The sequence below is a fragment of the Ixodes scapularis genome, unplaced genomic scaffold (assembly GCF_016920785.2).
Source record: "Ixodes scapularis isolate PalLabHiFi unplaced genomic scaffold, ASM1692078v2 PGA_scaffold12__126_contigs__length_90152505, whole genome shotgun sequence".
NCBI classification, from domain to species: domain Eukaryota; kingdom Metazoa; phylum Arthropoda; class Arachnida; order Ixodida; family Ixodidae; genus Ixodes; species Ixodes scapularis.
The window spans coordinates 4908812-4980048 of NW_024609838.1; the positions used below are offsets into that span (position 1 = coordinate 4908812).

General features: G+C 47.3%; 3 protein-coding genes across 3 annotated transcripts; all 3 read left to right on the top strand.

Annotated features, from left to right (window-relative positions):
- The first annotated feature begins 3117 nt into the window (after positions 1-3117).
- On the top strand, positions 3118-31002 carry LOC8051873 (receptor-type tyrosine-protein phosphatase epsilon). The gene is made up of 27 exons (XM_029991245.4): positions 3118-3178; positions 8954-9262; positions 10127-10420; positions 11608-11861; positions 12441-12516; positions 12591-12697; positions 13378-13561; positions 13904-14000; positions 14139-14436; positions 15092-15134; positions 15220-15313; positions 17114-17187; positions 17259-17419; positions 17504-17591; positions 17679-17755; positions 17833-17869; positions 17948-18045; positions 19439-19704; positions 19950-20085; positions 20897-21046; positions 21115-21214; positions 23280-23338; positions 23419-23562; positions 24009-24128; positions 25321-25466; positions 28638-28773; positions 30853-31002. The coding sequence occupies exons 2-27, from the start codon at positions 9007-9009 to the stop codon at positions 30931-30933; spliced, it is 3576 nt and encodes a 1191-aa protein (XP_029847105.3). The 5' UTR covers positions 3118-3178; positions 8954-9006; the 3' UTR covers positions 30934-31002.
- Positions 31003-55547: 24545 nt separating this feature from the next.
- Positions 55548-57044, top strand: LOC120836585. Its single transcript, XM_040499138.1, has 2 exons — positions 55548-55742; positions 56841-57044. The coding sequence occupies exons 1-2, from the start codon at positions 55605-55607 to the stop codon at positions 57012-57014; spliced, it is 312 nt and encodes a 103-aa protein (XP_040355072.1). The 5' UTR covers positions 55548-55604; the 3' UTR covers positions 57015-57044.
- Positions 57045-63768: 6724 nt separating this feature from the next.
- LOC8051871 (endothelin-converting enzyme 1-like) lies at positions 63769-68367 on the top strand. The gene is made up of 2 exons (XM_029991307.2): positions 63769-65621; positions 68004-68367. Exons 1-2 carry the CDS (start codon positions 63769-63771, stop codon positions 68365-68367), a joined length of 2217 nt encoding a protein of 738 aa, XP_029847167.2.
- The last annotated feature ends 2870 nt before the right edge of the window (positions 68368-71237 follow it).

The following is a 71237-nucleotide window of genomic DNA, read 5'->3' on the forward strand; positions in this document are numbered from 1 at the left end:
TATCTATCGCTCTAACAACATATTACACACTAGAGTATTTTAGTGGTTAGTATGCTTATACCATCATACAAAAGGCAGTCTGCAAACAGAAGTCACCACAATGTCCACGGTTCGAATGCCGCGAACCAAGTTTTCTCTTTGAACTCATTGCCGTGCGGCATTCAAAACACGGATCTCGCGGTGACTCGCATTCGAATCTGCATGCAGACTGTCTTTTTGTATGATGCATAAGCAGTGTAACCCCGGCCTTAGGATGGGGTTGAAGACCCTCAGAATAATATGTTTTCAATGGTGGCAGCACCCTGGAGGTTATCTTTCTCTTACGACCTGTTCACATGCTAAACGTATGCCTGTTCCACCACCTTATACACTCGACAATCCAAAAGACGCTGATTAGCCGGGGTTATCAGCTCCTCAATTACGGGTTACAACTGTGCTGATTTATTCACGTCAAGATTTCACATGCATCATATCAAACTATCTTGATGTTCGAGGAATGCCTCTCCGAGATAAGAAGAATCGGTCAACACTTATTTGACGCGGTCGCTCTAACGCTACCTTAGCTAAAGAACGTCTGACGCGCTTGGACAAGTGCACTACAACACCCTTTTTACCGTTCTTTCTACATTAGACCCTTCAAAAATAAAGAACATTCCGTGCAACGGATCCTATTGTACCATAAAAAGGGGGTAACATTCGAAGTAAGGGGGATGAAAGGCTGGTACTTATGTGTGTGAGCCAATAGAACTTCCTTTTTACAGTGTTTATGGTGTAAACGGTCTCAGTGTGTACGTGGTCCCGCTTACAATTCTTGAGCCACAGAAATAAAACTGTAGAAGCTGTGGCAAAGTGGAAAGTGCCAACAAAGTTAAGATATGTCGTTTACAGACTCTTTACATCTGCACCGACAGATTCCTAGACTGGTCAGTCAGAATCATCTCATTATCGCTTGAGAAGCCAACGAAATTGCAGAATCATCCGACAGAACCAATCAGGGTTCCGGAACGAATTGGCAAGCAAGGAACGCTGTCTCTTAGTAGCTCGGCTACCGGTGACCATAGATTAAACCAATTTTTGATTATGGTGGAATTAATGCTAAATACGGTTCAAAACATTTCAGCATATCCGGCTCTCGGGTCCTTCGCCGTCCAATCACTGGACGAGGAAAGCTTCCGCGTCACTTGGAAGCCCTGGACCAAAGACCTGGACACCGGACAAGGAGATGCGGAAGCGTACAGAGTCCTCTTCAGGGTAGGCATCGAAGTTCTTATGCACCGACCCAAATCTCCAACGCCACGCCTGCGGCGGCGCTGCTGTCGCCACTGCGCATGCGCAGGAGCCTCACTCCTCCCGAATTTAATTTCCACGCACTGCGCGCACTGCCCCAACCTGACGTGGGAAGAGGCATTTTGTAAGGCTCGGCGAATGACGAGCCTGAAAACATATTTAGACCGTAAGAATCTGTCCGCGACGTTCCGGATATCTTAAAGTGAAAGATGACATCGCGCAGAAAGAGATCATTGGAATGATCTATATCATAGCCTCCTATATAGTGACAAAGCCTGGCAGATCGCCACGAGAAGCGGCCGCCGAAATGGAAAAGATGGAGCGGCAGACAACGGATGAGAGGAGAGCCACGTGACTGGCGCCGCGCTGCGGCGAGACGCGGAAACATACTTCTCCTGACCGAACAAGTCTGCTTCGGGTCCTCGCCTCTGCAAAAGCTCCGCGCTGACGCCCAGGTTCCCTTAGAAATGGCTCTTTGATGCTCTGTGCTACCAGATCCTCGCGCTCCAAATCTGCGACCGGAAACTCTATGGTTCCGTCGTCGAACTGCCAGGCTTTGGGAGTATAGAGGAGGCCATGTCCATATATAAGAGGCTCGACCACCCAATGCTTGAAAAGCAAAGCATCTGTAACCTATATCGATGGCTCATTGAAATAAGCACATCATCTTGACGTCCAAGCACAGTGTGTGTGCGTCAATGTACAGTTCACGAAGAGTGAAAGGGAGATATAGGGATGACGGTTCGACTGGCGGTGCAGGTTCACGGCAGCACGAACGACTGGAACAGGACGGACCTGATTGAGGATGATGGGAACGGCACCCTGACCTACGACGTCGGGGAGCTTGCAGCCAACACGGAGTACGACGTGCGCGTTGTCGTCCACGACGTCAGCGGACAAGAAAACGCGGAGCTCGCCCCCTTGAATCGGACGACCACGCCGTGTGGAGGCAGGTTCTGCATAGCGTTATGTGGGGCAAGGATGCGAGCTTCTCAATTGGGAAAGGTGTCTTGCACGATCGCTTGTGCAAACGAAGCGATCTGAGGGAATTCATTCGTGCGGCGCTTGGTAACGCGGCACGACTTGCTTAATACCATTACCTATAATCAGTGACAGCTTAAGACGCGTATAGGGTGGGGCTTGCTTGAGTAAATCCGAGTTACTCCCGAAGGTAACATCAATTGATCAAACATAGAGCGACGCCATTGACGCTCTACTCCTAGCACGCATTAAAAGGGCGAGTGGCGGACTTTCGACGTGCATGCCAAGCGGACACTCTTTTCTTTTTTTCATTTACTCGGTGATTTTTTTGGAATGAACAGTTTACGAGAAAGCAGCGGCATGGTGCAGCTCTTTCGTCTTCTCATCTTCTCCGTTCCGGTATGTCTCCTTCCTGGAGTTACCACTGAGGCAGAATCAGCGGCGCCGTAATCGCACCTGCCTTCGACGTAATAGTAGAGAAAAGAGGCAAATTGTGCTCTTAAAGTGAATTTTTTTTTTCGCAGCTCCTCTTGAAGCACCAAGCAACCTGGCCGCCAAGGTGTCAACACCGCAACTCATCGTGGTCAGCTGGAAGGTATAGTAGTGTTAGCTGCGTGGCACAGCGCCTCTCTGCTGTACTCATACAGTCATCTAGGACATCCATTCACCGCCGTGCGCTGTAAGACACGGTTCTGTGCACAGCTTCCGGATGCAAGGACCTGGCGGTGTTCGCGTATCAGCGTTCAGCTGAAGATCAACGACACTCAACCCCTGGACGTGGGAAGCGGAGATCGCTACAGTCTCGCTGTCAAGCCCTTCACGATGTACGTTCTTCGAGTCCGCATCGTGGCAGGTGTGGACAAGGCCGGCGACTGGTCATCTCCACTGGGTCTCGTCACACCCGAGGATGGTAACCTTAAGTTTTCCCCCATCGAAGGTATCGAATTCTGAAGCCCGCTTCGCGTATACGGTACATTTTGCTTCAGTGGGATGTATTCACTGACACCCTAAGAATCACGGGGCTTGGCGTATTATTAGCTCATTCGAACGCGTTGTTATAATGAATAGAGGGTGTCACAAAAAAAAAATGTACAGGGTTTTTTCATCGCAAAAATAAACTAGGCATCGCCGAACGCTCATTTTCCGCCCAAAGGTAGCGCTAGATGTCACAACCAGATGCCAAGGTTTCAGCCCGATCCGATAACTTAATCAAAAATTATTAGCGATTTTCTGAAAATTTCAATGCGAAAATGGATCCCATTTTTGCCCGCTTTCGGTTTCTGGTGTCATAGAGCCCCATGTATTCGAAATCTCCGTCGGCCGCCATTTTCCCATTGAAATTTTCAGAAAATCACTTATAACTTTTGATTAAGTTATCGGATCGGGCTGAAACCTTGGCATCTGGTTGTGACCTCTAGCGCTACCTTTGGGTGGAGAATGAGCGTTCTGCGATGCCTAGTTTATTTTTGCGGTACAAAAGACCGTGCACATTTTCTTTTGTGACACCCTGTACTTAAGAACGAAAGCAGAAAAAACATAAGAGACGTTCACGGACGACCTGAATCTTTCAAATAGCAACGACGTTCAATTCTGGTGGCAAAAATTCACGCCCCACTCGAAATTTTTTACACATAAGGCGTCTGCTCCGTCTAGGAACAGACGCCACCATGACACAGCTCTTCGCCCTCCTCCCCACCCCATTTCCTTTGGTTTTCCATGTCTATTTCCTTTCTCTTTCCTCCCCCCTTGTCTGTGTAAAAATTTCGAGTAGAGCGTGAATTCTTGTCAACAGAATTAAAAGTCATTACTTTTTGAAGGGATGTGGTCGTCCTTGTACGTCTTTTATGTTTTTGTTCTTTCGTTCTCAAGCTTATTATGCTAACGCTCCTTGCTTCGCGATCCGTTCTTAGTCCTCCTTATGGGCTGATTCCAAATCTCGTTGATCGTGGAACGATAAGAGAACGCTCGGGATTGGCCACGGCTGCCTGTAGGGACTGACAGCCAAAGAAATACAGTGTTTGACCTGACCTATTCATCTCATTATTACCGAACAAGCCGTTAGATTCCAGTACCGACTATACTTCGTTTCAGCTTCGGTCCGAGCGCGGCCGATGTTATGAGCCAAAGGGCCAATCAAACAGCGCAAAAAGGGCAACGTCATGGCGTGCTCTCTGCGCTTGATAGGACTGGCCGGCGGAAGAACACGCACAGAGAGACGGCGAATACAGGCTTGTCCTATCAAGTGCAGAGAATACGCCATGACGTTGTGCCTGTTTCGCTGTTTGATTGGCCCTTCGGCTCATAACATCGGCCGCGCTCAGACCGAAGCTGAAACGAAGTATAGTTCGAACGACCGGGAACCAATAGCCGACGTAACGAACGCCGCTGTAGTCCCTGGAAAGCTGTCGGGCTGTCGAAAGCTGGCGCACGAAATCGGTCGCACGTTCAGGCACACGGTTCCTTTCCCGGTAGAATGATTGTTTATCAGGCCGTTACCCTCGGCGTTATTAAACAGATTTGAACAATAGGCGGTTCAAGGTGTTTTTTTTTTTTTAATTTTTTTTAATGTTCTCTTTATCATACACCAGTTCGTTGCATAGACGTCCGCAAGTACGGCCCTTGGGTGCCGGCCACCCTGCTGCTTGTTTGGGTAGATCGTCGGATAGTCAAGTGTACAGGGTGTCACAAAAGAAAATTTACACGGTCTTTTTTACCGCAAAAATAAACTAGACATCGCCAAACGCTCATTTTCCGCCCAAAGGTGGAGCTAGAGGTCACAACCATATGCCAAAGTTTCTGCCCGATCCGATAACTTAATCAAAAGTTATAAGTGGTTTTCTGAAAAGTTCAATGGGAATGGAGCCCACTTTTGCCCGTTTTCGGTTTCTGGTGCCATAGAGCCTCATGTGTTTGAAAACTCTGTCGGCCACCATTTTCCCATTGAAATTTTCAGAAAATCACTTATAACTTTTGATTAAGTTATCGGATCGGGCTGAAACTTTGCCATCTGGTTGTGACCTCTAGCTCTACCTTTGGGCGGAGAGTGAGCGTTCGGCGATGCCTAGTTTATTTTTGCGGTAAAAAAGACAGTGTAAATTTTCTTTTGTGACACCCTGTAGTTGAGGCTGTGGGTATACGCCAGGGCTGCCAACACGAAAAGTCAAAATTTCCCTAGTGGACGCCTGAAACTTCCCTATTTCTGCCGAACTTTCCCTCGCTTGCCCCAATAATTGTATAATATTAATTATTCATTGTTTTCCGCATCACCTCCACTCTTACCATGAGATATACATTATATAACCTTTACACCACGCGTATGTTTTGCAAAAATTAGTTTATCGGGTCAGAACCGTGGCCAAGGGCAATCTGGCGAAGGGAGGTTCAAACTGTCAAATTAATCCTTATCTTTGTCATAGATTTCATGCGCATCATCAAAACATCCTACTGCTTTCATAAATTCTTTAGCGATTTTTATAATAGTCAGTCCAAAACAAAAGGTGTAGCACAAGCGAGAGTTCTCAAACTTGAGCACACGGAACACGACACACAGTAAGAACTATTTCGTGCACGGCACTTCAGCAAATATTATTACCATACCGGCGTGCGGTCGTGTATCACTACTGCGTGGTGCACGCTAAAGACCCCAGGCTAGCGGTTGTACTGCACTGGCTAAATTGCTCATCTACAGCGTGTGACTCGTCGCAACTACACGCTGTATAGACCAGTGTCCGCGCCAATTCCAGGGCGCCGCCATGTTCATCTACGCTCGCGCCACCACGCGGAGAGAACTGGCAGGCAGGAGGGGGGGCTGCGTTGGCGGCGTTGCTTTGGGGAGCTGAATGCGGCAGGCTGTCCGAATGCACCGGCACATCGTGAACGATGTCTTCACCAGAAGCCTCCGCGACCCGTTCTTCAACAGATAAGATGTCGTGAACATTCGAGAACCCATCTCGATCAAGAAAACAAGAGAAAACCTTTCTTGTCTTAAATGTTCTCGGTGTCTGCTGACCCTTGACATCCGCGTTTCAGTCCGGGTTCATCGCGTAGTAAATATTTCGCTACCGCTTTCTTGTAGCTTTCAAATGCTTGATTGTTGGCTTCTTGTATATACGACATTACATTCGTGGCACGTTTGAGACCGATTTTCGAGATCTGCTTGCCTTTCTGCGGCAGCGCGGCTCTGCCGAGCCGAAATAAGTGGGAGGCGTTCACTTGATCGAACGCCGTTTTAGCGAATGAAAACGAGACCACGACGTTTCATCGAATGACTAGCGAATGGGTCTAGTTACATGGACAACTCGGATTAGCTTTCTTTTGTAATGTGGCGCCTTGTCTGCCGCTGCGAAGCGGCGTAAACGAGGGCTCCGAGTATGTTAGCACCCGTCCCCCCCCCCCCCCCCCACACACACACACACACAAACACACACTGCGAGCGTCTGGGTTCGAAACTATTAATTGCCCGTTCTAAAGGATGGTACTTACTTGAAGTGGGAGCTGGAATTCTACGAGGTACCAGGAGACACTTACTATCGGGCAACGAAGCACGGTGCCTGTGGGGGCGGAGTCTAGGAACGCTACTGATTAATATTGTGACAGGCGATCAGTTATGATAGCAGGCGAAACTTCGACTCGTTTGTTCAGAAGTTCGCGGTGATATTTTATTAGCCCGCGTTACAGCACACCAAGGATCTTAGGCAGTGAAATTCACATCACGCAGGCTCGTCCGTCGTAGTCAAATGAGCGCAGTCGACGATGAGGTGTAATGAGCTACTAAGCTTCACAAGGAAAATGCGCGTGAGAAAGAGTTTTGAGGAAGTCCAAAACACCGATCCAGCAGGCGCACGTACGTACTGTACGTTTACTCCGGACTTCATGAACCCGACGGCGCAAGATCAAAGAGCACCGCCGCCATCGCCACCCGGTTTTCTCTGCACTTTGCGCGACGACGGCACTGCAACGGAGGGCACTCGCCTCGGCGTTAACAATCCACGAAATAGATTAATTTCCCACTCTTGAAGCCATTCCAAATGATAAATGAAAATACCACGGCGTTGTTGAACATCTGACGACACAACCAACACAACTGTGCCGCAGGCTGCGTAAGCCTGACACAACTGTGCCGAGCGCCTGCTCGGCACCGTTGTTGCTCGTGAAGGCCTGCTTATTTGTAGGTGAGACGATGATTCCACATCTTTCGTGGTGCTTGCAATAACTTCGAAGGGCAGGGGAACCTTCTCACGAGGACGTTGAAGACTCTCAACACCGGAGCCACCAAAGCAATCGCACAAACCGTCGCCATGTTTGCTTCTTCGTCACTCGCGGCGCGGTCAACTCGTCGCGAGATGTTTTCTGGCTCGGCTAGATGGAAACCAACAGCGGCAAAGTGGCGTATGGACACACGGCTCTCACATTACGGGCACGATACTCACATACCGCGGTAAACAGGACCGATGCCGGCGAAACGGCAGTCGGCACACCAGCGAAGAAGCCCTCAACGGGAAGCGGCGGCGCAGGCCGACGCAGCCCCCCCTCCCCGTGAGCGTCTGGGTTCGAGATTATTGTTCGCTTTTGCTCCTTGCGGTCGAGGCTAAAAAGAGCACTTCCGGAAAAAGGTCTATAAATATCGTCATAACCCAAAAATTATTATCATGGTAAATCTGTATCTTGGACATGATAAATCTGTATTTCCAGAAATCGCAGTATTTATTCTTGTACTCAAGTTTTTTTGTGTTTTTTTTTTTGAGAAGACACGTCGGCTTTCTCAGAAGCTTCGACTTGACTTGTCCTTTCCTCTATAGATTTAATGAGGGCGAGAGGGAGGTGAAAACTGACTTACCCAAAAACATTTTTTGAGTGCCGCTCAATGTTGCCCGATGATCGCACATCAAACCGCCAAACGGCTGGAGCGAATAACCCAAATATAGCCAAAGCCGCTAACATTTAATATTATCTCGAAAAAAAAAATAAGTGACATTCAAACATTCCCGATAGAAACGGTGCCCAAAATTTACCTCAAACCAGCAAAATTTTCCTTATTCCCACATATACCTGAATATTACCTTAATCTGGGAAATTTCCCTCGAGTTGGCAGCCCTGGTATACGCCTCAGCAATGCTTGACTATCAGACAATCTACCCACCAGCAGCAAGATGGCGGCGTCCAGATAGCAAACGTCTATAAACCAATTAGGCTACGAATCGATGCTTGCGCAAGCACAGGTTTCTCTTGCATATTCGCATGCTAGCGGTTGTAAGGCCAGCGCTGTACCGTCTTGACGCGATGTAAAATAAGGCACGAGTTGACGGACACTGTCGCTGAAATGTCCCAAGTCGCAGTCACACCGCCCATTTACGACACAAGACACACGGCGTTCGTCGCAGACATGACAACAAAATTATCCCAAGAGACGCTTCAAGCATGCTCGAAGCCTCCATACATATGTACGCTTCGAGCATGCCTACAGACAATATTTTTTATCACAAATGTGGCCGGACTGCCATAAAGAGAAGAAAGACGCCCCAGACAGTGTCAGCATGACTGTCCTTTGTACGATGTATCAGCGGGGCTTCAGTGTACATCGCTGTTCCCTAATGTCGAGGAGTTCTCTCACCCGCGTCGTCTGCTCTTCTTGTCTCCAGTGTCGGCGTTCTGAGCCATGACATTTCCAACGTTGTCCCTTCTGCAGCCCCCGAGGCAGTGGCCAGGATACGGGTCTACCGCGTGTCCTCCAAGACCTACATGTTGAGCTGGAACCCTCCGTCGGCGAGCAACGGTGTCCTCCGTGGCTACGAAGTGCACTACGTCCGCCTGAGGCTTCTGCACGAATGCGAAGGTCTTCCTCCGTCCGACGGCACACAGGTCAGGGTGACTCCGAACCAGACATACCTGCAGCTCTCCAACCTGACCGGAGGGGCCGACTACGAGGTCTCCGTGAGGGCCACCACTGTCACGGACGGACCGTGGAAGAGCCACTGGTTTACAACTTCCCACGAAGGTGGGCCTCTGCGTCGTTCATAGTGTCGTTGTTCGAGGAAAAAAACTGCGGGATCGTCGAACTTGAAGGCAATGCCCGCAAGTTCGTGCCGATGACGGGGAAGACAAGTTTGTGTACACCAACGCGAATGACGAGGGCCATTTTTGATGATTAGCCCCAGAAAAACGAGCACACAATAAGATTTATTATGTCTTTATTACGCGGTTATCATGTGCACAAGGCGACAAAGTTCGGATATATGAACAATAAAAATATTGTGGAATCCAGGGAGCAATGCGAGAGAAGTGCCGGTGTTGTGTTTTCCTCTGACTGTTGCGTAGTGTGCAATGAAAAAAATTAGTAAAGGGACGCAACCATCACGACTTTTACTTTTACGTACCCTACTCCAGTGGCTTGACATCATCGCTGAGCACGCACGCAACATTTAATTGCTTGTTTAAGCGTCATGTTGTTTTTACCAACGCAGACTTCGTGTGGATTCGTCGTTACCAGTTACAGCGGCTTTACACCTCAAAGAGGTCAGGCAATATTATCTATGACGACTTCACTATAGTAAAAAAAAAATAATGAGATCGCCCAAGCAGCGCAGACTTTTCCAATCATTGGCCAATGGCTGGCAATGGTCTTTTGGCCAGTGGCCAGACAGTGGCCAGCCATCAGCCGATGACTGGCCTTTCTCTGGCCATTGGCCACTGGCCACTGGCCATCAGCCATTGGCCGAGCATTGGCCGATGAGTGGCCACTCCTTGGCCACTGTCCAAAAGACCGTCGCCAGTCATTGGCCAATAGTGACATCAGAAAGAGCACAGCCCGAGTTTGCTACGCTGTCCCTCACAACGTGTGATCTTGCTGTGAACGTCGCAGAACCGGACGGTCCGCCTCTTCATCCGGTGTTGCGTGACGTCACTTCGGTCACGGCGACCGTGTACTGGAGTCCCCCGGACTGTAGAACCACCAACGGAGTCGTGCAAGGCTACCAGCTCAGGCTCTCGTCGGATGCACCGTGGGTCACCGAAGAACTGATCAACACCACTAAGGACATCGGGTTTTCGATGACGCACTTGGTGCCCTTCACCAGCTACCGCCTCGGGGTGGCCGCGGTCAACAGCGCTGGAAAAGGACCCGAGGCCACGCTGGACTTCGAAACGCTGCCCGGCGGTGAGTACAGTCCAAACAGTGTTATTTCTTCTCTCTTTTTAAGCGATAGCTTTATATGGAAACACTCCAAGGGCCTTGCTTACTCAAGGTGGTGTGTATCGTACAGCACGACTTAAAGGGTAACTGTAAAGAAAAAAAAGTGTATTTTTAAACAGCCGAATTGGAGCAAGCATGTCACAAAACAAATCTTCCGCGAAAAAAAAAAATTTCTAGCAATATTTACACCCCAAGACGTAATTTAGTTGGGGTCACAACTTATCCACATTTGAAACTCCCGCTCTTTTGACGCACGCGGAGTGGCTGCTACAAGTGGCTTGCACATGACATCATTTCCGATGCCCTCCAGAGAAAAGGGGAAGAAGGAGCTCCCCTCTTATCAGGACCCTTCTATGTGCCTCCCGGATTTGCATTGGCGTCGCTATTCTCCTCCCAGAAGATTATAGAAGAATAACCTGTCACTCAAAATTCTTACAAAAGCAGCTTCCTCTCCTCCTTTTACATGGTGTTCAAAAGTATGCGATGTGACGTCAGTGCAGGGAGCCTATACGTCACTCCGTGACCTATTATACCAACTTTGTGGCGCGCGATTTAAAACGAACTAAATAGCCGCAAACTAAAATCAGTCTCGCGCAATAAATATTGCTAGAAAAAAATTTTGTTTTCGGCGGAAACATTGTTTTGTGACATGCTTGTCCCAATTAGGCTGTTTAAAAATACACTTTTTTTTGCTTTGCAGTTACCCTTTAACAGTTAACGTGACGTCGTAGTGTCCCATGGATTAACCCTGTCACATGAAGTCGCCACCTCGCGTGACGCCATGGTGTCACTTGACGGTATCACATGACGTCACGTGGCATTGTGACACCATGGCATTGTGACACCACGATCGCTATAGGTTTCAGGGAACGGCATGTTCGTGCCACTGTCATATGTTAATACTGACATCTATACCTGTACGGGCCTTCACATTTATGCTCCATTTCCTTAATGAAAAATGCAAATCCCAGTTTAACTGCAATCTGACTGTCTGTAGAGATTATCGATCGCTAAGGCGCTTCACCAGAAATGGGGCAGTGCGCACGCCATAAACTAGAATGACGTGAGCTGCTCACTAATATATAACTGTACATACTCCGCTTGCGTTTACTCTACGGCTAACCAGGCGCTAAGAAGTTGGCTTTGCACAGTGCCCCCAGCTCCCGGAAACCTGACGGCCTACAGCACTGGCCGTGACTTCATCGCTATCACCTGGTGGGCCCCGTACCCTCCCGCGGGGCTGCCAGAGTTCTATAAGGTATTCTACAAAACCACCTCTGAGACTACGTTCCAAGGCCAGTTTATGGAAACTCCAACCTCCAGCGTCTGCGAAAGCGACGTCAGGCAGGGGCGTCAGTGCGCCGTCGTGCGGAAACTCGTCCCAAACACCGTCTACCAGGTCTTCGTAAGTGTTTTTCTACCATTTACGCTATACGGCTAACCTAGGACGTTTAAAGTCTAAAAAAAAAGCATATTTATCTTGTGGTCGCATATTAAACATTTTAAAAAGATTTCTTTTAGCAGATAAAGTAGGCCTTGTGTTTTTTAGATGGCTAGAGTGGGATCACTGGGGTGTCGTGAGTACCTAGTTGGTTAAACCCCCTATGGAATAATTTTGAAATAAAAAAGCACCGAAAAAAGAGAAGGACTGAGACGAAAAGATACATCACAGTATAACTAGCTTCTTTTGTAATAAAAAATAAGTTAGTTATACTGTATTTCCTTCCACTCTAAGTCCTACCTACGAGGAACACATGATCAATGACGAAAAACAGTCTACCGGATGACTGCCTACAGACAGAATATCATAGAATCTTCAGCCGTAATATTTAAAGTGCCAAATGTTATGAATGACAATAAAAGCGATAAAAGAATTAGTTATTTATACCCCCCCCCTCCAAAAAAAAAATGTGCTTGTCCTGCAAACAATTATTCACTTTCTATCATTACCTCATGTCATTACTGAAAAATTTTTTTATCGAAGGTAGTGGCGAAGAACGAGGGCGTTGACGACTGGAGCGATCGCAGCAACACCGTCGTCGCGGAAACGAAGGAAACAGGTCAGAATTAGAACTGGTCGAAAACACGCATATGTATCCAACTCTGCATTTCGGCCACTATTGATGTCGTGCAGTTCCCGACCCGCCGTCGCAACTGGTCCAGGATTCGAGGGAAGAATCTTCGCTGACCGTGTCCTGGAAGGAGCCCATGATCAGCCACGGAATCATCACCGGTTACAGGGTAACGTCAGCAAAAATGCGCAACTAAGAGAACCTTTTGAGCGAGGGTTAACCTTCCGTTGCTTGATTCTGTATGGTCAGCCATTGGCTGATGACTGTCCATACAGAATACATGAAGATACATGAAGTCAATGAAGGAATCACAACATTATACTCAGAAACAGACTAGATGACACACCATGGTCCCCCCCCACTGTCAGCTTCAGAAACAAACGGCAGTTTCGTGTTCCGGCCATCTCATTATCGCTCAGTGGCCAATCAGATTGCACCATTGGCTAATAAGGACGTCGAATAACCAATCAGAATGCAAGAAGCGTTCTGAGTGGCTTGTACTGTTTATGCGGAGCGCAAGATCGTCTGCTTCTTCCACAGGGGCTGCAATAATGTTAAGACGCCGAGTTCTTACTGGCTCATTGAAAAGAAAAAGTGAGTAGACCTCAAGGCATCTAGCATTGAGGTCTACCCAGTGTTCTTTCAGTCAAAGACAATAAGAGCTCGGCGTCGCTCTGACGTCACCGTCTCTCTGTGAATGATCGAGTGGCTCTATATGTGAGCCGGTTTCTGGCGCACTCTTTCTGTGACCTTTGCTCGTCGTTTACAGTCGAGGCAAAACTTATCGAAGAGCCATCTGATTTCTTTTAATTTTTTTTTTCTTTAATCGATGCTTTGTACACTTTGTAGGTGATGCTGGCAGGCCAGTACGCGGATCCAGAACAAAAAGAATCCGTTGAGGTCGGGCCCGAAGCCAGGAACCACAGTTTCTTGTTTTTGAAGCCGGGATCAAGCTTTACAGTCACAGTTGAGGCGAAGACTTCGGCTGGATACGGAAAGCCGATCGAACTCATCGCTTATACGAGAGCACCAGGTAAGAGGAACCGATCAAGGCACGACTTATGCTAAAAGTATGACAATCGTTTATGTAACACAGTGGACAGTATGGAGCGTTATCTTTGGCGTTGCTGTTTTTTTCTTACTTCTTCAGCAATTAAATGTCAGTAGATGCTATGACTGAAACCTAACAAGAATGCCTCTTGATGTATACTTATAGTGGTTGTCTGCTTGGAAGCACACGAATGAAAGAAGATGGGTCTTGACCCTGAACCGCGTCCTTGGGACAAAGCATAGCTAGGTCTTTCTCAAATTATGGGCTAGTGAACTCACCCGTTTGTTGTCTTTTCTCGGAACGCGATGCGGACAACCAACACAGTGCCACCCGTCCAGACAAAGGTGGAAGTCAAAACAGTTGACGACACCACAATCACCTTGTCCTTGGCGCCGACAGAGGATGACGACCAAGATGTCAGGTGAGGATGCGTCCCATGCGCGTAAGGTCAACACCGCCTAGAATAATCAAGGTCTAGTGCATAGACTTTGATCATTCTAGGGGGTGTTGGTAGGGTACGCCACGGTACGCTTGGAGACCGTTTTATCTCGTCTCGCAGTGCCTACTACGTTCTGGTCATGAGACAAGAGGACAAGGAGGCGACCGAGCGGACCAGGAGATCCGTCAGCGGACGCGACGGAGTCCACGAATGGACAGCTGGAAAAGTGGACTACAACACGTCTCAAGAGATGGGTCTTCCCTACTACATGGCAGCGCAGATGACATCCGCAACCATTCGTAATCGATCGGACTTTACGGTTGGGGATGGGAAGTATTACGGCGGCTTCTACAACGCGCCCCTCGTGACCGGATCCACCTACGACATCGGACTGGCGGCTGAAGTCGACTTTGAAGGGGCGAGTCAGACCGCTTCCTTTTCAAACATAAAAGCGCATTTGCCATATGAAAGCATATATATGAAAGCATACATGAAATCAAATTCGAAAAGAGCGAACTTACCCGAAGAAAAAGTAAAAAAAAAAAAGAAAAAGGCTTAACTCCTATGGAAACGCAGCGAAGCCACCGGTCATCGAACCATAGGGCGCCCTATGGCTTAAAGACCGGTGTGTTCCTATCAATTTATATTTCGTCGACAGTAACTTCAGTTTGACTCCAAAGGTGGCGACATCACAACATGCAGTCGGATGCATGGGCATCTGACTGCATGTCGTGAATAGCTCGAGCGTGGGTATACGTGTAATAGTACCGGCTGCAGCAAATGTTTCGAGGGACACTTTCGGAGCACGGAAACAAGTGCAGCAGTCACGTGGAGTTTTGGTGTTTATCTGCATAAGTGCCAAACTGAAATTCGTGGCGACTGTAATTAGTACCGCATGCTGGCACCGCGTGCCACCTGCTGGCAAAAAAAAAAAAAAAAGGGGGGGGGGGTATACGATGTTGACTGTCATGTTTTAACAAGCTAAGGAAACGGCACTCAACAGTTCTACTTCAGGCGAAAATGTCATTGTATTCCCGTATACCTTTAACCGTGGCGCTTATCTTCCGCTGCAGGATAGCCGGATATCTTACAAGCTCCTATCTGAAGCAGTCAGAGGTGAAGAGTTTATATGCGCCTTCGGTTTGCAATTTATTTTATATAAAATTTCTGTTTACGAAACTATTTTGATGTCTACTTTCAGTTGGCAGGCAAGACGTGACCACAAACGGCACGGCGACCACCGCTGCTCTCGTTTCATTACTGGTCATCGTGGCGGTCCTCCTTGTTGTCACCTGGTACGTACGTTGTACCCTGTTGCAGGTGAAGAACATCAGGGCACAGAGGAGGCGAGTAAACACAAGCCCCCCCCCCCCCCCCCTCCCTCTCCTCTCCAGCGTTCGGTCGCTGAAGTCGTAGAACTGGAGGGGTGAGAAGCGTGTTCCGCTTTTCTTAACCTGCAACAGGGTTTAGTAACCAAACGCAGAAGTTACGTCTTTCCAGACTTATACAATACTCGGATACTCGTTACAAGTAATCAAATTACGTGTAATCAATTACTTTTTGGAGGAAATGAGTGATAATCTGATCACCTTTATTAGAAAGTCCTCCTCACAAGAGTAATCCGGTTCTTTTTGTTAGAACCGGATTACTCTTGTGGTTTGTTAGAACCGGACAAATTCAGCTGAAGAAATTAAAATTTCTTCAGCTGAATTTGACGTTTGTGCCATTGCCATTGGCAATATTAATTTGTCCCACGACAAAAGTCGCACACAAGTGCTGCTTCGATAAACGTCGATACTTTAATATCAATAAACTCCCGGGTGCAGTCGCTAGGAAGCTCGAAGTCATCCCATCCTATTCCATCAATCTAGCCCGCGGCCGCGCGAGGTGGAGTGGTTAGGGAGGTAATAGAAAGTTTGAACTGTCCTTTTCCTCTATTTAATACAATCTCTATGGTCCATAGCTTTCACCGTTACAAAAACATACCTTCTCCTTTCTCTAAATTACAAATCGCATGGCTCAAACTGGAAACCAAAAGAGTGGCTTTTGTCGTGACCCGAATGTACGATGACCTGTTGCCCTGAATCAACTTCGACGAGACAAGCGGCAAGACCCGTTTTGACAACGGTCATAGATTTGAAAGATAATTATGGTGCCATTTTCCCAGGACCATTGACTCCGTGCTAATGAAATTGTAAAAAAAAAAAAAAAAAAAAAAAAAAACTTTATTTTGTTTTAGAAAAGGGGGGGGGGGGGGGGCATTGGGCACATAAACATTCGGAGTTTATCGGATAAATCCGAATTGGCCAAAATTTTACCGGCGGGTGTTTTTCGGAGTTTTTCGGATTTATCCGAAAACACGGAGCCCTATTACCTATAATAGACGGTACGGAAGACCCGTTTTTAAAACGGCTGAAAAATCTTTCGTCGGACACACGCCTCAGACACTAGGGAGTTTTAGGGAACCGTTTCTCCCCATCCGATACAGTAATACGCTTCAGTACGAACTGCGCATGCGCAAGTTTTCCGCGATAGCGCATGCACAGTGCGTACAAGAGGGCCCATTGTACCGTACATGGGATGTGCAAAAACGGTTCCCTAAAACTCCCTATTGTCTGACGCTAGTTCTTTTTCTTCTATGCCTGTCCTGTCGTGTACCATTGGTCATATAGAAACTTCCGCAGACGCGATTCAAGGATCCATACATGCACGAAGCAGACGTGCTCTGGGCGTGCCTGAGGTGGGCCCGTAGACGATTCTCTCGTCGTGTCTGCAGAGAAACTCCGTGTCCTTTTTGTATAATGTATGAGCGGTGTTTCGTGGTATTTTAGGCTTCCACTTCGTCACAACCTGTCTTGGAAGCTTATAAATTGTTTTACACCAGAAGCGCAAGCACCGTGTGCGTTTGCCTTGTTATCGTTACACGTTTCACACTGCTCGTGAGCGGAGCCCAAACTGCGGTTATTGACGCACGGCGACTACGCGCAGCAGCCTGGAGCACGCAACGCTAAGGCAAACGCAGAACGCTCGCGTTTATTTACTCCTATACGCAACATTAAAACTTTCTAATTATAGTTTATTGCGATCGTTCGCAGGAGATGGCGCAAGCAGATAGTCTCCAGAATGTCCAGGAGCGTCGTGAAGAAGACTGTCATTCCCGCGAGTGACGGTGAGACCAGTGGAACAGCTGCAAGGTTTCCAGGCAATCGACAATAACTCTGAGCGATGGCATTTCTCCAGCTACAAATCTGACGTTCGACAACGATGGCGAGAGCCTCGACATTGAGATGGAAGAAATTCACACGTCGGATCTCTCGAGCTCTAAGCCAATCCCCGTGGCAGGCCTCCAGGAGTACGTGCAACGTATGCTGATCTGCGAAGGGTTCAAACAGGAGTACACGGTAAAAACTCATTAAGGACCGACAGTGCATTTCGGGCTGGCATTGCGTAGGCTTATTGAATTGTTTTATTGATCCAAATGACAGGGTCAAGGAAGGGGGCCACAGTATCCGACGTCTGAAGGTCAAAGGCTTGAAAACAGGATTAAGAATCGCTACGGCAATCAGCTACCTTGTAAGTTGAGCTTCGAGGTTCCATAGATCTTGATTAACTCTCCATGCGGAACTCTATGTACCATAATATGAATCATTTGATACACAGACGACCACAGCAGGGTCAAACTGAAACCGACACCCGGCATTGCATTTTCCGACTATATCAACGCCAACTACATTGACGTAAGTAAGAAGGGTACTTTCCACAAGCTTTGTGTTCGGAGCTGTGAAACTTTATTCCGAAGATACTTTTCTAACAGGGCTACTGCAGACCTAAAAGGTACATCGCAACACAAGGTAAGAGTCTCGCCAAAGTGACAAAAAAGCGGTGTTATTTCAGAAATCCAAGTTAGTGCTACGTAACATTTGTCCCAGGTCCACGGACAAACACGGTTAGCGACTTCTGGAAGATGGTTTGGCAAGAGAACGTCTGCAAGATCGTCATGCTCACCAACCTGATCGAGAAAGGAAAGGTATCCTCGCCGCGACCTTTATTGTCGTCTGCCATACTCAATATTAGCTTTTAAGGCATATCTTTTATCTCACCAACGCCTACAACGCAGACAAAGAATCAAGCACGTGAGCCTAGCTCGGCCTAATGCTTTTGTTTGTCCGAAAACTTGCACATGAACGGAACTTTCAAAGGCACCGTGCTCGCTCCCGTGCCTGAGGCCGGTTTTAGAGCGCAGCTCTTAGGCGCCTGTTTCCAGCTTGAGCGGCGTCGCCGTCGGCGTAACCAAGGTCACCCCAAGGTCATGTGACCCCCAAGGTCACGTGACCCCCAAGGTCACCTCAAGGTAACGTGACCCCCAAGGTGACCCCCACGTGACCCCCGAAGGTCACGTGGCCCCCTCCCCAAAGTCACGTGACCCCCTCCCTCCGAGGTCAGGTGACCCCCCGGAGCATATTAAAGAATGAGGAGAAGGAGGAGGAGGAGAAGGAGGGGTCTACCCTCCCCTCAGGTACCCTTCCCTCCTCCTCCTCAAGAGCTGCGCTCCAATTCGGCGTTACAGGGAGTTGTAAACAGCTTTCATTTTTGGAATGTTCGATTGGCTTTTAGCACCTCGAAAATCTTCAGAGTGAGACATACTTGGTGCACATTAGGACCCCACAGAGCAGGCAACATGCAGGCATAAGTAATCTTCCCATTAATTATGGCTCCTCGAAATCTTCTGTAGTCGGTGGCATGTTAAGAAACCAGTAGATTCCCCAACTACAGCACGCGCTCATTGCCTATACCTCCAGGCAAATTTGGCTGTCAATGCGACGAAGTGTTATCAAAAACAGGAACCTCGTGCTGTAGGCGGAGTACCTACTGGCGATCTCACGGCCGCAACCACGATACAAGTGGCAGCTGTGCTCAAACTCGTGTTTGCGGGCGAGAGCACAAGGTTAACTGGGGTGAACCTGCAGGGAGCACAGAAGAGCTGCAGTAAGGAGGAACTTAAGGACGGAGGAGGAACATCAGAACCACGTGCCATAGAACAGTTTTTTTTTTCGGTCACGCGGATCGGTGCCACCATTAGCAGTTCTACTAGTGGCTTGTTCAAGATGGCCGCCGTGGGGCCGGTCACACTGCAAGATACTTATATGGCTTTTGCTGCAAATATGATGACAGAATTATACGCGTACACACCTCAAGCATACTCGAAGCCCGTTTGCTCTGACATATCAATGCTTCGAAGTTTTCTGCAAACATTTTCTGCACGGTCAACGCGACAAGACAGAAACACGCCTCAGTGTGTGCAGACTGTTCTTATGGTGTATAGGCAGTGTGACCACGTCTTTAGCCCATCAGCGACTATAGACACTCCTAGTTTGTGGAACTTGACATCGACCTTTGTAGTATGCCGTGTCCTCAACCAGGCCAAGTGCGAGCAGTACTGGCCCGACGAAGCGGCCACGTACGGAGACATCCAGGTGCACCTGATGGCCAGCGAGACGTTCCCGGACTATGACGTGCGCCAGCTGCACCTTACGCTCGCCGACACCACGAGGGAGGTGAAGCACTTCCACCTGCGGTCCTGGCCGGACCACGGGGTGCCGCTCTACCCGAACGTCCTGCTGGCCTTTCGCAAGAAGGTCAACCAATACCGGGCCTTCAACGAGGCTCCAGTCGTAGTCCATTGCAGGTATCAAACAGATAGAAAATCACTCACGATGCATCTTTACGGACATGAGGGCCGTCAAAAGTGCAACTGTTTCTCTCTGAGCAGTTTGCGAGAGTGGGGTTTCTCTGGCAGTTCTGTAAATTGTAGTCACACTGCCCCTCACTATGTTCAGTTCGACTTTTATTGCAGTAATTACGGTAGTTGTTTCATTATATAAGGTATATACATCAAGTATACCTAAAGTACTTATGCCCGTTGCTTTGCAGCGCGGGAGTCGGCAGGACCGGAACCTATATCCTCTTGGACACACTGCAAGAACAGGCAATGAGCGAAGGTGTGGTCGACGTGGTCGGTCAACTAGCGGCGATCCGGAAGAGCAGGATGAACCTCGTCGAAACCCTGGTAATCAGAACCCTTGTATACGACTCTATTTTGTTTTTAAAGAAGATATAATTTCTTCTTTTTTTTATTTGTACGATTTAGAATTACGCTGATTGATGGAAGCATTAAAGAAACTCTAAAATTCTCAGAAAGCTAAAAGAGCTAGCTTGTCTGAAACAGTGGCTCTGCCTAGTACATTGGCGTCCTACAACCTAGGGTCAACAGCCGCGGTTTACGATATAATGTGCTAATCGTGTTTGTTTTTCGCGCCTTCGCGCCTACGCCAAAATAAACAACAAAAACCTTAGTAGCGTTTTTCCAAGGTATCTCCTTGTTAAAAAAATTCCTCAAAGAGCTTTCTAGTGAAACGCCAGCAGCCATTTTCAAATGCCTCGGGAAGCTACTTGATGCACGTAAACGTCCGCGTACTTTTTTCACTGCCTTCGTGTTCTGCTTAGATGTCTCCACTGGGTTTCTCACAACGCCAACGGTTCAGTTTGACCCTTTAGTATACCCTTCTTGAATGTCCTGCAGGGCCGACGATAACTCTGCCCGAACACTTAAAAAATGTTTGTAATGAAAATTCGATCACGTTAGAGTCGTCAAAAGACAAACACGTTCATGCTAACCTGGAAGAACCTTTACACAACGACGAATATAGGAGCCACAGGTCAAAACATATTTCACGAAACGGCGTCTCTGAAATGAGGAATGTAAAATGCTACCACTCCCACAGCGAGGCTCTGCCATAATATAGGACAAGTTTAATGAGTGCATGCAATGAGGAACATGCTCGGGAATCTGACGTTGCTTCGGTTGACTTTGTGTCCAGGAACAATACAATCTGGTCTATCGGGCGCTGATGGAAAGCATCTGTGTACGAGACCACAGCGTTCCGTGCGTCAAGTTGGAAGAGCGTCTCAAGGAACTGCTCTCTCCGGATGAGGCGACCGGAAAGTCCAAGCTGGTCGCGGAGTTCCAGGTGAGGACATCTCCGATCGTAAGTTATCTCTGAACGCTGACGGTTTTCTGATTGATTACGCCTCCAAGGAGCTGAATACCCTGAAGCCGTGGTTTACACCAGCCGACTTCATTGCCGTCCGAGAGCAGTCCAGCCTTTGCAACAACAAGGACGTGGAGACACTTCCATGTAAGTTTGTCAGCATATACTAGAACAGAAAAAAGAGCTATACTCATATGCTACTCAACAAGCCTAATAAATAAATAAAAAGTCAATTTCTTTGCGAACTTTTTACTAATTTTCCCTTTTTTGTGTTAAAATAAGAATAATAATATTGTACGTGTGTTTATATTGCCGGAAGTTAGTCAGCCTCAATAGGGTGTTCGGTGTCTCAGCTGTAGATGAGAAATGTAGCCAGCGCAGCACAACCGCTAGCCTATAGGGTCTTTAACGTGCACAGCGGCAGTAACGAACAATACACGACCGCCACGTCGGTACCATACTCATCCAAATCAAAACGGGTAAGGGTGGAGATTGAACCCAGGATGGTGGTGAATTACAGTATATACAGGTATATCTTATTAATTAGCTTTATGTTATTTTATTAAGACGTACACGTTTAAAGCGCCAAAACCATTGTTTTTTCCTTCGACAACCATATCTTGTGAGAACTACTTCGTACAAGTCATGTAAATACGCCAAAAAAAAAAAAATTCCCGTGGCAACGAGTTCAGGTTTTACCAGGTTACTTGAAGAAAACGTAACGAATTACAATTAAATTACCGAGCCTCAAATGTAAGGGATCACCGTTACAAATTATAATTTCACTGAAAAGTTACGGAGTACTTTACTCGTTACAAATTACGTTACACGTTACTCTTCCCGTACACTTATCAAGAAAACAATTAAAACAATATTGATGTTTTCAAACAAACTTTTTCCGACACTACTTTTCATTTTTTATACGCCCGCATTATGGTAGTCCTTGTAAAGATAAAACATTGTATTTGAGATAAAGATTGTAGGAACACTCCTTTCACATGTAAGCTGACAAAGCAGCGAAAGCTGCAACCACACCCGTCATCCCGCTAGCTTGACAGCGACCGGGAATGATCCCTGGAATTCTACAGACAAAGCTAGCGATGCGCATGCCCAATAGCAGCGTCAAATCTACGAAAGCTCCCTTTCAAAACGGGCCTTTCAAGCGTGGTTCTACTAATTTAGTACCAATCATACAAAAAAAAAAAGAAAAAAAGAAAGAAATCGTGTTTTTTGACAAAGTCTGCAGGAAGCAGACGAAGTTCGTCTGCTTCTTGCACAGGGGTTGCGATGACGTCAGAACGCCGATCTCTTATTGGCTGATAGAAAAAAAAAAATGGTGGGTAGACCTCGAGGCATCTAGCATGAAGGTCTACCCACTATCCTTTCAATTACAGCCAATCAGAGCTCGGCGTCATTCTGACGTCATTGCAACTCCTGGGCAAGAAGCAGACGAACTTGTCCTCCTCATACGAAGCTCGCACTGAAGGCGGGACACCTCAAGAACCTCCCCTGGTGTTCTAGTTTTGTCAGCAATTAAAGTACAGCAGCGAATGATTTTTTTTTAGGGGGGGGGGGGGGGGGGGGCAAAACGCGAAAAATGATTGATGTCGTTTTCTTCTATGCCGCGCGGTGTGTATACCAAACGTAGGCCTCTCAAAGACCGTGACGTTGTCGCAACCTCTTACAAGCCCCTTGCATCTGGTGGCCGATGCGGTCATAAGATTCGTAAAATCTCCGTCGTCCAAACGTAATCGGTGGCCGAGTATGTTAGAGCGCGTGGAGCGATAGCTCGCGCTGCAAAACCCAGGGATCCTGGAGGTTCAAAATCCATTCCCCACCCTTGTCCGTTTCGATTTGGATGAGCATCGTACCTTAATTTCTCATCAACGGCTAAGACACCAGACGTCCATTGGGGCTGGTTAACTTCTGGTTGTCTAAACGTATACATATCGTGTCTAACTGTGCTCATTACTGATTAACACCAGACCTCCATTGGGGCTGGTTAACTTCTGGTTGCTAAACTAACAGATCGTGTCGGAAGAACTATGCGCATTGCTCATTGTCGGTATGCCATGGGGTTCGCTCTGCCTCAAGCTTCATAGATAACGCGTTTCTATGCTTTATAATCTGGGTTGCCCTTTACTGACCATTAATAGCAGTGGCACTCTGCATATCGCCGTTCAGTGTAGAGTCCAACTTTTTGTGTTTGCAGCGGATCGCAGCCGGCCCCTGCTGAAAGATGGAACATTCGTCAACGCTGTTTATGTGAACGTAAGCATTTGGCCAGCAGTAGGAGTACCGACCCAGACACTGTTCTAAACGGAACCTTATTATCTTCTTCTTTTTATCAGGGTTTTCACAAGAAGCGCAAGTTCCTCGTGACCCAGATGCCGTCCACCAAGGACCTTGCCTTTTGGAAGCTCGTGCACGAATCTGGTACCAGGACCATCGTCACTCTAGACACCTTCGATTCTAACGAAGACGACCCAACCGCTGTAAGTCTTTCTAGAGGACCGATTGGGCTCAACATTTACTAAACGCATTATATATATTGTGTAATTTACGCTGCACAATCTGACGATCACATACGTCTTATCACTCCTGCAGACATTCAGTTCGACATCCGGGTGTTAATCAGCCACTAGAAACCATCATATGATTTAAAGACTGCTATATAACAACTGCCACGATCTTCGAGGCAGGCGATCTTCATTCTATTCTCCCAAACAACAATAGTAGTAAGGAGGGCGAGAAGATACAGAGACAGTAAGAGGACCAACATCATAGGGAAGGAGAGGTAAGGGAGGTAGAAGCTTGAGAGAGGAGAAACAACCAAGTATAAATAGTATTGCGACTGCGAAGTGTAACTGTCTTGGTGCAAACGAACCATAACGTGGCTATCTTCTCTAGTTTTCATTGACGCTACTGTATCTTTACGCAGCTAGCCGGGTGTCCACGAAGCGGCGGCATAAAATTGGAAGACCTGAAGGTTGAATGCGTGAAGGAGCTGGACAATGAAGGTATCCGCACGCACACCCTCACGATAACCTCTAAGCTAAAGGTAAGTGCGATACAATTTCAAATGTCTCTTGTAACGTGCGCATTGTTGTGTATTCCTCTGAAAATGCATGTCTCGCTTCGGTCTTTCTTTAAATTAAAATAGTGTAAAATAGCTCTAGACGCTGGATCACGAATACTGCTTGACGTTCTCGATGCTTGATGCCGTTAGCTTGACAGCATGAGGCCTTGGATACATCGACAACCCGACCTAACTGAAAGTTTCCTCGTATGTGAACGGTGGTCCCATTCACAGGGCGCAATTTTAAAATGTAAACCATTTGTGCGAAACTAATTTTCGTGTCTTTTTTAAACGTTAATGAACTTTCCACGCAACTCCTGGGCCGTGAATCAGTAGCGATCGTCGTGGGGACGCTGCAACCTTGCGATGAAGCTGCTGAATCAGGGCATAATATATTCTGAGACCTCCTGGTCATGAACCATATCCTCAAAGAAATCGACTTGCTCGTTTTTTTTGTTGCTGGAAGGCCACAGCCTCCATCCTTTTGCCTCAATCTGGAGGGCTACCTGGAACGTTTTCCGCGCTAGGTGTGGAGCGCCATGTTTTCCAAGATGGCCGCAAACCTGACACCTTCGAAGCACGCTTTGAAGTGGTCCCTGAAGGGGTGTTTGGCCGTCAGCCCGCCAAAACAATTTGCCGAAACTCCTTCTCGTTCACCGAGACCAACCCAAACTCCCCACATCAATGTTTGTTTATTTTCGTCTTTTTTTTGTTTTTGTTTTAGGAGCGAAGTTCCTTAGGGTCTAGCCTTGTCCTTCCGGCGTCCGTGCTCATATCGATTGCCATCCCATCTGTCTTCTTAAAAAGGAAAAAAATGTTTGCGCAGTCGACAGGATTCGAACCTGTGCGGGGAGACCCCAGTGGATTTCTAGTCTATCGCCTTAACCACTCGGCCACGACTGCGGGACGAGTAGGGGGCTCTGAGATGCGGTAGAAAGTCAAGAGCTGGGGATGTCATGGATGAAACGTTGCATGTAGCCGCTCAACGTCCATACAGGAAAGGGCGCTGCGGTCAAATGCGTATATAATCGAAAAAGCAGTATCATCAGCACCATCAGAGCTTTGCCCCAATCCACATCATTCACCACGTGGAGATGCGGTCATTTTTGTTTGTTTGTTTGTTTGTTTTTTCCCCCACGGGAATTAAGCATGCTTGTGAATCTATATGCTTCAGACGCCGGCACCGGCTTCGGGTCCGGAGCCCGTGAAGCATTTTCAACTGCCGACCTGGAGCCAACCGGAAGCCATGGTGGACCTGGTGGATCGGGTGGAGCGTTGGCAGCAGCAGTCCGGAGACAAGATCATCTTCGTGCTGTGCCGGCGAGTGCAGACCCCCAATCACGCTCACACTAAAGTCGCCGACAGAGCGAGAATGGTGGGGCGTGTCTTTTGAACGCCCGGCCTCCAGCACGCGCCCCGTGCCTTCCACCGTGCTTCGGCTGCGCGCATGCGGTCTCGAGGTGCTCGGCGACGCCAGAGTTGTCCAAATGTTTTGGGTCTCCTTCAAGGAGCTTGGGGCGTCGCACTGAGCAGGCACAGAAGTCCTACGCATGAGCAGTGCGGCGCTCCAAGCTCCTCGGGTGACCCAAAGCGTTAAAGGCCGACGACCAGGCTCAAGATTCTGCAAGGCAGAAGATCCTCTTCACCATGAGGGAGGAGGAGACAGGCAACGGTACATAGAGTAGATGGGGGAGAGGAGGAAGCAGGGGAAAAGTGGAAAGCGCGAACTGGTTGTCAGTCTTCAAGGACCCCCCCCCCCCCCCCCCCCCTTTCTTTTTCTAAAATTCTACTGACTGCGTCCGCCACCCTAACGATGCTGCGCCTCGAACGCGAGCCTTCTTCTTTCGATAACATTTCGTCGTATGCTCCATCAAGGCCCCGGCAGACAGGCAGCGAGCGCGTGCTGGCGGCGGAAAGCAGCTATACTGAATTCTAAACCTGTCACCGACAATAGGTATTTCCCTTCGTGCTGATGAAGGGTATTCAAGCTCGCACGTCACTGCTTTCTGGGAAGCAAAAAAATTATTCTATCCGACTTGCATAAGGACGAGTCGTTATGTCGTATAAAAATAGCCAAAACAATCATGAAAAAAAAAACGCAAGATGGCGTTGTGTTTACCGTGCGTGGCTGGTTGTAATCAGTGATAGGTACACACACAAGCGATAGCCTTGGAGGAGCCGCGGTCTAAGTGTTGGACAAGGTGCGAGACAAAGGTATTTAAGCTAAGTTACCAAAAATCCCTGCTTCATAAAGTATTTAGGGTACCACTACAGTTTCCTTCCGTGCAAAATATCTTGAGTATAGCACAAATACTTCGAAATGTCATTCAATTAGTTTCGAAGACACTCCAGCATTGCGTGATTTCCGTAGACTTCAGTGATACTATAGAATGCTGAATAGCAAGGAACATAAGCAAACAAAGTAACATTGCAGAGCTATTTTATGCAGCCCCAGTACAAGCGGTTTACATCACTGGTGCATGTTACAATGTGTACTTACACAAATGGGCAAAAGAGGAAACTCTACCTATTGTCACTTCGCTGATAATCACATCTTCAGACGGTTTTATAATGCACATCTTGGACGCATCGTTTTACTAAGCACCGCGAGTCACCATATCCGGAGTTGACTTCAAATACATTTTATATTATACACAAAACAACTACTGGATAACAAGGAGGGCTGACATCTAGTAGGCATGGCACTTGCCGAGCCTTCTTCAAGTCGGTTACACCGAACGCGCTGCATTTAAAGAGACTAAACTTCAAGAAGAAAGGCATAGGTGGACACGAAAAAGCGTCTTTCTCGCGGTTGTCGATTTTTTTTTTTTTTTTAATCTTTTCTTTCCAGGAATTCCTTTAAGAGGGTGTACAACTTTAGAAGAACCTATGGTATGCATTTTGAGAGCTCATCCTGATGGTAGCTTGTTTTGCAGTCTTGCTTCGATCACTCTGCTCATGAAAGGGTCGTGCGATCGCAATCCTTGCCGTAGCAAAATTAAAAAAAAAAAAAATCTTTTTTTATATTTTTATTTGTTGTTTTGTTTGCATTTTAAGTCTGCTTCCTTGGTTCTGTCTTGTTGTTTGTTCATTGTTCGGTCGTTTAAGCTTCAAGTTTGCGATCGGTTCATCTTTGCGCTTTAGTGTGCGGATTACTATTCCCGTAAAATATTCCGGCAACATTTTTTTTTTTTTTTTTAAGATTTAGAAATGTATTTGAGATAATAAATACAAGATACTGTGTAGGGCCTCGTCAAGCTGCAAGCCTTTTGCCCTATCTCCCTCGTTTGTAAATAAAGGAAATAAATTATTATTATTATTATTATTATTATTATTATTATTATTATTATTATTATTATTATTATTATAAGAAATGTAATTAAGATAGAGTAGCAAATACTCACGATCAAATGTATCTGCAATATACCAAATCACTTCCAAAAGTAATTAAAATACAGTACCTTGAGCAGACTATTTGAGATAGGCTCAAGTCTGGCTCAGCCCAATAAGAACGTCGTAGCGAGGCACGTGATAACACTTCAAGGTCGAGGCCACGCGGAGGCCTCGTTACCGCCGCAGCAACAGCGCCGTCCGCTACAAGAAATAGTTCTATACTTCTTTTTTTCCCCCACTTCACGGCATTTGAATTTGAGGGATTCCATTTCTATCGATTATATAAGAAAGTAGACAGTAAATATTTAAGAATTTATGGGTTTCACTTGTCTTGAAACCAGAAAAGTGACGCCACATTCTTATCCAATGGCGCCGATCTTTCTTTGTTTCGCTCAACCGGTTCGCACTAGTTCGCACGTTTAGCATGGACTCTTCTGACCACAACACTGCAAGACGTGGAAGAAAGACGAAGACGGGTTACATTTCAAAGATACTCAATTCGGATCAGCCGTTTTCGAAGAGCGACGTAGCATTTGAACGATAAATGAACGATCGCTGCCGTGTAATCAACCACTTCCGCTCAAAACATCGTCCTGGCATGAGTACCCGCCACAGATTCGTGGGTGAATTGAGCGCAGGGTTCTCCCACGAACTATTCCTAAAGAATTCGCTGCTCTAGCGGCCGGCAACATTGCGGCGGTGGACGTTCATCCGAAGTTGGTTGGTTTCGCAGCATAAGACTCTTGGCCATCATACGACAGCCGGTTCGTCCGGGCCTTGCATTTGGCGCATAACGTCCTCGTAAACTTCCGGTCAAATGAGAGCTTATGAAATATTGGATGACTAGTTCTCCAGGTGGTTAGCTAAAGGACCGGTTAGCGAGAGATATGTTGGAGATTTTTTATTACTCTTCTAAGACGACCGATGACTTATTATATGTTGAATAACACAACATAATGGCTTCGTCAAATCCCCAACTTCTTGACTTCCGTAGGACTTCATCGTCCCAGTCGGGCCCACGCTAACGGTAGTGCGGTAACGGCAGTACGTTAATGGTTTGCTCAAAGTACTTTACTGAGTGGTGTGCCGTCATCGCAGAAATGGATGCAGCGCTAGCGGACTCTTTTGCTGCTCGGCGCTGGTCCTGGAAAAGCTGAAGGCGGAACAGGAGGTGGACGTCTTCTACGCGACGCGCATCATCAGGGAGAGCAGACCGCAGTTTATTGAGAATCCGGTAAGCAGACCGCGTCAACAACAACAGTGAGCATGAGAAATCTGAAGCATTTATTCCACGAAAAGCACATGGGAGAGTAAGGTCACTGCAATCCACGGAGGGACGTCGGCAAATACGACGCTTAAAATATGTTCAGATCTACAGAAAAAAAAATTGACACTGAGCATTGCGTTTCACCACCCTTACTGTCACACTTCAATCTTTTTTTTTTATATCTATAGGTAACATTTTAATTTTTGTTTTTTGTTCCTTCGTTGATTGAAGTGCTTGGCTTTCCCAAGTGCTATGCGGGAAAGAGTAGACGCTTAAGATTTCTTAGAGTGGATGCCTCTTGGCTCTATTAGGAGGATCAACTTCAGCTTCCATAAGTCGTGTTACGTTTCAGTGCTTCAGCCTCCACCACACCGATTAGCGGGAACAAGACAGCGCTCGAGACATGGATATAGCGTCCTCAAAACAGAGAAATGGTGGCATCGAATCGATTGATTCATCTCTGGCAGAGAGAAAACATAACCCACCGTTGAAACGATGGTCGGTGTCGAATGTTAATCGTAAGATATCATAAGGCTTACGACCCAACAAGGCTATTCAAAACGGCGTCTCTGATTTCGGAGCAGGCGAGCGTTTCACGGCGGATTCCACAAGTTCGAACTTTTCGGCTCAAATTTGAACTACCACACATATAAATGTATATATATATATATATATATAGAGAGAGAGAGAGAGAGAGAGCAACTTCCGGGGCTTTCTTCTGTGTGTGCGCGTGCCAACAAAATCTACTTACAACTAATCAAAGTCATGCGCAGGCTAGCTAGAGAAGTCATTAGTACTTATATAACACCAATAAAGAAACACTGAAAACCCACCCCCCAACCCACCATTTTTTTTGCCAGGTGATTTATTATTGTGCCAAAAGTTTACCCAACAAATATTTCGCTACAGCGTAACGTATATTTTTACTAAAGTAATAAAAAAATGCTCGAAACAAAAATTGAAACTGGACTGGGAAGGAAGAACAAATGTAGAGGAGGAGAGAGTTGCCGGAAGTCACGTGGCTACACCCGACTGCGTTTTCTATTTTTCTTTCCTTCGTTTTTCCTGCCGTGCGATGCAGATGAAAAATTCGCACATCGGACTTCGCATGAAAAACGTCAAAGTCAAGCACGAAGTGCTTGACGTTTGCGCGTTTTCCAAGCTCTTACCAATTCGTGTCCTTAAGACGAGCGATACCTTCACCCAGGAGAGGGGGCGACGATTCGGCAACGTCTTCGTACGAATCAGCTTGGTGGTCGGCCGTGTCGGACAGAATGAATCCTAATGGTTTTTATTGGTAAAAGATTTCTCTTTCGAAGCTAGACCGATTCGCAGGTGTACCGCGAACAACAGCTCCGAAGTAGAGGTCCCACGCACGTCGTCCGCCGGCATCGCATAGTCCGCTTCGTTCAGCCGTCCAGCCCGCGACACGACACCATGTTGAGAATTACGCAGAGAATGCACAGTGTCCTTCTGGTTTTCTGCACAACTTTTTTTTTTTTTTTTAAATCGACGTATTTGCAATTTTTTAGAAGCCACAAAAAATTGATATTATATATTATTCTATTTTTAATATTGAGTGTGTGCCTTCGATGAGCCACGACTTTAGAGAACTGCGCATGACACAGAGAGAAGACTGAGCGCGACTCAAACCGGTCAGTGCTCAATATGCAGTTTTCGGGCGGAAAGAAAACAAATTTCGAACCGCAGCTTGTGTTCTGGGTAGCTGGGTTCTCATTTGTCATGTACAAATAAAAACCTTGGCGAGTATAAATATATAAATACCTTGCCATTGTCCCTTCAAGCTCGACAGATTGTCAAAAGCATTCCCAGCATCTCTTCTAGAAGGTAATTTTAGGAGATAAAGTGATGAAATTTCAAAAACAAAAGCATCGGCGTCCCTTCAAATATCTCTACGACCTTTATGACAGTATAATCATGAAAAGTGTGAACAAGAAAGGACAGCTCACAATCCGAATCTCCCACTTGCCAGCTGCATCAATCTGTTCGGGCACTTGCCATGCTTATAAGGATTATCCTTTTCAGGAACAGTACCGGTTCTGCTACGACACCGCTTTGGCATACTTGGATTCCGTCAGTATGTACGCCAACTTCCAACAAAGCTGACGAATACGGCCACCAGGAGTACTACTGCCGACGCTTGAAAACAGGAGAGTAGCATCAATTTCCATCACCACGAACTCGCAATAAACACGAAACCTTTCCCGAGTGGGCGAGTAGTCTCTGAATTACTTCTGGAAGAGGGAACCCTCGCTTTAGCTGAAGTGCACCGCGGAAAATCATGTCGGCGGTATGCGTCGTTCGTAGAATTGGTAGAACTCTTAGTTTGTCGTTGCATGCGATAATTTCTACACCTAGACTTCCCAGCTTTGGGTAGAATGTTTGTTATTTGCAAGTTATACGAGTCGGCAGGTTGTTCATTTCTGTATACTATTATAGGTTCCCTCTCAGCTTGCATATCCTCTGATTCAAAGACACATTCTTAAACGAACGACACTTGAAAGAAAAAACCTGGAGCAAGAGCTGCGAACTTTGACGGCGGGTACTTTTGATTCAATACTAGCTGAGAAATGTTTAAATGACTTTGTACGGAAAAAGTAAAATTGTTTTTCCGCATAAATTATGCATTCAAACCTCTCCCGGGCTTTCAAATACTGCGGATATACGTTCATGAAAAAGTAAAGCAAATTAGGCGTTGATATCTTGGAACATGGCCGCTAAATCCTGGTCTCCGGCCCGCTTGGAGCGGGCTGCCTCGCTTCTTGTTGCCCGGAAAAATGGCCGGGGAAGCGGAAGTGCTTACGGTCAATGCAGTCGTGACTAAAGTCCCTTGATTTGTATAAGCCTTTTTTTTTTTCCACGCGAAGCACGTGGGGCTCGAGCGACGCGAAAAAGCACATGACTCGTTTCTGCCGGGTCACGCCTCCAGTGGCGAAGTCGGGAAGCTCAGCTGGACACTGTTTCCACGTATCTCCTGGTGAAGGAAAAAGACGACGATCATGATCTGAGCCGGAGCGCTAAATCTTCTTTCTGTGGAATTTGGTACTCTAGGCGGCTTCGTCGGTCCTTTGGACTTTTGGGGTCTAGTGGGACGGCAGGAGTCTAGAACAGCTCCCTGCACGGCAAGAGAAGAAATGCATGCAGGCATGTCTCTTTTCGAGAACGACGCTTTCATCACGGCAACACAACACCAGGGGGGCTATGTTGCGCTTTTTGGACTAAAGCCCCTCGATATGTTTTCGTTTGTCTTTGCAAGTAGCGCCAAATGCGCGAGCGCACGTGGCCCAGGTCTCGAGCGGCCCTTGGAAGCAAATGGCGGCGCAGCACTGAGGGGGGGGGGGGATGGGATGTGGTGTATAAAACGGGAAAGGGGGTTTAATGGCTATGCGAAATGTTATTCTCCAGGCAGGGAAAAGACTCGCACAGCCAAAGGGGAGAGGGAGGGAAAGATGTGGATTGAGATGGGTTGAATAAAATATTTTAGCAGTTACTAGGGGAAAGCGCCAATCAAAGCATTTGTAGGGTAGAGGGAGGGGGGGGGGGGAGGGGGCAAAGCGTTGCTAACACACGGCTAAAACATTGTTCAAAGTAAAGGTTCGATAAAACGCCCAAGTGCCAACAGTCGCTCAATCGCTCTCAACATTCGGTCAATTGCACAAGTACAGCTCGTCGCCGCTTCGCGGCGACGAGCTGAACCTGTGTAACATGTCGCGCCGCCGCGAGGCGGCGGCGAGACTTGTGTTTCACAGCCGCAGTTCCGCAGTTCTGCCACAACGCAGTTACGTTCACTGGAGTTTTGCATCATTGTCATGTCGCAAACGTGTGACGAGATCTTTACCGGTTTCCGAATTGCGCGCGGCAGTTAGAGGCGGTCTGAAATCTCAGTCACATGCGCAAACTCGAGCACTGCACGGAATATGACCCGCGCCCGTTGCTTGCCGCCAGTAGGAAATAGCAGTTCCTTTGTCGTGGACGCCTGTGCCCCTGTCGCCCTTACCGAAGCTAGTAATGTTTTCCGTGCTTTCTCGTATTCCGGGCAGTGCCATAGTATGTGATCGATATCTTCAACGTCCCCGCACGCAGTGCAGTCAGCACTGCTTCTCTGAGACGTCCTTCCAAAGCGATGCAATGTCTTCCTCGTGAACGCGCTATTAGTTCGGAGACGATGCAAAAGCGTTGCGTCTTTCCGCGTCAGTTTAGAGGTTGGGACTGGTACAGGACCTTCTCCATTGGCTGTTCCGGAATCGGGGTGTCTTTTCCTGAGATCGCGTGCGATGAGAAGGCGCGCCTCGTGGAATCGTCGCAGGTTGTGCGTGGTAGTCGATATGCTGTGTGCCCTTGTTGCCAGGGTATCTGCACGTTCATTTCCAAGAATTCCGCTGTGGGATGGCACCCACTGAAATACCAGTCTCCATCCGTTGTCCTCTAGCTTTGTTGCTATGTGTGCAGCCTCCTGGGCGATCAAGGGAGCGTGCTCGGGGTTGGCGATGTGAACTAGCGCACTTCGAGAATCGGTTAGTATCACAGCCTTACCGATTTCAGGACGTTCCTGCAGTGTCGTAAGTGCCAGAAGAATCGCAACCGTCTCCGCTGTTGTAGAGGACGTCTCGATGTTTAAGAGAACCGCACTTTCAGTTGATATTGCGGGGATCGTGTATGCCGCGGTTGCAGTTCCTCTCTTCTTGTCAACTGAGGCGTCTGTGTAGACCTCAAGATGTTCAACGTATTCATTTTCGAGAGCCACTGCGACAGCTGTGCGGGCGACAGTTGGGTGAATATCTTTTTTCCGAGGCAGGTCTGGAAGTGTTTCACGCACGTCTAGCGGTGGCCGTATGGAGTGTGGGGGACGTGAATAATATAAAACTCCAGGGCTTCCGATGTTACGCTGAAATTGTGCAGCTAGTTGACCAAGATGCGACGATGGTCGTTTCAGCAGGTTGGCAAGAAAGTACTGTGCCGACGGGGTCGTGTGCATTCGCACTAGGGAATGCATTGCCACTCTTTCCTCTCGTAGGATGATTGGCTCTTCTTGTGCCTCCGCGAGCGTTGCCACGTTTTTCACGTATGGGGGAAGTCCCAAACAGAGTCGTAAAGCGACACGGTGAAAACGTTCGAGCGCGTCTAGCTGGGGTCGCCTGATATTGACGAATTGTAGTGCGTATAGGAGCTTCGATTGGAGAAGACCTTTGTAGAGTGTCAGCAAACCATCCGGTGGGATACCTCTCTGGCCGTATGCACGGAAACTCCGGAGGACGCCCAAGAGCTGTCGACACTGTCCTAAGAGTCTTTTCACTGCCGGCCGCCATGTCACGAGGTCATCGATTAAAAGGCCCAGGTAGAGGTGGGACCTACTCCTTGCGATTTCTACGCCGTCGAGTGTAATTTTGACGGTCTGTCGCCGGCTCCTGTTGGTGTAGAGGAGAGCGGTCTTTGAAGCAGATAATGTCAGTCCCAGACGAGAAATTTCTTTTGCTGTTTTATCCAGAGCAAACTGAAGAATTTGCCCAGTCATCTGTGCCTGGTTGCTTAACCCAACCGACCAAATTGCGACATCATCCGCATAAATGGCGATGCTTGTCCGTGGCATAAGTGGATATGTCATTGGCGGAAGCACAGCAGGTAGTGACGCCATTGCCAAATTGAAAAGAAAAGGACTTATCACGCTGCCCTGCGGTACTCCTTGGGTAACATATCTTGGGGCACTTGTTGTTCCCCGGACGTTTACAATAAGGGTCCTGTTTTGAAGAAATGCACGGATGTAAGCGTAAGCTCTACCTGCGATGCCGAAGAGAGTGAGTTGGTGGAGGATGGTGGCATGAGGTAGAGCGTCGAAAGCCTTGTGGATGTCCAAGAAGGCACAGTACATTGTTTTCCCAGCAGCCCGCGCTTCTTCGAAAGATGTTGCTACTTCTCCTATGGCGTCGACCGTAGAGCGATGTGCCCTGAAACCAGACAGTTGGTCAGGAAGTGTCTTGTTGGTGCCAAGTTGCCACGTGAGACGGCGAAGAACGAGGCGCTCAAGGAGTTTACCGACGCAACTTGTCAAGGAGATAGGCCTGTACGATGACAGCAACGCGTGAGGTTTACCAGGCTTCGGGATCGGAATCACATGGGAGACTTTCCAGACATCCGGGAGTTCTGCGGTGCGCCACACCTTGTTTAGTGCCTCCAGGAGGGCGGGATGGTGACTCTTATCTAAGTTTCTCAGTGCCTGATATGTCACTCCATCAGGTCCAGGAGCGCTGCGCTTCGTGCACTTCCGTAGCGCGTATTCTAGTTCGCCTCTGGTGAAGTCGTTATCTAGCTGCATGGGGGCGCAGGCATCAGACGGGCGAGTTTCTGGCTCTTGGTACCCTGGAGGTAGCGGAATAGCTTTTGAAAATTCATCCGCCAATAGTTCCACCGTTTCCTGCAGAGGCTTTTGAAGTGCAACGGCGAGTCCGGATATGGGGTGTTGAATCTGCTTTGCGGAAGACAACGCCTTTGCTATTTTCCATGCTTTAGAAAGGCCGCCAGCCGATCCGAAGGAGGCGCAGAGTTGTCCCCATTGCTTTCGCTGAAGACGAATTGTATGTCGACGAAATTTGGCATCAATCTTGTGGTGAGTATTCCAATCTTTTGGATCTTTTGTTCTTCGTGCCTTTCGTTGAGCTCTCCGGCGCGCGGCGCGGAGGTTTAAGTATACCAGGTCTGGCGCTGGCCTCCAGAGTGGCACCTTTATCGTCCTCGTCGAGAGACTAAGAGCATTGGCGATTGCTATGATTGGGTCCTTCAGAGGACCTGCTGCTAGGGCTCTGTCAAGGTGCCGTCGGTACATGTCCCAGTTTGTGACCCTGCATCGTCTGTACTTCGGTTTACTAGCGTTGGGAGATACAATGTTGATAGGAATATGGTCACTGCCCCATGAGTCGGGTTGTGGAGTCCAGTTTGCAGCTACATCCGGTGGGGCAAAGGATAGATCAAGAATACTGTCGTTTACACCTCGGCGAACATATGTTTCTGTGCCGTCGTTTAATGCTTCTAGGTGAAGCGAAGACGTGACACACTCGAGCGATCTGCCTCTTGCAGTAGTTCGCCTGTCACCCCAGGCAGAGTTATGTGCGTTAAAATCACCGCAGAGCATCAAATGGCCAGGGCATTTAAGCGCTATCTTATTTAAATCTCCCGCGTCCCAGCTGTTAGCACGCCCAGGAGCGACATATGCAGAAATTATAGTGAAGAGCTCGCCTCGGACTTCAATCGTGGCAGCTGCAAATTCTGCTTTCTCTGTGGTGAACGATGAAAGATCAACCGGGTTGTGTGCTAGTCCTGCGGTCACAAGGAGCGCTGCTCGAGAACGACCTCCCTTTCGCGCTGGCGTACTGTGGTGAATGACGTAAGGGGAAAACCTGAAATCGCCCGGTCGCGTCATCGGTTCTTGAATGGCCAGGACGTCAGCAGGAGAATGAATCAGGTGCTGTCGTAGGTCGGGAAGACGCCTTCGAAGGCCACGCGCGTTCCATTGGAGGATGGATGGACAGGTTAGGTGGGTGTTTCTTCGTCCATGACGTGCAGCACGCACAGACACTGCCGGGGTCGCTCTGATCGAGTCTTGTGCATGAGAGGACGATGGCACTAACATCCTTCAAAAAGGGGAAGCAGAGCTTGTATCATGGTAGTTAGTGTCGTTGCCCAGGATGTTTTGAGGCTTCTAAGTAGGGTGAGAGCGATATTGACTGCTGCCTTGACTAAAGGAATCCATCCTGCAGAGTCCCCGGAACTTGACGGCTTCGCATCCGCCTCCCTTACTTGACGGCGCTGGCGCACAGTTGATAGCTGCAAATCAGACTGAGGTGTCTCGGGGGGTGGTGCTTCTGACACAGCAGGCATTTGCATACCCTGTGATGTTGATTCTTGTCGAACTCCTTGAGATTTTGGTGCCTTGGGCTTAGTTGCCTTGAGAACCGACGCATATGGTGTTGCCAAAGCGGTCGGCTTTTTGGAGTGTTCGTTCTTGTTCCCTGCAATATCCTTGAAGCCAGAAGCACCAGCCAACTCTTTCGTGACACTGCTGTCAGCAGGAGTGAACTCAAGCGCCGGAAAAAGTTCCTCGTGTTCTAAGGCTGTTTTGGCAGAGTGAAAGTCCACCGAGTTTGCCTTCGAGTAGGTTTGAATCGTTTCAACCTCTCTTCCTTTCGGACAGGACCGTGCTGTGGCCTCGTGGTTTTGCCCACAGTTCACACATTTCGCCGACAATGACAGGCATGTGCTGTCCGTTTGGTCGTGATGTTGTGCGCAGTGTCTACATGTCTTCGGGCGTTTGCAAGCCACCTGTTTGTGACCAAAACCAAAGCAATTAAAGCATTGGATTGGTCGGGCCTTGAACGGAGACACCGGGTGGCGCACATGCCCTAGCAGAACGTAGGATGGGAGTCGGTTTCCACGGAACGTTACTTTTACAGAGCTGGTGTTTCCGAGCCGTCGTACGCTGCCAATCTCTGCATCCGCCCTCAATTTTGAAGTGATATCTTCAATAGAAAGTTCCTTGTCGACGCTATGAATCAGTCCGACAACAGTTGGTCCAGCCAAGGGAGAATAGGAAAGTACAGGAATGCTGCAGAGTGTTGTCATGCTTTGTAACTTCTTGACAGCTTCTCCATTCAGCGCATCAACTGCAATGAGGTTTAGTCGATGGTTAAACCGAACCTCGCGAACGCATTTGGGGAATTCTTTATCTAGTGCTTTTGATACCTTCAGGCTACTGAGATCTGTAAGCACCGTTTCGGCATTCCCAGGAGCGAATATTACCGTGAGCCCCTCTTTGTCAGGTTTTGGCCGTATAATCGTGTGCGAGCTCGAAGCAGACAGGCTGTTTGTGAGTCGCGTTCTTTTTCTGGTTCGAACTTCGTGCCATATGCCTCCAGCGTCGTTTTCGTGGTCCATGCCGTCAATTTCAGTTGAGGACGATGTCCTCGATAGGTCAGAAGAACCAGGTTGTCCTTCCATCGGTGTCATTGAGGGCGCTCCATCTGTTGCATGCTGTGCAGGTGTTATGCTAAGCGCCATATTTTCGACGTCGGTGACGTTTCCTTGGGCCGATGTCATGCCGGGTCACATCTATGGGGAGCAGCGATGGAAGGCTGCAATTCCTTCGAGGTGCGTCTGCTTCTATACGGCGTTTGGGACACTGATATATATATATATATACCTTGTTCGCAAATATTTATAGGTATCTGGAGACCACAAGGCAAAAAAAATTATCGAAATTACCGGGAGCGGAAGATTTGGTGTTCCTCATACAAAACACTTCGTCGTCGTCCCTCGGCGCAGCACTGAAATGAGCGGCCCTTGGAAGCGAATGGCGGCGGAGCTCCCGCTCGTGGCACGTGTCTTGCGCATTTCCACAACAATGGTTGGCGGTACTTGTGAAAACACCTTTATCAAGGGGCTTTATTTTGGACTCCCAGGAGACTAGGGAGAGGGAAGTGACGTCAACAACGCAGCAAATGCAGATTGGATGTTGATTTTGTTTTCTCTGTCAACATCCAATCTGCGTTTGCTGTATCGTTGACGTCACTTCCCTCTTCCAAGTCTCCTGGGAGTGCAAAAAGCGCAACATAGCCCCCCAGGGCAGCAGCGCACTCGATGAATCCCAGGATTGCAGTCGATATGTCTGTTTAGAGATCGCTAACATGGAGAGCGAAGATTCAGAAGGCGAATGGCGTAGATCCGGCAGGAAACGCTCTCGTCCAAAAAGATTTGGACGAAAGTGACACTGCAGATCGTTTGTAGACGAGTCGCTGCAGCGACTGATCTACAAACGTTCTGCAGTAACCAAAGAGGCAAGATAACAATAGCCTCACACGGTAATATTCGTTCCTGTAAAATAGGAGGTCAGGTTTGCATGCGCTCAACAGCCTAAAAGTTTCCGGTGCCCTTGAGTAGCTCTGCCAAAAGTGCACCATCCAAGTGCCCCCCACTGACTGAATGAACCTAATCGCTGTCTTTGTTACCAACGGGCAGGAAGCGAAAAATCTCCTGAGTACTGCAGTGCTCTGGGCTGTGTCAGCCAGAGCCTACTCACCACTGTCAGGCTTTATTATATTTGGTATCATCCAAGATGTCGACGCTAAAATTACCGAAGATGAGACTGCAGGAAATCTCCGTGCTGAAGTCACATGCTGCTAGATTGCCAACGTTCGGAGACAGGGACGCTCCCGCGTCGTGAAGATCGCCTTCACCAGTGCTAAGCTGCCAGGCTACGTGCTCCTAAAGCATGTCCGTTATCCTGTCTCACCGTTCACAAACAGACCGTTACAACGTCACAATTGTAATAGATTTCCCCACAAGAAAGTCGGCTGCCAACGTCCGAATGCCTGCTGCCGTTGTGGGCGACACCAGAACGGGAAACGGATGCTGAATGTCAGTCCACGACAGTAAAATGCGCCAACTACAGTGGAAATCATCAAGCCGCATCACGTGACTGCCCAAAGTAGATTAAAGAGCGGGACATTGTCGTCTATTCTAAGAAGATTTCACTAGGATTCCACGAAGCGAAGTCAGCCTCGGATCCTCAAGAGGAACGAAAAGTCTAGGGGTACTGAGAACACAATGCAAGACAAATCAGAGCCAACGATCTCTAATGCAGGCACCCATAGCTACGCTTCTGTCGTCGCTGAGGACGATCAGGAACAAAAAAATGTTTTTTTCAACAAAGTGCCCTCGAATGACGAAAAGCCAATGTCTTCGACGCAGCAGCCTTCCTCGCAGGTGTTTCAAGGTGTCAAACAACCAAACGAAGCACTGAAAGGAAACAGAGCGAGGAGACTTCGTGTTTACCCGTCGCAACGGCACCCGCCTCGGCTTCTATAATCAAGACAGTTGCAAACATATCCCTGGCAATATTGTCTAAATTTGAAGCCTCGTGGGCTCGAGCAATTGCAAAAATCTTTCAAGTAATGCTCCTCCTTCTGGGGGCATGGTAGTGGGACCAAAAAAACCAAATACGCGACGCCGTGGACAGAAGACTTTGATCAGACAAACACCTCCAACATCTCGCCGAAAGAATATCACTCGTCGGCAAGGGTGCAGTCAAGTGTTTCCTCCCAATCTCCAACGAAACCTAAATGCGCTGCGCACGCGTCTATCAGAGATACGTGAATCTCTGAAAACTGAGCGTGTTGGTGTCCTGGCTCTTCAAGAAACGAATGTCGTACCTGGGCATAATTCGTTTATTTCCATCTACATTGATGGTTCGAGCTCGAGGGAAAAGGCTGTGAGACACAGCTTGACAAGGCCCTCGACCCCCTCCATAGGCACAACAGCAGAGGTACAGGAAAAAATGCTACTTCATGTAGCATTGTACAAAACCGGTGATTAATGCGCACACAACACAAAGATAAAAAAAAAGATTGAATAATCCTGGAAACATTAACCAAACCACCAGATCACTGAAATTTTACCTATCTAGGTTTACAAAATATTCTCTAAGTTGCTTAAATGACATCCTAATCAGATCCAATTCACTACAATAAAACTGGTTGAGCAATTTAGGCAGCGCATACCTAATCATCTAAGAGCCGTAATTTGTCCTCCACGCTACCGTTTCCCAATGTTCGCATGACTGGGGTAAACCGGTTCCTTTACAAAAAGATTTTTTTTTAAATACGTAAGAAAACGCGTGTTTCTGTAGCTTTCCAATTTGAATGTATAGCTAAGTCTATAGTTGTATAAATTGTATATATTAATAACACGGAGAGCCGTAAACAGACCAGCTGTATGAGAGTCAAACGTGACACCACCGATAGACCTCAACACCCTTTTTTGTAATAAAAGTATTTTCTCAAAATTGATTGATGTAGCTGAGCCCCAGACGGGGGGAGATGGCAGTAATTTAAGTGGAAATGAAACAGTGAATTATAGATTGGTAACTTAAAGTTTTTTGGCAAAATTGATCGATGACGGCATATCAATTCAGCTATTCGTGGCAGTTTAGGAATTATAAAATTATTGTGGTTGTCGCAGGACATATTTCAGAAAAAAATTACTCCCAGTGCCCTGAAGTGACTCAGAATCTCAATTGGTCTTGAGTTTAGAGTGATATCTCGCGTTAAGTTTGACCGATTTACCCTTGATGCGAAAAAGTACAGCTTTCGTTTTGTTTATGTTTATTTGTAATGAGTTCTCCCGACTCCAAATTTCAAGCTTGGACAACGTCAGATTTGCGGTGTCTACTAGCACATCGCAGTCCTCTCCCAAAATAAGTATTGTTGTATCGTCGGCATAGTTTACAAATTTGACATTTGGATTAATGTTTACGACGTCATTTACATATAGGTAAAAAAGGAAGGGACCTAATATACCGCCCTGAGGAACACCCCAAAGTATTGGTTTTACTGAGGAAGAATTTCCCATTTAGACAAACATACTGGGCTCGATGCTCCAGGTAAGACTTAAATATCTGTAACGCGTGTCCGCGAATGCTATCCATGTAAAGTTTCTTTAGTAAAATTTCGTGATCAAGGTAATGAAACGCTTTCGTAAAATCCGCAAAATCTTCCAAAACCATTTTTTTTTCTTCGAAGCTTTGCAAGATAAACACTGCACGAGGGAAGCGGCCTCCGTTGAACGATGTTTCCTAAAACCAAATCGCGAATGTGTAATCAGTTTGTATTTATTTATGAAATGTGTCAAGCGGATATTAAGCTCTTTTTCCAGAGCTTTTGAGAAGACCGGTAGTATTGCTATGGGTCTGTAGTTCGCCCTGCCATTTGATTCCTGTTTCCTTTTTCATATAAAACCGAAACTTTAGCTATTTCCATGCGCTTTGAGAATGCTGAAGTTACTAAAACCAGGTTAAAAATATGACTTAGTATTGGAGCTATCCAATCGGCAAAATACTTCACTGGTCTTATCTGGATGCCATCGGCATCACAGCTTCCGCTATTTTTCGATTGCAGGATCAGAAAAATTACCTTAGATTCACTAACTGGTTCAAGAAATATTCAGGCGTCGTTCCTCGCATCACAAAAACTAGAATTAAAGTTATGTTTGGTGCTCATTATATTCACAACATAGTAATTGAAAGCGTTAGAAATAAACAACCTGTCAGTATTACACTATCAGACCCTATCTGTTCGACAAGAGCTTCTTGGTTGATTGCGACCTAAAATTTAGTTTATCTGTTTCCACATAATATCCACACGTCCGCTTGTAGACTCAAAAACGTCAGAATGATAACAAGTTCTGGCGCGTAGAATCTCTTTTGTTAAAGCATTGCGATACGACTTAAATACCCTCAAATCATCTAGGGTTTCTGGTCTTCACAAACTTATAATACAATGTATCTTTTGTGCGAATTTTACACAGCAAATTCGGCGTTATCCATGGCTTTAAAATACGTCTGGATTTTCTAATTGATTTGAACGGAAAATGGGTCTTGCATAGGGTAGAAGAGTGATCCATAAAAGTGTTACGGGGTCCATCAGCGTCGCCCTCGTCAAATACTTCGGTCCAGTCAGTGTTGGTAACATCCTGACGAAACGCATCCAACTGATCAAGAGTCATACTTTGAAATAATATAGGATGTGTTTTGCTTCTGTTTTGAGATCTATTCTTGATACTCAGAAATACTGGGAGATGATCGTTCAGATCACATGGAATGACTCCGCTTTTTATGTCGCTATCTAGACGATTGACTATAAATAGGTCTAGTGTAGTTTCTGTATGCAAAGTAATCCTAGTTCTCCTTTCTTCATATCTTTTCTACCACAATGCCATCATAAATTAAAATGACAAGCCACGTGTGGCGACATTTGTACGTGATGATGTATATCGCAACTAGGGTGCCTCAATGAACTTCTGTTTAGAGTGATGCCACCCTTTGTAGTACCCGATGCCGACAGCACGCGTTCACGGGGAAAATACAAAGAAATCGACAAAAACAAAATGTCGCCATAGCACAGTCAGCGCCACAGCCGCGTGCAGGGACACGCTCTTTCACGCGCTTCTGAACAAAAAATAAATGTGAAAGTGGGAACAAAATGGCCAGATGTCTTTACCCTAAGCAAAGCCCACATGAAGGCACCCTAATCGCAACCATATGGACACTTCGGATTTGAATTCGGCCATGGATACTCCGGCGTGAGTCTTGAAATAGGAGGATGCGAAGCAACGATTGCCTCAGCTTACATCACGCCACACGGAGTCTGGAACACGAAAGTGTTGGAAATAATTTAAGAGAGAAGCCGAGGTCAGCTTATCATCTGCGGAGATTTTAATACGCTCAACGAGGCTTAGGGTGGTAGACGAACGAATGCCAGAGGACGATATCTAGAAACTGCCATGGTAGAGATTCAACTTTAACCTCGAGCTTTAAGCGATGGGTTCTCCATATTACATAGGCAAGGGTTCAACCCCACTATCACCAACCTGACATTGGTATCATCAGAAATATTAGGCTATGGACGGCTCGAGCGTGCACGTGCTGATATCAATGTGACACACCCAACTACAAGCCCTGAAAACCTAAAAAAACATGTAAGGTGACGAACTGGGATTTATTTCGTCAGCATGTTTCTTCCGCCATGGAGAGTGGCAGCTATATGAAAATCTGACATCTTGTATTGCGGAGTGCCTGCGACTTCCCACGCGCTCCGTCACGGTGCCCGTTACGTGACCTGCACCCATGGAATGGCTAAATCTCCGAGCAGCCCGAGGACAGGCACAGCGAAGGGCATGTTGCAGTAATTGAACGTCAAAGACTTACGGTATGAAAACTAAATGAATTTACTATTTACATGGCGAAGTTAATCTACGGGTGTCGGTCATCGCAGTCGTTCCGTACATCTTCTTCTTCGATGTGTCTCCCGCCCAACTCTCCTCTCGTCTTCCTCGTTTTCGTCAACCGCATATTTACACGAGCACTGTACGGCTGTTTCCCGTGAGTAGGACTGTAGGAGGTGTCAAAATTACAATTTACAACACACTGCCCCCAAATGAGCGTTATCAGATCGCTCATCCAATATAAAGCTCTAGGGGATATAAAAGTTGAACGGGTCTTTTTAACACTTGTCCACCTGGCAAGTTCACAGCGCATGATCGCACTATACCATCACGGCCGTAGAATACCTGCCCAATTCGTCCAGTCCGCCACAGGTGTCTGGGAGTTTTGTTCTCCTCAACTAGAACCAGGTCTCCTTCTTGAACTTGGCTGTTTCGGCGACAAGTTGTTTCGTGTGCTGATCGCAGCTGGAGCAAGTATTCTTTTCGCCACTGCTGCCAAAAGTGGTCTAGCAGTTGTTGATGCCTTCTCCAACGCCGGGTGACATTTTCTCTCGTAGTGGCTTGTAGTTTCTCAGCACCCGCAGTTGGAAGAGCTGTTAGTCGCTTTCCAGTCAGAAAATGCGCCGGGGTCAACGCTTCGGGCTCGTCGGGAGAGGCATGCAGGAATGAGAGGGGCCGTGAGTTAACGACCACCTCAATCTCATGGAGTATAGTGGTAAGTTCTTCAAAACTGCAGCAATTTCTTCCAAGAACTTTCCGAAGGCTTGTTTTGACAGTGCGTACCATGCGTTCCCAAAAACCTCCCCCCCCAGGCAGCTCGGTCAACAATGAACTTCCACTGTATTCGTTGTTCGGTGTAGTGTTCTTGCACTCTTTTGTCTTTCAGCACGTTCCATAAGTCGCGGACGTCTTTTGAGGCTCTCTTGAAAATCAAGGCGTTGTCGCTGTATACTACTCTAGGTGTCCCTCTCCTTGCTGTAAATCTCTGGAAGGCCATGAGAAATGCTGGAGTTGCGAGGCTTGTAACTAGTTCCAGGTGGACAGCACGAGTAACTGCACAAGTAAATAGTGCTATATATGCTTTTTTCTCGGAGTGTCCGGATCTGACTAACAAAGGTCCGGCAAAGTCCACTCCTACTACTTCGAATGGGCTCGCCTCATTTACGCGGTCTTTTGGAAGTGGTGCGGTCGGTGCTGATGCTCTTTTGACTCTTGACCTCGCACAGGCGTTGCATCGGTTTATAACCCTTTTGACGGTTTGTCGTGCCCTTGGCACCCAATAAAGTTCACGTAACTGTGTCACAGTGTCTTGAAGTCCTCCATGTAGTGTACGCCTACGCATGTCGTTAATCAGCAGTTCAGTGAAAGGATGTTCAGGTGGCAGTTGTAATGGGTGCTTGATCTCCACTGCTTAGTTCATATTTTGTAGCCGTCCGCCAACTCTCATGAGCCGGTGTGCGTCGAGGTAGGGGTTGACAGCGATGATGCTGGATTTCTCGGTTAGTCTCCCTCCCTCCAGCAGTTCGTTGAGCTCTTTGGGATAAGCCTCCTCTTGCGTTCGCCTGACCCAATGCAGTTCTGCCCTTTCAATCTCTTCAGTTATTAGAGGACCTTTGGTGCGATTTTGAGGCGTTCTACAGTTATTAACGAACCTCATTATCCATGCAGTGACTCGTAGTAGTCGTCCTATTCTGCTGTATCGTTCCAGCTTCAAAAGAGGTGTCGTTACTTTGGTTTGTATCTGAAGTACTTGATGTTTACTTTTTCGTTCCTCTTCTTCTACTTCCGTCGGAATATTTTCGCTTGTAATGACACCTGGCCAGGTGTCTCTATCTTCAGAGAGCCACCTAGCGCCGTTCCACCAGAGTTGACTCGTTCGTAATTTGTCTATTGATATTCCTCGTGCCATCAAGTCCGCAGGGTTGTCAAGTCCAGGGCAGTGGTTCCAACTGGCCGGTTCCCCTCCAGATTGAATTTCGGTAACCCTATTAGACACGAAAGGTTTCCATTTCACTGCTGAACCCTTGATCCAGTGAAGAGCAATAGTACTGTCTGTCCAGAAGAATATTTCCTGGAGGTCCATCATCTTCTTCAGGTAGTTGCCTATTCGGTTCCCAATCACTGCCGCCATAAGCTCCAGGCGCGGAAGTGTCAAGCGTTTTATAGGCGCTACCCTAGTCTTAGAGAATACCAGACTGACATCTGTCTTCCCATTCATTTCTTTCACCCTCAGGTAGGCACATGTTCCATAAGCGAGGGGACTGGCATCACAGAAGACATGCAGTTGTAGAGACGTCTTGTGCTCTTCTTGTGCGCTCATGACACACCGGTTGGTCCCAATATCTTCTATCTGTGAAACCTCTTTGCACCATTGTTGCCAGTCTCCTGAGAGGTCTTCAGGAAGCTCTTCGTCCCAGTTAAGTCCGCGTTCCCACAATCGCTGAAACAAAACCTTTACCCTTATTACAAACGGGAAATAAGTCCAAGTGGGTCGAAGACCCTCGCTGCAGCACATAGTACACAACGCTTCGTTGTGGTGTTGCTGTTGATGAAGTTGAGTACATTCTTGACTGGAATCATCAAAGTGTCGTTATCCCTTCTCCATCGCAGTCCAAGAATTCCTCTGGGTTCTGAAAACGTTGACGTGTTATGACCTACGTTAAGCATATCCTGAAGATGTCTTGCGTTGGTTGCCCATTTTCGCAGTGTCATGCCTGCAGATTTCAAAATCTCATTGGCTTGCTTATGTAAATCCGCAGCCTCTTCGATTGTTTTCGTTCCCAAGAGCAAGTCATCTACATAGAATGACTTTTGAAGAAGTCTTGCAGTATCCTTCATATCTCCTGTCACACTTTGAAAAGGATGTTTCAGAGTAGCCGATAGAAGGAATGGGCTTGCCGATGTTCCAAATGGCACGCGTGTCATTCTCCATTCTTCAGTTGGTGGCTCTTTGTTTGACGTTTCATACTTAGTGTCAAACCACAGAAAACGGAGTGCGTCACGATCCTCTGGTCTCACGCTCACTTGAAGAAAGGCCTTTTCTATGTCTGCTGTGAGAGCAATAGGATACGTTCGAAAGCGTATTAGAACCTCGACTAGATCCGCGTTCATGTTGGGCCCCTTCTCTAGATGATCGTTCAGTGAAGCAGCTTCATTTGCATGGGACGACGCGTCGAACACAACTCGCAGTTTTGTAGTTTCGGAGTCCATTCGGATCACTGCTTGGTGAGGCATGTAGTAGGTGCGTGAGTTTGTGCATGGTAACTCTGGGGGAACCTTCTCCGCATGTCCATAGTTAAGGTAGTTAAGCATAGCGTTGCTATATTCTTTGGAAAGGGACTCGTTGCGTGATAGCCTCTTCTGCAATCCCTTGAGTCGTTTCATAGCTGTAGCTCGGTTATCGTTTAGCTCCCCTGCGTTAGGTTTCCATGGCAAGCACACCTCAAACCGTCCATTCACTTTTGCAATAGTTCGTTTGAAGTCGTTCCACACCTCGTTTTGTTCTTCACCTGAGCTATACGCGTTGTCTGTTATTCCTATGCTTTCGATATCCCAAAAGCTGCGTAAGGTCGCATCATCTACGACTTCGATGGTTCCGATCTTTAGTATACACACCATCGTGTTGGCGCGACCAGTAAGCGAGCACTGCAGCGTTACGGGTCCTTGAAATGTCCACCCAAATTTAGTGTCTAAAGCCATCAGGCTGCAGTTGCTTTCACAACGTTGCGCCCGCTCACTGGCGACTTTCCAGATTTGGTCCGACCCAATGAGCAGGCTGATGCCTGGTTCAGTAGGAACGCCGGGAAAGAGAAGTTTGTCAGCAATGCAGCCTCCGTCTTCTTCAATGCTGCGGACAAACTCATGGTTTACAGGTATCTGAACAATGTCCTCGCATATAAATGGGATTTCTACCGCTTCAACGCTGCATTCTTCGTTGTTGTACTGACTACGCAGCTTCACTTGAACCAGCCTTCGTTTTTGCGGCAGTGAAGTGGAACTTCCAAAGGTGTTCAAGCGTAGTCTGGTCTCTCCTAGCACCTTAAGATTCAACTTGCGAGAAACGTCTTCTCGTATAAACGTTCGCTGACTTCCACCGTCTAAGATGGCACGTGCGTAGACAGTATTCCCATCCTCGACCACCCAGGTTCGAAAGGTCTGAAGTAGGACGTCGTCGTCTATCGAAATCTCAGTGCTAGCAGTGCCAGCGCTTTGAACGCTAGTCGTCATGGTTTGTGTTGCACTCGTGTTCGCTGAAGGCTTCCAGGTCGGATCGCACATGGATGTTGCGTGTCGCCCCGCACAGGAAGTGCAAGACAATTTCCTGTGGCAGTCCTTTGACCTATGCCCTCTTAGGGTGCACCGGAAACACCGCATCTCTCCTGAGAGTTTCTTCTTCTTCTCCATTAGAGAGATGTTACTGGTGCAGTTTTCCGTGCTGTGTCCTGTAGTTTTGCAAAAGATGCACTCCTCCTTGTTATCTTGAGCTTTGGCATGGAGAACCGCAGAAGTCGGAAGATGAGCTCGTTGATGTAGTTTCTCTCGATTTGTTCTTGGTGGACGATCATCTCTGACACCAGATCTTTCTCTACTCTCGATCTCGATTAGCAGATATTCAAGCAACTGTTGCAAATCTCCCTCCGCCCTTCTGCTGTTCAGTTGAGCGTCCTCATTTCGATGTGTTGGTCTGGCGGTCAGCTCAGCAGTTCTGGAAGTACCTGAGATTGACCCCTCATCTGCTTGTAATGTGGGTGGAGATGAATGTGCAGCCACGTCTCCCTCGTACAGATGGACGGTCTTCCTTTCAGAATGGCCAGCACGTCGGTAGAAATCCACCACTATTTCAGATGGAAGAGCCTTGATGACAATGTCCATCAGCATGGTCGAGTAGCTGTCTGAGCTGACACCAAGTCCATGAAGACCGCGGATGTGGGTTTGCACCTGATCGTAAAGCCTCCTCAAACCCTTGGTGTCGTTTGAGTAGGTGACACTCGGAAGCGTTCGAAGCTTTCTAAGGTGGTCTTGCTGGATTCGCCTGTAGTCTCCAAACTGTCTAGTTAAGATTTCAATTGCGTCGTTGTAGCACGCATCCGTCACTTGGAGACCATCGATAGATGCCTTGGCGGGTCCACTAACCAGCGTCCTTAAGTATTGAAACTTCTCGCCGCTTGACAGCTCTCCGTTTTCGTGAATGGCACGCTTGAATTGTTGCCAAAATGGCTGCCACTCAGCAAGCTCGCCCTTAAAGGATTGCAGCTGCAACTTCGGTAGTTTAATACCACTCCGTCTTCGTTCTTCGCTTCGTGAGGCAATTGCCGATGTTGATGGTCGCGCTGGTTCACCAGAACGTAGTTGCACTGCTCGACTTTGAAGCATGCTCAAGGTGTGAGTCGTTTCTTCCTCGTACTCAATTACCGACTGGTATTCGTTCTCAAGATCTCCATCGGCAATGAAGGGCTCGAGCTCGGTGTTCAGCTTCTTGAGTTCTTCATAATTTACCTCAAGCTTTCTTGCTATGGCCTCGTTTTGAATTACATCCGCAGCGTTGAGAATTGCGGTGGCCTCTCTGACAATTCAGGTATTTTGTGCTCTGCGAGCAGTCCTTTTCGTTCGCACCCTTTTCATGTTTGAATAAATCGAGAGGTTGGTAAGCTTCGGGTAATAGGGTTGCTTACTTGTTTCGATGTCGATCCAAATTTCGTTCGAGGTTAGTCCATGGCGTTCACTCGTTTGCTGCTCAGCAACTGACTTCGTTTCGCTGAGGGTCGTTCCTGGCTTGAAGTCCCGGGTTTCGGCACCATTCAGTTGTTGCAGTAATTGAACGTCAAAGACTTACGGTATGAAAACTAAATATATTTAACTATTTACATGGCGAGGTTAATCTACGGCTGTCGGTCATCGCAGTCGTTCCGTACATCTTCTTCTTCGATCTGTCTCCCGCCCAACTCTCCTCTCGTCTTCCTCGTTTTCGTCAACCGCATATTTACACGAGCACTGTACGGCTGTTTCCCGTGAGTAGGACTGATAGGAGGTGTCAAAATTACAATTTACAACAGGGCACTTAGCACCGACGCCCCGTGGGACTTGACGCGCTATAACCGGATCGATGCTCAATTTAGAAGACACACGAAGAAACTTCAAAGATGGCAATGGATACAAGAATGCGCATCGCTTGACGGTGCCAGTGCTGCTAGACGCGCTTGAAGACTCTCTCCAGCCCTCGCCGGCGCTTAAGTACAGCGTCATCCCATTGCAGGTGTCACAATCGAGTCCGCGGTTGGCCCATATGACGGAGGTATTAGCGGACGAATTTTCGCGGCAGCCACCGACTCTGTTATAGTACACCGGGAACAGTTAGGACGACTACCTCAAGTTCAACTAATCGAAGATCAAAATAACAAGGCAAATTTGGCGAGCCACTCCGATTTCACTATGGCGGAGTTCTCTAAATTCCTTCACAACTCTAACAAAACGAGCGCTCCAGAACCGGATGGTATTAACCTACCAAGCAATCAGAAATGTTAATCCTGCCTACCACCCTGATGTTCTTGAAAAACCGAACCTCGTATGGAACCCCTGCATCATTCCTGACGGATGGAATTAGTCATCATCCCAATACTCAAACAAGGGAAACCGGCTGCGCTGCCATCGTCTTACAGACCAGTCTCATTGACAAGTTGTGTAGGCAAACTACTTGAATGGATGGTCCTTCGACGTTTCACCTGGCTATTGGATAGGATAAAAGCGTTTCCACCAGTACTATAGCAAGCTTTTGAGCAAAAAAAAAAAAAAGTGCACCGCCAGTGTCACTGGATATATCGCGTAAACACTCGAGGAGGAAAATCTACAGAGAAGATAGTACACTGTGTCTTCTTAGACATCCGTCGCGCATTCAACCCCCTCCCTCACTTCACCATCATCCACCGGCTGAAACAACTCGGAATTAGTCGACGGATCCCTTCTTTATCAAGGCGTTCCTTTCCGGACGATCTATGCGCGTCAAGTTACCTGAAGCTGTCAGCATACCATGTACAACAGACCGAGGAGTTCCTTAAACGAGACGTCGTCCTGTCCCGTTCTGTTTCTTCGACTTTTATGTTTTTTAAGGCAGCGGGTTGAGCCCCATATGTTTCAAAATTGCAATGACTCTAGATCGCAATTCGCAATCACCTTCAAGTGGCCCTTGATGCCACGGCGCTAATGATATCAAAATAGGGCCTTACCCTCTCAGCAGAGAAAAGCAGCTTCCCTTCTCTACTGGCCTGCAGGTCGAGCACCACAAAACGATCTGCAGCTTAAAACTGCTGGGATGCCACTGAGGAGGGTTAGACGGGACACCTTTCTCTAAGTTGTTTTGGACGACCGTGTGTCTTGGAGACCTTGGAGACAGAAGTTAATAGGACACTTGGTCGATGCTGCCGATTCTTGCGAGTCATACGACACCTTGGGGGATGCTCTTGGGAAGCTCCACAACGCCTTCTTCTCTGATTTTATGAGGGTCTCATAATAAGCCCTTATTATCCCTTAACCCTTATTATAACGACACGTCCACTGGTGATATGCAAGCATCTACCTCTTCAGCAGCGAAAAGCAAATGTGCCCGCAACTGTTGAGCGGTCTGCTGCCATAGAGCGCCTAGACCCTAGATGACGCCTACAAATACAGGATGCAGGTGTTTACAGACGCATCGATTAACAGAGTCAAGGAGAAAGCAACAGTTACAATCACGGTTCTAGACATAGACTTTGATGTTGCTGGACGACTTAACTTCGTGACGTCATCAACAACGGCAGACTGGTGGCAATTTGGGGAGCAATTGGGTCTATCAAGAACATTACGTTCCCCACAAAGGTTGTAATTTTAACGGACTCTTAATAAGCTCCAACGAACTGATAAACGTACGCCAGTACTGGCTATGGTAGCATCAGAGGCCAAAACGGTGGAGGACCTATGGTGGGCCCTTGCCATGCAGTGGATCCCGTCTCATGTTGGAATTTCCGGCAATGAACGAGCCGACACACTGGCTGCCAATGCCCATGACGATCAGGCGCCAGCAATCCTCTTGGACCAATTCAACGAAGCGCATCGATTAATTCACGACGACCTTCAGCAATTGCATCCGCATCCAGGAGCGGTGCCTTCATACACACGCGCGCTTTTGCTTGAGTGGTGACATCTTAGCCATTTTGGCGCCCAATCGTTTTTTTATGCATTTTGAAGCGCGCGCAATCTGGTGTCACTCAGCTCAAGCGCGTAGCTCTGGCTAATGCATATACGCCCTTTTACCGCCCAAGTCACGCACCGAGTGCGCGAGAGCGTCACGCGCTGGCATATACAAGGCGACATTGGATGTCTTCACCCTCAGACAGACAGACATGTAGGCCGTTTCCCCTTATTTTGTACCGCAGACAAGGCTAGAAGCGCGAGCTCATAGCGTTGGGGGCTACTCTTAACACACGAGAGCTTGTGCCGCCGAGATGTGCCCTGAGCTAGAGCACTGCACGCACTCTAAAAAAAATCCGTTCTTGAAAGGTTCTTCGCCGCCCCAAGCACTCTTTTTCCTCGTGAAGAACTGTTTTCGCTCAAACAGTGTCGCCCCCTGGCGCACCAGAAAGGCGACCGGGCGATGAAGAACATTTGCCTAAAAAAAAGTTCTTCATAACGTTTTTTTTTTTTTTTTTTTTTTTTTTTTTCGAGGAAGCGGTTGCGCGCGAAGGAGTACCGGTGGTGCCGCTGCGCCGCGCCGTTTGCCTGCGTGAGATTCTGTAAAGGCGAAAGTAACGGCGGCCAACGATTCGGGGTTCGCTGTTTACTGTTTCGACCTGGTTCTGTCGGCGGCATTCAATGGATGTGGTCACGGTGCGAGAACATACACATGTGTCTAGATGGAAGCTCCAGGACGTTTCAGGTTGGTTGACAAAGCAAAACCTTGGAGACTTCGCCCAGAGATTCCAAGGTAAGCAGAATGCTCCGTCCTCTTTGTTTGTGCTGGTTGGCGCCGTCGGTTTCGTCTCGCGTTTTCAGTTTCCAAGTTGAGTGCCGGTAACGGTGGCTGATCGGGGTCTCGATGGCGCTATTCTTCCATACTTCCATGAGCACGCGAATATCTTTTTATGAAACTTGTAGTGCAGTGTGGATATTTGGACATGTTTTGTGAGCGAGGAAGTGCTTCCGGGTCTTTCGGCGATTGGCGAGATTTGTTGTCGTTTGTGCGATTTCAGCATGAGCGGATACGAGTGTTCAAAGTTTTCGCAGTGCTACCACATCGGGAGTCATCTGACAAATGATGTCCAGATAGCTCGTGGTGGCCCGGGCTTTAATTCTGTTTGCAAGTTGGGTGAGTGCTCTCCGTCTGGACGATATTTTATTGCATTTGAGAGCTTCAGGAAGCACATGAAACATCAAGATGTCGAGGGAGGATCTGGGGAACCAGAAAATAGAAGCAGTGTGGGGGTGATGCATGCCACTGCTTTATGGTTGTCCCCCTCCCTCCCCCCCCCCCCCCCCCCCCCCCCCCCCCCATCTTCACTCTCTTTCAGACTTGGACGTAGTTCAACTACTCTACTCAAACTACTGTAGTTTAACTACTTTCTCGAGTAACTTGGTAACTTCCAATTACAACTTGATTTGGGTAATTAGTAGTTTAATTTAACTACTTTTTTCAGGTAACTTCAACTCAAATTACTAACTACTTTCGAAATTATATAGTTCTAATTTTGCCCATCACGAAAGTTTGAGCTGAGAAATGAATAAGATGCCGGCAGATAAAGTGGCATTCCCGAACAAGGGGCCCCCTTGTTCGGGAAGGCGTCCATGGGCCAAGGTGGCGACGAGCAGCCAAAACATAACACCGGCACACACGAACGCAGGAAGAGATGCTTAACAAGCCTTGGTCGGATATTGACCTAATCCGGTAATGCACGCAGGCGCCGCGTTTCCAGCTGTAACCATGAAAGACGAGGACACTCCGAGAGTTGTTATTGTTTTCGTGTTGTCTGTCTTTATTGAGTTCTGACTCAAGCGGCAGGTTCCACGGGAGGCGCCACTGGAATGACCTCGCAGCTGGGCGCCTGTTCCCATGGTCGCGTTGTCGTCAGCGCATACGCCTTTCCAAAGCCGGACTCCACCGCGCACAAACTCTGGCACGGATAATCCGTTCATGGGAGCACGTTCCCGCTTCCAGCTCGATGCTTGTTTACGTAATCCTTTGCGTCCTTCCGACCATCCATGCCTGGGAGACCTCCTCTTTGTTAAAAACGATTTACTTGTCAGGCGTGTCAGGCGCATCAGAATATTGTAGTCGCCGGGGAGGATTGCGAGTTACCCTTGGGAGATCATTTTGTTGGACCCGGCGTCAGCGGCGAAGTATACTTCGGTTCATCATCTGTTAAACCAAAACAATTTTTTTTTTTTTCAGTAGCGTAGCACTAGCACTACAACGGGACGCGCAGTCGTCCGGATGATCTCATCGTCGTAACGCGAGACTTGAATCCTTGACGGTCTGGTGCACTGGCTCAGCGTACTCTCAGAACGACATCGGTATAAAGTTCGTCAAGTTGAGATTGTTATGACTGGCCCAGTCATAACAATCTCAACTTGACGAAGAAAAAAGAAAAAAGGAGGAAAGTTTGTTTTAAAAGACCCTCTACCCGAGGCAAACCTCACATGTTTAGTCATGGACACCTAAGATGCCGACGTTCGCTTACCCGACCCTGCACAGCCTGTTTCTCAAATTCAACGCTGCCGTTCCATCCAGCCCGTCGGTGGAACGTCTATTTAGCCTGGCTGGGGACGTCCTTGGAAGGAAAAGGGGAAAACTCTCCTATCAAGAACTTTGAAAGGCAATTGCTTCTACGAGCGAATAAACTATTTTGGCGAAAACGCAAGCCATAGATAGACTGCATTTACTTTAGGCTCGCAGGGTTTTTCATTGATCAAAACTGCTGCTCATTTTGCTACCACAAAAATATAAAAAAGTAACTTCGAAAGTAACTTCAAAGTAACTTCAAAGTAACTCGCTACTTTTTACAGTAGTTAGTAGTTTACTCAATTACTATTACAAATGCGTAATTTCTACTCTACTCCAATTACTTTTGGCGTCGATACTCAGTAACTTAACTCAACTACCTTTTTTGGGTAATTTGTACATGTCTGCTCTCTTTATACTATATTTGTGTACACCATCGGAATAAAAGGGTAGAAAATGTGGTATAACTTCTGTCAATAACATATATAACATATATGTATGATATATACTGTATGTGCAATATTTTATCTCCTTTTATGCAGAAGAGGTTGATGGGAAGACGTTACTAAATTTGTCAGTGTGGATAATTGAGCAGTTGCTCCCTGCTATGAAACTGGGAGTCAAACTGCTAAAACTGATTGAACAGCTAAAAGGAGACATAAAAGAAAGGTTACCCAATTTACCCAATTGGAAATTTGCGTTCCATTTGTGAAATTCGAGATGCACTAGTTACATTGTTATCTTTCAGCTTGCCTGGACCCTCCAATGTGCCTCGTGCTAGTAACACAGCAGCCTCAGTTTGGTCTACAGAGGTTGTAAGGAATGTATGGCCACAGAGATATACTCTCCCATAATTTCCCTCGCTACTGTTACAGAGGCTGAGCGAAAAGAGTGAACTGTTCCTTCAACCACAGCGAAATGAAGCACGAACAAAGTTGGTCGCTGCGTTGGCAGACGACATTCTGAGTAAAACTCCGAAAGCAGCAGCAGTTGAAGTCCTCACTTATATATCGTAAAATAGAGGCTAACATTTGTTGTTTTTTCTTTCCAGAACGCCAAGTCGGTCTTAGCTAGATCATGTCATGCGTGCCCTCCAAGCGGCATACCCCTTCCTGGCCGACTCCACTGGACGCTGCGTAAGATTTACAAGAACTTGCTTTCATTCTGACAATTGAAATGCTTGTATCGAAGTTCATTATCTGCATTGTAACAGGCTTGCTACTCATCAGCCTCACTGTAAGATTCATTGCGACACAGCCTTATTAACAAAATGAAAAAAGAAAGGTTGCTTCTTATGCATCTGCCAGAAGTTCAGCAAAACAAGGAAAACTATGGCAAAGGTGGTGGGCGAAAGCGAAAGGAAAAACGCCAACGCAGTGACTGTATTCAAAAATACAAAAGGAGCATGGTAAGTTGGTTACAACCTGGTTCTGATACAGTTAAAAGAAATAAAACTAACCTGGAAGCGGGAACTGTTCTTAAATAGTTATTCAGCTGAATGCAGTTATGTAATTGCTGCACCATATGCTTCAAAGTGCTTAGCCTGTTACATTTTGCCAAATTGAGAGGAATCTTTATAGTTTTCAGTTGCCCGTCCAGAGGAATGGTTAGAAGCTTGGGAATGACCTTACCAAATTCGGCTTGATTGTTTTTAAAATGCATATTTATTGTTCGCATGCAGATTTTTGTTATGAAGTCTTAAATATACGACATTGATAATCACAATCAAATGACGAAATCTTTGTTTGATTATAACCTTTAAAACTGTAACAGAACATCACTCTGAGTACTCAAAATGTTTCTATTTTTACATTATTTTATTTTAGTGGTACGTACTGTTTGCTTTACTTTTGATTCCGTACCTAAAACCACCATTCACAGCAGTTCATACTATCCATCATCACTCAGACTGCTGTTGCCATGTCTGGTGCTTCTATGTGCAACTAAGCAGATAGTGCTTTGTTCGAGAGAATCAAACTTTTCAAGCAATTTATGTTAACAAAACGTTGCACAGGAGTGGGAGGGCCAAGTAGATAGTGTTTTAGTTGAGCATGCCAACACATTACCCGTATGATAATATTCACAGTGGTAAGAATAAAGAAGAAGTTTTTGCTTACATGCCAATACATCTTTTAGCTGCTCCTAAACGTACTTTTGGCTACTCCTAAATGGACTTCTGACTACTGCAACAGGTGCTCCAAAGTGACTTGAACGAATCCCATTGCAGTAAATGTAGTCTGTAAAAGTCACAGTTGCATGGCTTGTCAGATATATCAAATACTCTCTAGTTGTCTCTCGGTTAAATCTCTTTTGTTGCATTGAACTGTCTTATTATAGCTAAAATATAGAGTGCATATAACTTGATCTATTTGGACCCGTGCACCCACTGTTTAAATTACAATTTTTTACATAACATAAAATAAGGCTTGCTGAAGTTCGTCTGGTACACAACTTTGTTCTTCAAATCTCATATTGTGTGCATGGCACTGACTTTTTTTTTTTTCAGGTTCCACATCATGACGTAGAAGGTACCGACAACTGTGCAGACCACGTAGAGATTATGGCTGCTGAATGCTCCAAGGCTGCAACAGATGTGAAGCTCTTACTTCAAATAATGGCACAGACGTCACAGGCAAGGAGGGTAGACATCGCTGGCAAGACCACCACTGATGTTATTTAGCTGTACCCGGCCCTCTGCATTCTCGAAGTGGTAATTTTAGCGCCTTTTCCACTAAACTTTCAAAGCAATAGACAGCCTGAATGGTGGATCAGTTTTGTCCGGTTTTGAGTTACTTCAAACCTAAAAAGGGTATACTTAAAGACTTAGACACTGTCTAAATTCAGCTAACAGCCTGGTTTGCAGCTGCCTATTTGCAGTGCCGTTGTGCTCTTTGTCTGGGTGTAACACCTGTTTGTGCCATGCGCCCTCGCAGTGTGTGGTTGGAGAGGGGCATCATGAGAAGAAAGGGGCCAGAAGTCTTGTTTTGCCGCAATTCCCTTTTTCCTGCTTCCACACCTGAGTGGTTGCCTCGTCCATCTCGTCTCCAAGATAGCATTTTTATCCATAAAGTATACCACAACAAGAAAGGGGTTTGAAGTTTTTCCAAGTCAGTTTTTGTTTTCTTTTGTTAGTGGTCAAACAATAGATCTGAGCTCGCTAACGTGCCACATATGAAGTCAGACATCTAGAACGTTGTTTCCATTTTCTCAAGGCCAAAATTTCAGTGTCTTATTTCAGTGTTCCACTAGGCCGTGTTTTATTTTATCTATATTTTAGGCAGAGAAGCATTCTACTCATGTGCTAAGTTTCAATCTAGTCACGTTCAATAAACGTCAGTATGTTTTTTGTTTTTTTTTTGTGAACCGCAGTATCCTGTCTTCATTTCACCATTGACAGGTTGGACATTGCAGAGCATCTCTTTTGTTTCTCCTGCCTCTATTCCCTATACCTCATGCTTGGTCTTGACAAGAGTATCAACGACGAATGTGTACTTGAATACCCATCCAAGCCAGTGGTTCTGCGATAGATGTAGTGCCCCAGAAAAGGAGCCTTGTCGTTCAAAGCCTGTTTTGGACGTCTGTTGACGTTTACAAAACGTCTAGGTGATGTATATTGCCTCTGTGAACAGTTCGAGACAGTCGATAAAGAGCGGTTTACAAAAGAGCTACTGTACACCTAAAATTGCTGCCCAAGCCGCTTTTTGCGAATAAGTTATTCAAGTTAACTGGTAAGTGGTCTTTGCAACAAATCTTTCATTGAAAAGGTTCATAATAGAAAGCTCTCTCAGTGAAAAGTAACTTAAAAGTTAGGGGTGAGCAAGTAGCGGTTGAAATGAAATCCTTTGTAGTTTTTTTTTAGTTCTCTCTCGGATGGAACGGTTTTTCATCAAATACCTTTAAAAGCTTCTTATAAGCTCTTTCAATTGACCAGTAAGTCATGAAAAACCTTTATTGAGTTTTTTAGGGTCTAGGGAAATAACAGTTCTAAATAACCTTTCAAGGGAACTTTACTGTTGGTGTGTGCGAATACCCCTCGGTTCAAATAGCGCAGCGATATTTCTAGATTCAAGAAGTCCACTGTACACAATGACTTTCATTGCAGTGTTCAACCTAGAAATATCGCTCTTCGTTTTGAACCGAGGGGTTATTCGCACACCCAACATAAAAGTTCACTTGAAAGGTTATTTAGAACTTATTTCATTAGACCCTAAAATAACTCAATAAAGGTTCTTCATATTATTAACTGGTTAATTAAAAAAGAGCTTATAAGAACCTTCTAAAGGGACTTGATGAAAAATCGTTTCATCCGAGAGAGAACTAAAAAGGACTGTTTCAGCGACAGAAGGGCTGGAAAGAACTTTTTAAACGTTTTTCAGGAAGAACTGTTCCATTGAAAAGAGAACTAAAAAGAACTGTTAAACGGTTCTTCACCAAGAACTGTTTTAGCGAGAGAAGGGCTGAAAATAACTTTTTAAAAGTTCCTCACGAAGAACTGTTTCATTGAAAAGAGAACTTAAAAGAACTCCTTAAAGGTTCTTCATGAAGAACTTTTTTATAAGGTGCTTAAAAGAACCTTTTAGGGTGCAAAATATGGACAAGCCGAAGAACTCCAAAAAGTTCTTTTTCGAACTGATTTTTTTTTAGTGTGCGGACCGGAATTTCTAGGCCCGGCCCGACACGGCCCGGGCCCGGCCCGAGCCCGACCGAATTTTTAATTTCTAGGCCCGGCCCGACCCGGCCCGGAAGAGACACGGCCCGGGCCCGGCCCGAGCCCGACAGAATTGTTAATTTCTAGGCCCCGCCCGACCCGGCCCGATGGCTGTAGCCCGAAACAACCCATTCCCGTTTGAACCCGTCCTGTTTGGACCCGATTCCGAAACGAGCTTCCCATTTGAACCCGTCCTGTTTCGACCCATTCTTTAAACACCCTTCCCATATGAACCCGTCCCGTTTCGACCAGTTCCCTAAACGCCCTTCTCGTTTGAATTTGTCCTGTCTCGACCCATTCCCTAAACGCGCTTCTTATTTGAACCAGTTTCCGAAACACCCTTTGCGTTTGAACGCGTCCCGTTTCAACCTACTTTTAAAAGTCCCTGCACATCGCAACCTCTTCGCAAAAAGTCTCCGTCGTTCTAAGCCTGGTCTGCGCACCTTTTCTGTTTAAGAATATGTTCTGAAGTAGCTTTACATGTCAACGCGTTCTTAAAATATACAACCCTTTCAGGCAAGCTAAAGTTTAATATATTCCTACTTAACCCCTTTAAACGTTTTTTTTTTTTTAAGATGGTTCCCAAAACGTGCAAGCGCGGAACGGACTATGTACACTGCGCGACATTGACACCGCGAACACGACGGTGGCTCTTTTTTCCAATTTTACTTCGAAATGGTGTTAGTAGGCACCAAAGTTTACCGCTTAGGTCTGTGGCCCAGATGAGCACTTCCAAAGACACTAATAGTTTTGAAAACAGCGTTTTGATTCTATGAGATAAACATAAAAACACGACGATCGCTTGTTCGCGCTAATATAGTGTCGCGCTCTGTGCAATAAGGGAGTCGTAGAATAAAGTACTCAAGCACTTTGGGCAAGCTAAAATTAGCATCGCCATAAGTTTTACATCGCAACGCTATTACCCAAAGCGCTTGCGTACGTTTTTCTAAATCTTCCTAATGTGAACTAGATATTATTGAGAGAGATGAATCAGACAGGTTGACAAGCATATGACTGGGACTTTATTTTGTTTACAATTTATAACACAATCCTCGCTCACACGGTAAAAGCTTGAAGGCTTTCTAGCTTCAAGACGTCTTTTAGTTATTATTTTTAACGACGCTGTAGTGAATTTGCACTTCGCTTTTTTTGTATTCAATGAACCTAAAATATTAATGAGCAAACCTCTTGCTATCAACAACAATTTATGATTTACGGCACAAGATTGCCCAGGCACGGCCCGGGCCGGCCCGGGCCGGCGCGGCCCGAGAACTTTGTTGTTCAAGCCCGAGCCCGGCCCGGGCCCGAGAAAATACGTGCTACCCGGCCCGAGCCCGGCCCGCGGGCCGGGCCGGGCTCGGGCTTTCGGGCTGGCCCGGGCCCGTGCAGTGCTCTACCCTGAGCACCGTGGCCCTGAGCAAGGAGCTCGCGCCTGTAGACCTTCCTGCGGTACAATAGGTCTGTTCGATTGGCCTGAACTGGCTGAACTAGTTCAGGAGTGCAGGAACCGGTGCATTCGATTCAACCGGAAGTTGCACGGCCGCTGCACTGGCGCGTTCGATTCATCATAGTTCCGAAGGAGTTCAGACCCAGTTCCTCGGCTCCGGAGTCAGTTCAGCGTCCGTGCAAAAGCAGCTGACAAGAGCAGACGGCGATAGCAGACGACACCCCTCGTCCGTCTCTGCTCACAGTGCCATTTTTCGCGGCTCTTGCTCAAATGTCTGCGATGTTTAACAATAACACCGATACGGACGTTGCATTTCCTCTCATTTATGATAACAACGTACCCGCGGTGGACGCAGAATTGAGATCATAACCTAGGGTAGAAATTTGATTGATTATGATATTCTGAAAGCGTTTTAGGCACCTGCTCGTGTAGGTTTGGCTCACTGTGGTAAGTGTTGAAATACTCGCTCACGTAAATTGTTTATTTTTGGTGCTATATCGAGATCTACAGTGTTGATATTCTTCCTTACAGACATGGGAAAGGTATTGCACTCTTGATAGTCCCTGCCTTCAGTTGCTCTTGGGTGCATACTGGCGACTCCGATACATTGCAGAGGTATGGGATTTAGTACATTGGCCCTCGCATGCCCCGTAGCTGAGCATAGTACTGCACGCTTTGTCCGCTGGTATCTGGACACCCACTAACGGGCCTGGGAAAACGGCGTCAAGAATCGGCATTGGCTTGGTAGTTCCATGCAGGTTTTCTTGAGAATCAGCATAAACGCTTCAGCTTGACGCCAAAGTTACGGTCGCTAACTGTATTGGCCAAAACGCTATCGTCAGGCCTTCGTCTTCGAGGTGACCGCTATCGACCGCGCGCTGCCACCAGTGACTCCCGACGCAAAATCATCCTGATGCCGCGAACCTATCGTCGAAATGCGAAACTCAAGAGACTTGGAATGAATCTACTGTTGCTAAATGAATGTGAAGGACACGAGCGCTTACGGAAACGAGACAAACTGAACGGGCGTTAAAAATGCAGACAGAAACACACTTTGTGCAGAAAACGTTTTTAGTACCCGCGTGTAAAATAATAATAATAATAATATTAATAATCTTTATTTGCACGAGAAAGTTAGCCCACTCAGCGGCCGTGCAAGGCTATATATTCACAGAAAAGATTCCGTTATTATACTTTAAAACTAAGGAAACACGAATGGTCTTATCAAACCTCGACTAATTAAATGTCGCATACAACGTGGCGTGGAGAAACGAGAGCCAACAGACGCAGACGACACCCAGCACTTCCGCTCGGAAACCCGATCACAGCGCCAGTCCTAGCGCGGCGGCTGCACTGGTTCTGCGCCGCCGCTGCACGACTCCTGCACTCGTCTGAACTCGGACAGAACTAGTTCAGAACTTTCTGGCCGAATCGAACAGACCTATTATAAGGTGAAACAGGGAGCGACGATTGGTAAGCGCCCTCTAGCGATTCTTTGGACGCTTCCACGTGCCGACACCTCACCGCTACATAGACTCCGGATAGATGTCTCCAGCCCGGAGTCCATGTATACACGCGCCGGCTCCACGGCTTCCATGACGATGCATCTTCGTTGCAGTGCTTTTCTTCGTGTTTTATTTCTGGGTCGCGTCCGCTGTTACCGTGATGAAGCATCTGCGTTTCTGTTTTTTTGCCCAATGGGTCGACTTTAGGTGCCGTTTCGCACAGCCGTTGGGAATTAAGTTGCCATTTTTCGCTGCTACAGACACAGTTTAGGTGCCGCTTTTAGCTGCTACAGGCAACGTCGGTTTCGCTCCATGAGACAGATAATGCTTTCGCATTAAAAAATAGGGGAGGCAAAACGGGAATGTGTGATGGTTACGCTTATATCCCGAATGTCTTCCATTGGCGTGGCGACGGCAAAACAATGTTTTCGTCCATATTGGCAGAGAAGAAATTCAAGATGGCGGCGCCCTTTTAAAAAGGTCAATACGGCGTGAAAGTTCGTCTATTCCTCGCGCACTTCGTGCGTTTGCCTCCAGATGCATCTACGTGCGTTTGTTTTTCTCCGCCCTCAACCAATGACGACGCGCTCGTTATCTCGTATTCTCAGTGCCTTTTTGTGTTGGCCTTTTGTTGGCATGGCCTTCCCTACGTTCCGATGCTCCAAACACAAATTTTGGAGCACTTGCTCTCCATATACAGTTTATAGAAAACGGCAGTGATAAAGCGGTCGTGTTCAGGCAATCTATCCTTGAGAAGCGGAGACATTGGCGCAGGCTGTCCATAAAAAATTACGCTAACCTGCAAGGGGTATGTAACAAGCATGCATCATACAGCACTGATCGCACGAACACACGCCGGTGAAATTTACAGTCACGCAAATAAAACCGGGCAGGGGCGGGCATCGCCTTGCCATTCTGAATCATTCATGACAGGAACAAAGAAAGAAGAAGTGAAACGGTACTGAGCTCCTCGAGCAGCCATGTTCCAAGGACCTCGTTTCGTCGCTGCCATTTGGATCTTCCCAGCTTGAAAACTGCCTAATCAACCAGTTGACGCTTCTCAAGAGCAATGAACTGCAGACGCCAATCCGTTTCCGCAGACGCCCAACCGTTCGCCGCCCGATCCTCAGACTTACCCACAGTTGAACCTGTACCTCAGCCAAGGACCGCTTCTTTGAGGAAATCATCCCCGCCCTCAGAGAAAACCACTGAAAGATCGGAGTCGGCAGCGCCTTCAACGATGACTTCAGGCAAGGTTCTGGGTACCAGATCAAAAAGTATTCCGAAAGAAATTCACGAATTGATTCCGGAACAAACATCACCGAGGGTTTCGCAGAAATCCTCAGAAAGGACGAAGGAAATTATCACAGCACGCAAGAATTCAAAGCTGCTCCTTATACTGCCTGCCTCACGAGGTTCCGTGATATACAGTGATCAATCCGAAAACAAATCCGAGTACGTTTATCCAACCCGTATGAAGGAACCACTGCTTGCTTGGTCATGGTCAGTGCAAGACATTGCCAGCAGAAAGCCTTCGACGTCGAGCAAACGAAAGTCCGGTTCGCTAGTACTGATGAATTCGGTCAGTGGATGTCAGGTAGCCCCAGAAGAGCAACGAACGATCATGTCATCTAGCTGCGCTAGCAATGTTTCAGGGACGGAAAGCGAAGAGGCGAAAACGTTCTATAGTAGCACAGACACCACAGAAACAAGGGTGAATCCGTCAAATATCCAAAGTGTACCGGTTCCAAGGTACAAGGAATCTCGGTCCGGAATGCGCCTGGGAAGACAAAAAGAGAAAGTTGCAACTTTCGACAAGAATTTCGAACGTTCGACCAAGAAACTGAAGCCGCCATCAGGCACCACAGCAATACGAGGTGCCCCCGAACGAGGTTCGATCATTGCGGACAATGCTCGCGTGCTATACAAACAAAACTATTCGCTCGTTCTCAACCGGGAGCTCTGCCTCTATCCATTGGCACTCTTGGCGGTCCTAGTCACCGTGGCAGTCCTTGTCATGGTACTGAGGCCCAGAGAGAAATTCAGTTTCCTCCATGATACGCGACTAGCATTCGAAACGTGTACCACGCTAAGTTGCATTCAGGATGCAGCGTATTTCGGCCACCTTCTGGAATGGAATGTAAATCCTTGCGATAATTTTTACCGGTTCGTCTGCAGTCGTTGGACGAGTCAGTTTCCGGTCGCTGGAAATATTTATCCGGCTTCCACGAACGACGATTATGTGGCTGTACTTGAAGAAAGGATATACTCAATGATCATGAACCGGGACAAAAAGCTCGACAAGAAGACATTGGCGATGCGGGGCCTCGTTGACCAGTGCGTTACCGGGAACCATACCAAAGAAAACGTTTGGAACCCCCTGCTCGAGCTCATGGCTTCGCTATCTCTTGAGGGGTTTCCGCTTACGCCACCGGTTCGCAAAGACTTGTCTGTCTGGAAGATGGCGGCCAAGTTGCTTCGAAAAACAGGTGTAGCGGCGTTCTTCAGCGTTACCGTCTCGTCCCATCCGTACAACTCTAAAGACATTGCCTCTCTTGAGCTGCCCAAGGCTTTGTCCTCGATCGAAGGCATAGACATCAGAGATGCTATTCAAATGTATTCATCCGCCACTTTTGCCTCCCTTAAGGCCCTGAAGAAAGACTTCATCCCACCCGTTCATAGGCTCAACGTGGTCAGGTTCGCGACTGAACTGGAAAGGCTCTATCAGCTCTACTCAGGCGACCGAAGCTTCCAGATCAGCAAGCTCGCGTACATCTCTCCAGCGAACGAGTTCCTTCGAGAGGTCTTCGACGGTGTACCTCACTCGGTCTTCAGCCAGGACTCCGAAGTGTACATCCAGTCACCATACTTCTTCTCCAACGTGGTTGGACTTGTTCAGAAGACTGCGCCCCACACCGTCATGAACTTCCTTGGCGTCCGGACGATGATTCAAATGTCGCCATTTCTGCCGCAATCCGATTTGTTGGACGTCTACAGCAGCATCCTCTACAGTGCACCCAGGACGTCGGTTCCACGCTGGAAGCTCTGCCTTCGCACTGTCGAAAAAGCCATTCCATCACTTTTCCTTCGGTCTTCGCTGGCAGATATCGACCTGCACGGGTCCGCAGCAAGATTCACAGAGCTCGTAAGCGAGATGGCGCAGGAATTCATCCGTGGCACGGACACCGCTGCTGTCTTTAGCGACTCTTCTAAGGCTGCCATCCGCAGCATAATCAACAATACGGATTTCAAGGTTTTGAGTACCTCCTGGATTAAGGACAATGATCGTTTTAATGATTATGTTGGCGCAATTCCTAGTTTGCGTAGCAACGGCCTGGATTCTTACTTGGCCGCGCACGAGCACAGCTTCCTGGCTGGCCTGACCCGTAGCTCGTCGGAACGGTGGTCCCAGTCCACTTTCAGCACCAACTGTTGGAGCGAGCGTGGGCCACGAACCATATACATACCGATGCTTGTTTTCAACATAACCCTGGCGTTCGCCAAAAATATCAACGCATTTCAGCTCGCACGAGCCGGCGTCCTCATCGGACGCTGTATTTTTGATATGCTCCTCTCGGAGATCAACTCTGCCGATCCGTCACAGCAGTGGCTCGACGAGGACGCAAGGTCAGTGGGTGCGTTTGTTATCAATCAGTGTTGAGGACGAAAGACGTGAGCTTTGTTTCCAGAATGTTATCCGAAAACGTACCGCCCCAACAATTTACACTTTCCGACTTGTAAGACAATAAGAAATCTTGATGGCACCTTGTAACTTCCCGCGCACAATAAAACCTTGGCCATAATCTGGGTAAAAAAAAGTTTGCTATGCAGGTTTATTAAACAGGGCAACTTTTTTGTCTGAAAACCTCCATACTACAAATTTGGATAATAGAGAGTTTTAGTAGATCGTTCCGATATCTCCGATAGCCCCGATAACGATACTATGCATGCACAAGGGAGGCGGTGGCGGAGTATCGGGTATGGTTATCGGAGTCATGGGAACGATCTACTAAAACTCTCTAATGACGGTAACTCCGATAATGGCCATGGCTCTAAGTAACACATTTTATGGGGGAATATTAATTACAATGGGCTGTTCTAGCCCGATCGACGGCGCAGGGAAATAGTAGAGTATATTCACTGAATCTAGTACTAACTTAGAGCCATTAAATAAGGTGCGCTTCAGAATAATGACATTTCAGTCCGTTTTGGGCTTAAAATCATGGTTGTTAGTCACTTGCGTAACTAGGGTCAGCGGTACCCGGAGCGGCAGCCCACCGCAACCCCCCCCCTTTGTTTGTTTGTTTGTTTGTGTGTGTGTGTGCCTGCGTGCGTGCGTGCGTGCGTGCGCGCGTGTGTGTGTGTGTGTGTGTGTGTGTGTGTGACGCTAGTGTTGCCAGTTATTTGAAGCTTTATTTGAAATCACAGGAAATGCTTTTCCTTCCAGAAATCTTAAAGCAGTTCGCAACATGACAAAGCAATATCACCTGAGTTCCCTAACACCGTTACTAAAGCTGAGGAAGTCGCATTTTTTAATTGTGACGATCGAAAGTTGCGTCTGCCCTGCAACAAGCACCAAGATGGCTGCGCCCACTATACTCCGTTTCACCTTATGTTGTACCGTAGCGAAGGCTAGAAGCGCGAGCTCACAGCGTTGGCAGCTGCCCTTATCCGTTTGCAAAGGTCTACGAAATAGTACTGCTGGAACATATTTCAAACTTTTTCAAACATAAGATCTTCCACCCATAACACAGTTTTTATGCGAGGAAGGTCAGCACAAACAAATTTAATGCACGAGAGCTTGTGCAGCCGAGATCTACCCCAGAGCGAGGAGCTCGCGCTTGTAGCCTTCCCTGCGGTACATCATAAGGTGAAACAGAGTATAGCAGATCAGCGAACGGAGTGCCGATATTCTAAGCGTAACAATGTAATTTTTTTTCTGTTTCAAACTTTACCCAAATGGATTCGAGGTACTTCGACAGATCATGATTCATGTCACATGACAAAAACAGATTGAGCAAAACTGGACGCGGGTAGGTTTTCAAACGCCAATGTACAGAAGCTTTACCCTAGAGTGAGATCGAGTAAATTTTTGAACATAGCCTTTGTTTTCTTTCTGATACAATTTACTGACAGTCATAGCCAAGCTCATAAAGCCCCTTGCGTTTGTCTTGCAAGTAGCGTCAAATGCGCCAATGCACGAGGCCAGTGTCTCGAGCGGGCCTTGGATCCAAGTGGCGCCGCGGCGCTGAAATTAGCGACCCATGGAAGTCAATGCCGGCGGAGCCAACGTTGGGTGGAGCACCTGCTCGTGGCACTCGTCTTGGTTGTTTCCACAACAACGGATGGCTGTACTTGTTACGTAAATTTTATCAAGGGACTTTACAAGCTCATTCGCAGGGCGTGCTCCGCGTGCGGCGGCTTTTTTGTTGCCAACAAAGAACGACACTCCTCATGGCGCGGCATGCAAGTTGATGGCGCCGCCTTTGCCCACAGAGTGGACAATACACATACGGAAAAGTTAGTTTTTAGTTCAGCGATACATCTGCGCACCGGGCGGATGGATGCAGTAGTACGCTATTTTCTTGGGGCGGCGGTTTGCGCCATGCACCTAGTGACTTTAGCACCCCCTAGCCAGGTTTGCCGAATCGTGAGGAATTGCCCACACTGTAGGGAGGTCTTTAAGAGCTCAAAAGAAAATATTCCCCAGATTTTGCATGCGTTCAATTTAGGTTTTTCTTCGTCCCGTGGAACCAGATACAGTGTAGCTATTTATAGGTCCTGTTTCTTTTTGTAGAGATAGGCTTATGGGGAATTTTTCACGATTCGGCAACACAGCGTGACATAAGACCTAAGGCCCACTACGTGTCGCGCGTAGTGGGTCCTCCTCCCCTCCCCCCCCCCCCCCCCCCGCCCTCCCCATCCACGCCATGTGTGCGTCTGCACGATAGTTGGCCATAGATGACGATACGCACTGAACGGAATTCCCGACAACACTCATCCCTCCAGGTCGAAGCTGGCCGCCCTCCAGCGCTGCGTCGGAGAGCCCGAAGACCTATACCGGATGACCCGGCTCCGCGATGCCTGGGTGGCCCACTACGCGTACCGCCTCTTCCAGAAGACCGCCAGGAGCAAGGACAGGCCACTGCGTCTGCGAGTGGCTCCGAACAAGGACGTGGGCGCCAGGCAACTGTTCTTCGTCTACCTCGTGCTGCAGTCGTGCGAGCAGAAAGCCGATCCGAACGAGTACGCGTCCTCTGACGACGACGCCCACTGGAACGCGGCCCTCCGTCATGATGGGGGCTTCCACGACGCCTTCCGTTGTGCGCCCGGGAGCACCATGTACCCAGAGGAACAGTGTGAACTCTTCTGAGGACAGGCGCCAGATTGGGGCGTTTTAAAATGCGGCTGATAGGCCGTTGGCTATTTTGGGGATACAATATACCGCGTTTCTTCCAGAGTGCAAAAAAAAACTTTCCAGGAGCCGAAACTTGGCATCATAAAACAAACTCCACCGCCTTGACTGAAAAGAAAAAAAAAGAACAATTCCGTCGGTCGTTCTGTTTCCCATCCAGGAGACATCTAAGGCAGGAACAAGAATGATTGACAACGGTTGGGATTTCGCAGGCCAATGCGTCACTTCTGTTCCAGCCACCAGCGATGATGTCTCCTGCATAGAAGCCTGAACGCTGCAATTGTTATTTCCGTTCAATCAAGTCGGTGTAGTTTTCGTCCTTTTTTTTGTTTTGTTTTTGTATTTTTATGTGCGTGGTGAGAACATTTTTTAGCCGAAACGGCATTTGCACCTACGGTTTGGCAAAACAGGTGCGGTTGCCGAATATCAAACGCCACGCACAACCAACATGACGTCGCTATGCGACACCAATGGTAGTGTGAGGTCAGACAGCACGTATTTGTTTTGCCCCCAAACGGCAATCGCCATAGGCCAACCGTACGTTGAGACGCAGACGCACACTTCGTACGAGAGCGGGGAAGTATTTTACGACAGGGTTGAAAACATTCAGTATTTTCTTTTCAAGAAGTGAAATCAATTTATTTGATTTAGACGATATTAATTTGATTTAAACCGCAGCATACCTACAAAATAGTGATTATCAAATATATATATTTTCAAACATGGCACACTGATTCATCCGTCTAATTCCTGAAAGCAATACTCAAGAATTACGGTAGATTTAAAATAGTTTAACTGGCAACATTTTTTTTAGTGAACCCCATTCCAGTCGACGAAAAACTGCTTGCATTTTTTGTTAGCGAAAATATTTATTTGTTTTTTTTTTGTTTTTTTTTTTTTGCTATAGGACATTACGTTTTACGTTTTAATTTATTTTGTTTGCATTGTTGTTTACTTGCAGTAGGATGTTACATAACTGGCGAACGAGGTGTAGGGAGCGAAAATGTCTGACATGGGCCGGAATGAAAAATGCCGGTTCCTCCTCGGTCTGAAATTGGGGCACGAGTTTGTATCCCGTCCGGAACCGCGCGGTACCAAGCGAGATACAAACCGGTGCCACCGATTTCAGACCCTGGCACAACTGCCCGGTTCCAGTCGGTTCCAGTGGTTCCGCTGCGCTACACACTACCAGAGCCCCTCGGCTCCCACATGCCTGTAAGATGTAGTTCCCCCAGGACCCGGCGATTGATAAGGGCACCGCGGCCCTCTGCCGCTGTGGAAAACGTTGCGCGCGGACACGAATGCGATAATAGCGCAAATACTATCACGCAAGTTTCGCTAACCACAGAGAACAACGCTCACTCTCTCGTCCGGTCAGAATTATTTTAACGCGAACATGGACAAACCGCAGTGGCTACAAGTGCGAGCGACTGGCTGTGACGTGATTCTGCCAAGGCTTGACCAAACGCGACGATCTCTCGCTTGTAACGGTTAAGGGCATCGCGCGAAATCCGAGTCCCACATAGGGCCTCAGTGCCTCACCGGGTGAGAACCGGCGCACGATTAAACGATCATTTGGTATCGAACGCCTGCTCCAATACATATAACAGAATCGTGGCAAAAAAAGCATGTGTTGTCATGGTTTTGCAAAAGTAATTTGAATCCAATATCACCAACATAGCTTAAAGTTGCTAGTGGTGCAGGCTCGTAGACCATTGGCTTCTGGTTATGTTTATAAACAGCCATTTATTAACTTGTCAACAAAACAGAATCAGGGTGTGAGCACAACCCAACATGCAATGAAGCATCCATCCCACAAAAAGTCGCCAACACAAACAAGGTATTTATGCCATGCAATAATAATTAAGACAATGAGCCCTGCACCACCTTGCTCCTGCCAGAGTCATCTGTGGCATAGCAATCCTCGGAAAAAGCAACAGTAATCAGTGATTCAGCTGGTATCTCTCGAGCAGTATATCTACTATCACGAAAAGTGTTAAACTGTTAACATCATCACGGGATCGTACTTTTTTTTATTTTTCGAGGAGCGTTTGGCTGGTGACTTGCAAAACAGCTGACGTCAGGGCCAGCTCATGCACAGCTCACGGGGAAATGGAGGAGGGGAGTGGGGAGCCCGTGAACGCAAGCGAAACACCGAATCAGTCAGAGAGCAGCGGAAGCTGCGGTCCCCCAGCCCCCGGTTGCCGCCATGTTGTACGCAAAAGTGACCACTCGTCATGTGACCATGTGACCTCAAAATTGAGCAGTGACGTCATCGGTAAAATGGCAGCGCCCAGAGCTGCAGGATTCGAGTTGTTCGCTGCGGCGGTAGCCGTGATGTGCAGCTGCTTTCCGACGACTTCAGGCTTCTTCGTGCTCGCTGATGGAAGTATAATGTTAAAATACGAAGGAATGAGACTTTATACCGTTTTTGCGCAAGATCGCTTTGGATATCAGCACCTGTGAGACAGAATCAGTCGTATCGCCGTACCGGTGCTCGGATTCCCGGATGTGTTCGAGGATCGATAGAACTTTGAGTGCTTTTAGCAAGACATTTTCGCATTCTGTTAGCTTTGTTGGAATGTTGGAATGTCTGTGAATCGAAGCGAAAGGTATACGTCACGTTGGGGCCTAGGAGTTGTTTCAGCCCTGCAGCACCGAATAACCATGCATAGCAACTTTTCGCGAGGAAGCTCCTGCGATCTTTAACCTTTTGTGTCAATCAACAATTCTACGTTCGGTCGCTTTTCTTCCTTTTTTTTTTGTGAGTGCGAAGTACACACTTATTTTCAGCTGCAAGGACTACGTTTTATTGAGTGAGGGGATGA

Coding starts and splice junctions, on each gene's coding strand:
- LOC8051873 (XM_029991245.4), top strand. CDS start 9,007: ATGTTGAGCTGGAACCCTCCGTCGGCGAGCAACGGTGTCCTCCGTGGC. Junction 11,862..12,440: donor ACACCGTCTACCAGGTCTTC/GTAAGTGTTTTT, acceptor TTTTTATCGAAG/GTAGTGGCGAAGAACGAGGG. Junction 24,129..25,320: donor CGATAACCTCTAAGCTAAAG/GTAAGTGCGATA, acceptor TATATGCTTCAG/ACGCCGGCACCGGCTTCGGG.
- LOC120836585 (XM_040499138.1), top strand. CDS start 55,605: ATGAAAAAAGAAAGGTTGCTTCTTATGCATCTGCCAGAAGTTCAGCAA. Junction 55,743..56,840: donor AAAAATACAAAAGGAGCATG/GTAAGTTGGTTA, acceptor TTTTTTTTTCAG/GTTCCACATCATGACGTAGA.
- LOC8051871 (XM_029991307.2), top strand. CDS start 63,769: ATGCGCCTGGGAAGACAAAAAGAGAAAGTTGCAACTTTCGACAAGAAT. Junction 65,622..68,003: donor TGGCTCGACGAGGACGCAAG/GTCAGTGGGTGC, acceptor TCATCCCTCCAG/GTCGAAGCTGGCCGCCCTCC.